Source organism: Papaver somniferum, chromosome 5 (assembly GCF_003573695.1).
Source record: "Papaver somniferum cultivar HN1 chromosome 5, ASM357369v1, whole genome shotgun sequence".
Classification (NCBI taxonomy): domain Eukaryota; kingdom Viridiplantae; phylum Streptophyta; class Magnoliopsida; order Ranunculales; family Papaveraceae; genus Papaver; species Papaver somniferum.
The window spans coordinates 200979580-201051668 of NC_039362.1; the positions used below are offsets into that span (position 1 = coordinate 200979580).

The following is a 72089-nucleotide window of genomic DNA, read 5'->3' on the forward strand; positions in this document are numbered from 1 at the left end:
TCTTTTTTATCTTCTCTCTAGTTTATCTTTTTACCAAATCTTACTCCCAAATTCACCAAGTATATAAAAAATTTGTTAACTTAATCATGAGCTATAATCATCACCCTACTATCATTACCGAAGAGGAAAACAAATTACTTGTTGATGTTCCTTGAAATGAGGAAATCTTCTCTGCTCTTAAAAGTATGGAAAATTGGTCCGCACCATGCCCTGAGGGTTTCCAAGATGGATTTTAATTATAAAACTCAATGGAGTATAGTTGGTGATGATGTGTGTGACATGATTAAGAGTTTCTTCTCTACTAAACATATTCTCCATTCTCTTAACAAAACTTACTTCTCATTAATCCCAACGACAAAAAAACCTACTACTCCATCTGAATTCAAGCCAATCAGCTTATATAATACTTCTTACAAAATTGTTTCTAAGATTCTAGTAGCTAGAATGAAGCCACTTATGGATAAAATTGTGTCTCCTTATCAAGCAGCTTATTTCTCAGGAAGACTCATTAATGACAATACTATAATTGCTCATGAACTCATTCATTTCATGAAGAGAAAAGAAGGTGAAGGTGGCTGGTTGGCTTTAAAAGTTGATATGTCAAAAGCTTTTGACAGACTTGAGTGGTGCTTCATTTTAAAGGTTATGAGAAGTTTTGGCTTCTATGAAGCATGAACTCAGTTTATTGAGAAATGCATTAGTACTACTACTCTGTCAGCTCTTCTTAATGGTTCACCATGTGAAGATTTCAAGACTTCTAGGGAATTAGACAAGGAGACCCCCTGTCTCCTTATATTTTTACTTTGGAAATGGAATGGTTCTCAAGAACTCCTACAGCAGCTCATTATTCTAAAGAAATTCCAGGTATAATCATCTTCTTTTTGCAGATGATTGTTTAATCTTTACTCATGCTAATATAACCAGTGTGACTAATTTTCTACAAGTTATCGAAGATTTCAGTTCACAATCTGGTCAGGTCATTGATTTTGAAAAAACTTCCATTTTATTTAGCAACAATATGGATCCTTCTAAGTGTGACACTGTTATCCATATACTTGGAGTAAAGAATATGGACAATAAGGAGAAGTATCTAGGTTCACCGTTGCTTATTGGTAAATCTAAAGTCAAGTCCTTAGAAGATATCAACACAACTTTAGAAAGAAGACTTGCAAATTGGCAAGGTGAAACTATGTGTCAAGCAGGAAGAAGTACTATGATTAAAGTTGTTTTTAATGCAGTGCATATATATCAAATGAGCACATTCAAGATACCAAGGAAGACAATCAAGAAGTTAGATACTCTGCAAAGAATTTTTTTTGGGGTGTATGAAGCTAATAGAGGTAATAATCCAACTTCCTGAAGTAACTTATGTACTCCAAAAGAAATGGGGGGTGTTAGCTTTTAGAGATATAAAGAAACTCAATCATGCACTTCTCACTAAAGTTGCTTGGAGGATTTGCATGCAACCTTATCTGTTGTGTGTTAAACTTCCGAAGGCAAAGTATTTGAAGAATGAAGAATTCGTGCATATTCAAAAACATAAGAATAACCTGAGCTGGATTTGGAGAGGTGTTGAAGTTGGTCTCAAGTTTCTTTAACAGAATGTTTGTATGGAGGTTAATAATGGGAAAAACACGTATTTGGCTTGATAACTAGATTATCAATTTGGTAGTAAGCCAATTCCTTCTTGTCCAAGTCATCTAAATTATGAGTACGTTTATGAACTCATATCTCCAAATTCTTCTGAATGGAACATCAGTTTACTTCATTCATACTATTTTCTCGAATGATGTGGTGGATAAGATTTCAAGAATGCAGATCAACTTAGATGAAGAAGACATTGTCAGATGGAGAAATACAAGAGATGGATTGTTCACAGTCAAGAGTGTATATAATAAATTGGTTGAAAACAGTTTTCACCAACAAGAATCTATTAATTTTGTTCCTAAAGAAGTTTGGAAGTCCCTTTGGAAAATGAAGGCTCTTCACAGGGTGAAACTCATATGGAAGTGCTTAAAAGAAATAGTGCAAATAAAAGATAAGACTGCTCGTTTTAACAGTAGCATAGACATTCACTGCAATATCTGCAATCAACATGAGGAATGTTTCTTCCATCTTTTGTTAGTTTGTCGACATGTCAGATCAGTAGGAGATGCCTCAGTATTAATGTGGATCAGGTTGTTGTTAATTGTAACAGCATAAAGGAATGGATGATTCTTGGTTTGATAATCAGTTCACAAATAGGATGGAGAATTATAACAATTGGAGGATGACATTGATGGTGGGATGTTGAATCATCTGGAAAGAAAGATGTGAATGTGTCTTTCTGAACAAGCCTCTTAATCTGTTATCTGCTGTCTCTAGAATTAACTTTCACCTGAATAATTTTTCTCTTGCTGCTAAAGATAAATGTTATAGTTATCTCGGATTAATAATGTAGGAGATTGTGTAATAGCCATTGCAGGAGGACTGGGGATAGCAACAAATTTCTTTGCAGAGATCATAGCAATCTTGTGTGCAGGTGAATGGGCAATTCAAAATGGTTTTAGAAGACTTCTCTTCAGGTCAGATTCAAAGGCAGCAATAGCATCTTCTAAAAATTCCAAAATTCCGTGGTTTGCAATATCCAAATGAGAGAAAATTTGTCATAGTGCCAGAGAATGGGAATTCATTCACAGTTACAGGGAGGTAAATTAAAAAATTTCAGCTGATGACTTGGCTAAAAGAGGTGCAAATCTACAGAGTGGTGAACAAAAAATATACAACAGTAAACCCCCTTTCCTTGTGAACTTAGAAAATGAATTGAAAACATACTATAGATTTGGTTAGACCAGATTAGAGTAAATTGTAAAAAAAAAAAATTGTTTCTGCTTGAGCTGCTTTGTAACTATTTGTAAGTTCAGATTTGTGGTTATCAATAAAATTTGTTATTAAGCAGAAAAAAATATATGTTATAATCGCGTATACCAAACAGCTACTGCTAACAGTGTACTGATACGTTGGACTATACCAACTCAAGGTATGAATATTAAACACTAATTAAACTAGGTGTATTAATTAGTTAGTTATACTATATGTACTTTGTACTGTGTAGTACAAGAGGAATACGAAAGGTCATAGTATTACTTAGTGGAGAGAAAAAGGGGCTACTCTTCTTATTATTTCTATCTCCACAATCAGCTCAATAGGCCTATTTATAGGCGTACATGCATGAAAACTAATCTTAATTAAAAGACATGTACATGACCTGGTGTCCTTGACATATTCATACACCTGGTTTACATGGTGAGTCAGCCACTTTGTTATTTGACACGTCATATAACACTCCCCCTTGGATGACCACCATTCTAAGTATGTTGCCTCGTTAAAACCTTACCGGTAAAACCCAATGGGACAAAATCCGGACGAGGGAAAAAGAGTACAACACTGGTAGCTTTAAAGTGATGATGGTCGTCACGAATTTTCTCTCGTCGCCGAAACCGTGTCAGGAAAACCATTTAGGAAAAACCTGAACTTGGAGTGGGCTTGATCACCGCCATGAAATGCTTCCTCTGTCAAAGTTGCGTCAGGAAAACCATTTAGGACAAAACCCGAGCTTAGAAAGAGGGTGGTCGCCGCCACAAAAAAATATTTTCTTTGACAAGATTTACGCAAGGAAAACCGCTAGGGATAAAAACCTACACGCCTGCGTCAGGAAAACCACTTGTGACAAAACCTGAAAGCCCAAAGTTCATGATGATGTTGACGTCGATGCTAATGTTGCCTCGTTAAAAACCTCGTATGGAAAACCACGTGGGACAAAACCAGACCAAAGGAAAAGAGTACAACGGACGTCGCCCAATAACAGTGCTGCATACGCATATGCTGCCTCGTTAAAACCTTGACAAGGAAAACCCAACGGGACAAAACCTTAGGGAAGGAAAAAGAGTACAACGCGTTTTAGTCCAGCCAAAGATTCTACGAGTTTACTCCTCCTGAAGCATGACTTCTTAAAGCGGCTGGTGGTGCAAACATTATATAGTCTTCGGAAAACCATTTTACCATTTGCAGTTTATGGAGGACTGACTGCAGGTCTTGTGCCGGGTGCACAATCTCCATTGTTCACCTTGCATTTAAATCCTCAGTCCATTGCGTACCAATTTATTTCCCGCTTTAACTTCAGGCATAACAATGAAAGGTCTTTTGTAAACTCATAAATACTGTAGAATCAACTTCAGCATCTAAAAGTATAACCTGCAAAATAAAAGTTAGAAAACACAAGATAATGCATGCATTATATCCATGTATGGTACTTCTGGACCATAAATTTAACGTACGTATCAGATAGATCGATCACTTCTCAGTAATGATGCTAATTTTGAAGCACGATAAGTATTACGAGTATCAAAACTAGATACTCTGGTATACACAGGCGAGTTTTATTATGCTAGCATGTCCTCGAACTTCAGGTCGAGCAAATATTTTGATTTCAGCGAGATCTCAAAAATCTAGTTCAAGCGTGGATTTTAGCGCTACGAAGGGTTCTTTCAGAAGTCAAAAATGATATCATCATTTCATCCGGATTTTAACCTTATACCAAGAACATAAAATACACAAAGGATTGTCCATAAGATTCTCCTATTCAAAATGGTGATTATGACTAAATTTCAAGCCTGACATAATTCATAACGTCGGGTGGCTGGCTGCCTGAGTCAGAGAACCTCGAATCCTTCAGGGATTCATTACAATTACTAGTCATAACAAGATGCAATATGAGTCCTTCAGTGACTACCAAGATAAATTGTATCTATATTAGGAGAATATTTTTCGTTTTACAGAACCAATCTTGGGGTTCAGCAGGAAACCCCCAATCGCACTTAAAACGATAATACTATTCTCTCTGCCCTTAATTTCAAACACCAACCTGTAATTTTCAGGCCTCACAATTTTACGGTGTGAGTCGGATCCGAACATTGCGCTTTTTCGAGAGATTCCATCTTCTACCTTAGTTTGAGGTAACATGTCATATGCCTACCAATCACAATGTCGATGTTCCTCTGCAGAGGGGTACACAACCATTATTGTAAACAGTAATCGACAATCATATATGATTTAGCACATTCTCTGGTGCATGCACATTCAAGAAAATTTTACAAACTGGTACCAGCTCCACTTCAGGGGCTTTATCATATCCTCATCTTCAATAAGGAGTTTCAAACTTAGAGAATGTGGATCATATTTTGATAGTCTCCACGAGCACTATATGTGTCTCTCTTCAAGAGCACTGCATATTAGAAAAGTGATTGGAATTTATTTTAAGGGGCATATATGAGGCAATTATTCAGGCCTCAAGCGTGTTTTAACACACGACTTCGTCACTGCGAGATGCATGATTTAACCTGCTGAGACAACTTCCTGTGTCTGCATCCTCAAGCAAGTGACGAGCAATATTTTCCCAGAGATACTGCAGTTATTTGTTTTGATCTTGAGTAATATCCAACATCTCAATTACATACAATATCTTGGTGTGAGAAAACAAAGAAGATGTCTCATGCCAGTTCTAGCGGTAGCCAAACTTCGTTTGATCAGGATAAATACTTAATCAGATAATCTGTTGAATTGTCGACATTGCTTACTACAACCTTTAGGTGGTGTATGTCATCTTTATGACTTCAAGGGAAAAGTCCTTAAATTTGTCGACATAATTCGTGCCATCTTTAGGTAGCAGTCTTTCTCCCCCTGGTTTAGGCGGTAAAAACCCTTTTAAGTTATCATAATTTGCACCATCCTTTTATGGTGACGTTTCTCCCCCTGACTAAAGTGGGAGAACCTTAAAGGTTATCAACCCTAATCTTGCTAAACTTCTGGTGGCGGGTTGTCATGCCAACTTCTGGTGGCATTTTAATTTTCCTGATCATGGCGGAGACATTACTATCTCATTTCTGGAAGCCTTTGGTTCCATAATTGCTTATTTTCAAAGGCAATTCTGCTCATGATAGTTTTTGGGTTTTAATTTAACTACACAATAGGTATCCCAAAAACAATTGCGAGCTCGACAAAAGATGATCCATTTCACGCCGGTCCTTGTAACGGCTTACTTCCTCCCCCTAACGGCGGGAATACAGTCCCATCTTCAATAAGACATTATCAGCACATGGTTTTAAATGTCTTATGAATCGAAACCAACATATATAGCTAGGTGACGTTATGGAACAAATACGTAAGTTGTAAGGTTGCTTCCCAAGATATAATTGATGGTAAATAGTTGGTCGAGCAATAAACTAAAGATGCTTTAAATAAAGAACTCAACTAGACCATGTCGAGTGCGCACATGTGCTAACTATATGCTCGATATAACACCAACTTGGAGGCAAAGCATCAAAGCCTATCAATTTACCACCAACATAAATACTTAAATGGAGGGTCTCTGCAACCACAAGATTTGCACAAACAGTTCGGCAAAGTCTAATATTACGTGTTAATATAACAAGAGACCATCTAGTAGATGTGTCTATCAATACATTAAAGTACTGAAATAATTGTCCATATTGCAGGGTAAATAAGTCCTGCAATTTCCACCTTGAATCCTTTCTAGGAGTTAATGTTGGTGATTCAGTAACAGGTTACCATAATGTTAATGTTAGATGCAATTTAATAGCTAATTGTCTCAGGGACCAATAACACAATTTACATCCTTATCTAATAGAAGCTTCAGGTTCTGTAAAGGATGTCCATGAGCATTTTGAATCGTCTACTCATCTTGGTAGAACTTGGGTGTCCATACTGATCATGCCTAAGCATGAATAATTCAAGGGTCATTAAACTTCTGGCTAATGACAATGTGGAATTCGACTGTTCGAATTCTCCTATAGCACACCCCATAAAAGAAAGCCTTACGTTTCTTTACGATGTGCTTCTGGCACAAAAACAAATGAAGTAAAAAAAATACTCCATAAAAATGCTCGTTTGTCGTTTCAAGGTGGTAACGCCAAATATTCTCAAAAACTCAATAGATTCTTCAGGAATCCGGATTATTATAAGACGTTAATAAAGATGACTGTTATACCTCCAATATGATACACGCTCTTCCGGAGTCGTCTATCATATTATTTGAACCCGAAATGGCATTTCACATTTCCAAAACCTCTACAAGGTTACAGAAATGGTTCGAAAAAAATTTGTGTTTGTTGTTCCCTTGTTTAGAGACAAATATCTCTATCGTCTATTTAAAATGGATAGATTACTTCAGGAATCCATATCCGATGTCACATTTGGACGAGAGACATTCATTAATAAGTCATTAACAAAATCATTACATAACCATGGGCTACTTCGGGAACCCAAAAATTCGTGGTTGATTCCTGGAATCCAACTATTTCTATAGACCACTTCTGGAGTCTATTTTATGGATTATTACAGGAATGCACGAAATGTATGTTGGACTGCTTCTGGAGTCGACAACATCTCATGGATTGCTTCTAGAATCCATTATTTACAAAAAATAAGTAAAGAAAATAAACAAAACTTAAAACAAAGGATAAACATCCAAACAAATATGGCACTAATACAATATCAACAAATCTCCAATTTTGTCACCTTCAACGAAATATTAATTTACAAGTGTACAAATGGATACACTCTTTTATGGAAAAGTCTCCTACTTGGTCACTTCAGGGACCGCAAATAGGAACGACTAGAACTTTTATAACGGGTCACTTCTGGGACCGAACGGCTAGCGGACCGTGCGTTTCGCATCCATACTATGCTAGACGAAATTCCAGTTTCTGGTGGAATTGTTTCAAAATCTCTGGAGATTATTTAGAGAAAGAGAAATTAAATTTATGTTATCCTCTAGGGATACAACAATTCCTCGCTTTGCCGGTATTAAAACCGCAAGTACCATAACAAAAATAATATAGCGGAAAATTATTAAAGTTTACGGAGGCGCGGTTCTCACCTTCCCGCACTTACCCAAAAACATTCGTACAAGTTTGCAATACTTGTAGAACAACTTGCCTCCATTAATAGTGTTACTACCTTGATCAATAGAACCAACAGAGTCAGTACTACTATTCACATATATAATCAAAAACACAAATTTAACTCAAAACACAAATATAAATTGTGAAGTTGATTATATGGCTTTGTGGGTATCATCCCGTCAGCTCGGCATAAACATCGTCGAACAATGGTTTATCAATTGACGACATCGAGCTATTCGTGCTGATAACGTGTTATAATCGCGTATACCAAACAGCTACTGCTAACAGTGTACTGATACGTTCGACTATACCAACTCAAGGTATGAATATTAAACACTAATTAAACTAGGTGTATTAATTAGTTAGTTATACTATATGTACTTTGTACCGTGTAGTACAAGAGGAATACGAAAGGTCATAGTATTACTTAGTGGAGGGAAAAAGGGGCTACTCTTCTTATTATTTCTATCTCCACAATCAGCTCAATAGGCCTATTTATAGGCGTACATGCATGAAAACTAATCTTAATTAAAAGACATGTACATGACCTGGTGTCCTTGACATATTCATACACCTGGTTTACATGGTGAGTCAGCCACTTTGTTATTTGACACGTCATATAACAATATACCATTTATGCCTACATTGTTACATTCTAAACAGTGTACTTAATATTTTTTATTGTTTAGTGCTGGAACTGGATTGCTGTCGATGATGGCTGCTCGGGCTATGAATTCGAGTTGTGGTGCAAGTGTTGATAATACTGTGGGAATGATTTCTGCATGTGAATCTTACTTGCCTATGATTAAGCTGTTGTGGAAAGTCAGAGGTGCTCCAGATCAAGTCAGACGCATTTGAATACCGTTTAACTTGCACCCCAGAATCGAGGAAATTTTCTAGTGGAAAATTGATGAAGTTTAGCATTTCTAGTATCGTAAATGTAATTCTTGATAATCATCATCATTTTCTAAGAAATATATGGAACAGAAATTTCAGGATGCATTATGCGATTGCTTAAAATTCCATTCTCCATGACAGCATTACTCATTCTCTGACAAATATACAAGATTCTTGACATATTCAACTTGTGCACTATTTTTATGGGTCCATTTTCATCTTACTGAATCACAGCAGAGATTTTGTTTTGTCAGAAAATGAGAATGACCAGTACCCTCTGATTCCTAAATGTAAAATGTGACACAAATATGAAGAACATTGTACGAAAAAATTTAATGAAATGTGGAAGGCGTGCCTCTTTGTTTAATTTAAAAGTAAAAATAAAAAGAATCTTCGGACTATTTCTCTTCCACCAAGAAGAAGCTACTAAGAAGAAGAAGACTGCCAGTTAGAGGAGGAGATAAAGGGTCGTTGAGTTGACTGTTGAGAGAAAGAAGGAAAAACAATCAAGATCATCATCAGATTCATTAGACATGGCTAAAAGAGCAGTTCTTGTAGGATGCAATTACCAAGGAACAAAAGCAGAACTCAAAGGATGTATCAATGATGTGAAAAGGATGTATAAATCACTTGTAGAAAGATATGGATTTGCAGAAGAAGATATAACCGTTTTGATTGATACTGATGATTCTTACATTCAACCAACAGGTAAGAACATCAGAAAGGCAATATTGGATTTAATAACATCTGCTGAACCTGGTGATGTTTTGTTCTTCCATTACAGTGGTCATGGAACTCGTCTCCCTGCTGAAACTGGTGAAGATGATGATACTGGTTATGATGAATGTATTGTCCCTACTGATATGAATCTTATCACTGGTAATCAATCAAAAATACAACCCGTTTTTTTATAGTCTTTTAATTTGTTTGATCATTTTATATGTTGTTCACAGATGATGATTTCAGGGAGTATGTGGATCAAGTCCCAGAAGGTTGTAAGATAACAATTGTATCAGATTCGTGTCACAGCGGAGGTTTGATTGATGAAGCTAAAGAACAGATTGGAGAAAGTACTAAAGGTGATCAAGAACAGTGTTCTGGATTTGGGTTCAAGCATTTCTTGCACCGGAAAGTCAACGATGCTTTGGAATCTCGTGGCATTCATTTACCTAGGAGACGCCACCATAGGGATGAAGACGAAGAAGAAGGAGAAGAGGAGCAAGAAGAAGAGGATGAATCCGTAAAGAACAAATCACTTCCTATATCAATTTTGATTGAAATCCTGAAACAGAAAACAGGCAAAGATGACATTGATGTTGGAAAGATTCGTCCTACATTGTTCGATGTATTCGGAGAAGATTCGAGCCCAAAGGTGAAGAAATTCATGAAGGTTATATTGGAAAAACTCCAAAGTGGTGACCAGGGTGGACTCATGGGAATGGTTGGATTGTTAGCTCAAGAATTTTTAAAGCACAAACTAGACGAAAATGATGACAACTACGCCAAACCTGCAATGGAAACAGACATTGGCAGCAAACAAGAAGCTTATGCTGGATCGAATAAGAAAACACTACCTGATGGCGGGATCCTTGTAAGTGGATGCCAGAGTGATCAAACTTCGGCGGATGCAAACCCATCTGGAAATGCTGATGATGCTTATGGAGCTCTCAGTAATGCTATTCAAATCATAATAGCAGAGAGTGATGGTAGAGTAACTAATCATGAATTAGTGTCAAAAGCAAGAAAAATTCTTAAACGTCAGGGGTTTACTCAGCGGCCTGGACTCTACTGTTCTGACGAGCATGTCGATTCTCCGTTTATCTGTTAAAATTCACCCAGCTTGTGAATGTTTCTCTGTGTGTTGTGTTTGCTTTCATTTGGGCATATATTGCGAGTAATCTTGGTGTGGTGTGTAAAGGAATAAGCTTTCATTTTAATGGATAGTAATAACAAACGTTTCAAACTGTTAATGGGGATAGTATGCAATTTCTGGACCTATCAGAATGAAACAACTTATGGGTGAGATGTATAAGTAGGAGCTGACTTGGCAACCAGAGCTGACTAGACCCTAACTCGCCCATAAGTTGGAAAGAGCGAGCTAGGGTTTCAGATACTCAGTAAATCTACTCTCTCTTTCTCTCAAACCCTAAAAAAAAAGACCTTTGAGAAAAATCTAACTATGGCAAAGACTAGACCAGGCAAGAGAGATTTGGATTCTTATACCATTAAAGGAACTAACAAAGTTATCAAAGCTGGAGACTGTGTGCTGATGAGACCTCCAGAAACTAATAAAGCACCATATGTAGCAAAAGTGGAGAAAATGGAAGCCGATAATCGCAACAATGTTAAGGTTAAAGTACGATGGTATTATCGACCCGAAGAATCCATCGGTGGAAGAAGGCCGTTTCATGGATCAAAAGAGTTGTTTCTGTCAGATCATTTTGAAAGGTGCTCTTACTATTGATGGAAAATGTACTGCATGTTCACTCATTCAAGAACTATAGTAAGATTAAGGATGTTGGCACTGAGGATTATTTCTGCAGATTTGAGTATAAAGCTGCTACTGGTGAATTCGCTCCTGATAGAGTTGCAGTGTATTTCAAATGTGAGATGCCTTATAATCTGGATGACCTCATGGTGCAGTGCGAGGGATATTGCAGGGATTGGTTTCATCCTTCGTGTATTGGCATGACCATTGTTCAAGCGAAGAATTTAGGACGCTTTCTCTGTGCTGATTGTTCCTCCAAAGATGAGGTCCAAAGATCTCTGAACAAATTACCAGTTTCACCATCAGCCGAAACTAAAGCTGAGGCAAAGCGCCGGAAGAAGTAATCAGTTGATGCGGAGTTCTTGGTGCACGAGGATGAGGTACTCTCTTCACTGTGCACGCGCAAAGCTGGGATGATCTATCAATGTGTAATATGTTTTTACTTTATGACATTTCGTTGATTAGATGTGGACACTACATAGTGATTTTTGCACCACGTCTTTTGCAATCTGCGAAAACTGGTATTTAGGAAAATTTGTCATATGTTGAATAAAAATAAAAAAACAATTGGTTTTGAGTTGGAAGCCTAGAAATCTTGCAAAGATAAACCTTGCAAAGATAACATGTGACACTCTTTTTTAAGACTCAAAAAAGAAATTTGTTCCTAAGTCCAAACATCAAGAATTGGCCTGTATGAGATAGCAGAGAAAGATGGTCATGGTTGTATCCTAACTCAATGAGGAATTTAGCTGATTCTTGGAATTCTTCTCAGCTAACAAGGTCTGCCAAGATAATTTGGGATCTCATACCGGCAACTGTTTTGGCATCTGAGTTATATTTCGGTTTAGTTTAAGAAGTTTGCCTTGTTGCCTATATTAGTTAGGAATTTTATTCAAACCATTATAGCAGAGAGTGATTGTAGAGTTACTAATCACGAATTAATGTCAAAAGCAAGACAGATTCTTAAACCTCAGGGGTTTACTTAGCGGCCTGGACTCTACTGTTCTGACGAGCACCCCGATTCTCCATTGATCTGTTAAAATTCACCCAGCCTGTGAATGTTTCTCTCTATGTTGTGTTTGCTTTTGGGCATATATTGCGAGTAATCTTGGTGTGATGTGTAAAGGAATAACCTCTCATTTTAACAAACCTTTGGTTTCAAAGTGTTAGTGTGGCGCTTTTAATTGTGTTTTGCATTTCGTGTGGGAGAAAAGAAGTAGACTCTGGACACCCATTTACACCCTACTATGTTCAGAGATGAATCTGGAGGTACATAAACTTTTCCGCCTTACTTAGGTTCATAGACTTTGCCCACTTCAAAGCTTCCCTGTCTCCAGACTTTCTCCTTCTTCAGGATTCAATGCTCCATTTGAGAATGATCCTTTGATCCCTCCACAATCAACTGCAAAATCACTTGAAACGAAAGCAATACCCAAATTACTGGTTTTATAATCATAACAAGCATTCAATTTAGCTATGCCAGCAACCAACCATTAATTTTGATATCCACTTATTATTCATGGTACAATTATTGACCCCTGGAGCTAGAAACCAAGAGGATATCCATTCAGTGATGGAAATGCACTTCTTCTGATGGTCATTCCTCTCAAAACAGCTCTGGAGAAATTGCATCATTAGCAGTGTGACGAGCCTAATATTATTTTTTTGAAATAAAAGGTTTTGATCTTATTGAAAATGAAAAAGAGATGCAAGAAAAGGAGCGCCGAAGCGCATACGAGAGGGGTTGCAGTAGCAACCCGAACACAAGTAAAAAACAAAGTTCAAGGCCAAAATATGGAACAAACAAGGAGAAATAGAAAACACCCAAACAGCATGCCTTCTATTTAGTTTTCTTTGCAGGGGTTTTTCGACGAGCCTAATATTGCAGAAAACTTGTTGCAATATCCAAGAAGCACATATACTGTTTCAGGCAGGATACTCATCAGTTATTCACTTTAGCCAAATATAAGTCAAGGGAACTCCATTAACCAGGTGCATAGTTTGATTGAATACAGACAAAATTTGATGTTAATATTTACATGAAAAATATAACAGTTAAAAGACAAAACACCATACCCCAAAATGAACCGGATAGGGGGCATGATGAAGAGGCACTAGCATTTGAGATTCATAGGAAAACCCCTCTATTGTGAAGCCAAAAAGCTACTGCACTGTCACATAACTAACATCAATTAATGTAACATTCCCTCTCCAATAGCATTTTGTAAGTGTGCCTTAAACGTCTCCGTAATCGATGTTTAAGCTATATAATCATAAATATAGTTAACTTAACACTACGAACTGCACTATTGCATAGCTAATGTCAACATCCATAGCATCAAAACAATACAAGGAAGAAAAAGTTCTAAGTATATTTGGACTCCTGTCATTGAAAGATTTGATGCCTACTTCTCTTATTGGAAGCAAATTTCTCTTTCAAAGGGTGGTAAGTTGGCTCTCCTGAAATGTATTCTAAGCTCATTGCCTATGTACTAATTTTCGTTGTTTAAAAAGCTCCTTCTTCTGTTATCGAGCAATTGGAAGAAGAAAAAACAATGCGGAATTTCCTTTGGGACCATGGAAGTAAGAGTTCACAACTTATCAATTGGAAAATGGCGTGCGCAACCAAAGAAAGGGAAGCTCTTGGAGTTGTGAATTTAAAGTTAATGAATCTGGCCATGTTGGCTAAGTGGTGTTGGAGATTTGGTGTTAAAATATCTCAGCTTTGGCGCAGAATTATTGCTGATACATATGGTTCAAACACTTCTCAATGGGTTCCGGGAAAAATTTCTTCTCCTCATGGTGTTTGATGCTGGAAAACAATTGCACAAACTAAATATTGATTTGTGAAAATTCTTCTCTTATATATTACATTCATGTGCGCACATTCATCTCAGGTACGACAGTTGGTGCAATGCAGAAAATCTTTGTCAGTTACCTTCTCTAGTGCATCTGAAAAAATTTGCTGAATTATTGTTGGTCATTGGTTCTACTCCAGCTCCAGATGCACTACCAGATACACGAAGATGGAAATACAGGCACTTTTCCAGTCAAGTCTTTGTATTGAAAGTTGGTGGCCTAAGAGGGGTGTTTATAAGTTTCCTAGTTCTTTCATCTGGAAGCCGGAAGTTCCCCCAAAGATTAATTTCTAAATGTGGTGTGCTGTGCGCGGTAAGCTCAATTCTCTTGACATGCTTAATCATAAAGGAACTAGAATTATTCTGCACAATATTCCCAAAGAAAGATGGGCATGGTTGTTTCCTAACTGAATGAGGAATTTAGCTTATTCTTGGGATTAACTTACAGTAAGAAGTTTGCCTATATTAGTGCGGAATTCTATATTTAGACTTTGGCAGAACTGTGTCAGGAAATTGATTGTCAGTAGCAGTTGTATATAAAGGGTATTAGGCCATGGGTGCTCTGAATTCTTGTTTTGGTGTGCTATTGTATTTTGATTTCAGTAATTAAGATTCTACAACCACGCAAGTAGACCGATTGCTGAAGACTCTGGAGGGTTACTGGCGAGTGTTCTGGTAACTGGTTATAAGCCGCAAGTTATTGGGCAAAAGGATATAAAGGTTATTTTACTTGGTTAGTTACTCGTTTCTTCTTCTTCCTCAGTTCAGCTTCTTCCCCAACTTAATTGGTGATCTAATTATTATCAAACCATTAATTTATAGCTCCAAATCCAAATTTCGTGATTAAATTGATCTGTTGATCAATCGAATTTTCAACCTCCACCTCCAATCCATTCGAACGAGATAAAGTTGAGGTTTTTATTTCACACTTCTTCTGCAGCTTCAGCTTCTTCCTCAAATCAGTTGGTGATATCAAATCATTAATTTATAGCTCCAAATCCAAATTTCATGATGAGATTGATCAGTCGATTTTTCAATCTCCACCTCCAATCCATTCGAACGAGATAAAGTTGAGGTTTTTATTTCACACTTCTTCTGCAGCCTCTTCCCCAGTTTAATTGGTGATCTAATTATAACCCAACCATTAGTTTATACATCAAATCCAAATTTCATTATCAGTCGAATTTCTAATCTCCACCTCTCATCCATCCGAACGAGATAAAGTTGAGGTTTTTATTTCACATTTTGTAAGTTATGTGGTGATGATTTCGAAAAAGATTAAGCAGAAGAAGATGAAAATTGACGGTGATGATGATGCTCAGCTTCCTCCATATCTTCCCCAGGATTTAATAATCGATAACATTCTCACCAGAATACCAGGTCGGATTCTAGCCAAGTGGAGTTGCATTTGTAAGTTATGGTACACTTAAACTTATAATGATAAAAAGTTTGCTGAGCTTCACCTTATTCGAAATCAAACCAAATTAAAACTATTCATATGTCTCCTTAATGTAAAGTTTTCCGATCGGGCAAAAACTTGCTTTTTCACTTTAGATGAAGACTGTCAACATAGATTCTTAATGAACTTAGTTGCCCCAGACAAGTCTGAATTTGTAGGTTGTTGCAATGGTTTCGCCTGTATTACAAAAGTGTACAACGAGGATTTCGCTGTTGTGAGGGGAATGATTGTTGTTAACCCGACCAGGCGCGAAATACTCAGTCTCCCCTATTTACATCCTTGCACTGAAATGGGATGCAAGTATCTGTGCCATGGCTTTGGTTTTGATTTATTAACACAAGAATATAAGGTTGTAATTGTTTTTACTTCAAGAGCCAATGACGAGTTTATATCTGTCGTCTTAACTTTGGGAACTAAAACATGGAGAAAGATAGTTACCAGTGTTGCTGATATCTCACCTCCGCCAGGTTCTTCTTATTTTCCTAAGAGGATGGTAACAAGAGCTTCGGGAAATATCCGTACACCAGCCACCCTTTGCGGGGGTGATCTTTTCTGGAGGATGGTAGTAGAAAATGAAGAGGTAAATAATTATAATAACAATAATAATAAGAGTCATATGCTGCTCTCATTTGACATTCACAATGAGAAGATTCGATTCATTCGGCTCCCAGCCGAATGTAATTTGACCCAAACCCCGACAACTACTTTAGTCGTTGAACATCATCTTCTGGAGCATAAAGGATATCTATGTATTGCACAGTCTGAAAAGGCAACGAGAAACAACATAGATCAAAGCCGTCAGGATAGTTTTGTTTGTCGTTGTAGTTTTACGGTTCAGCTGTATATATTGAAGGACAAGGTTAAGCAAGTGTGGGCCAAGGGGGAGACTTTTGGTGTACAAGTTCAGCAGCTAGGTTTGGCACCAGCTCCCTTCTGTTGTTACTTTGACGCCGCTACTGCTACACCTACTACCCTCCCTACGCGCATAATGAGTTTCTCTGATCAGGTGTTACTGTATTGGTTCGATAGGAAATGTCTTAAGTTCTACAATTTGCAAACAGAACGGCTCGAGGTGGTAAGATCCTCATGCTCCTCTAATTGGATAGGTCGTTTCAATTTTGAAGCTAAGATGAAACGATTCCCTCCAGAACGTGGTGTTGGTGGCGATGATAAATCTTATTGCCCGTACATGGAATATCAACTGCACACTCAAGTTGAAAACATCCGTTCTCTGAAAACCTTTATTCCTGCGGGCGAAATAATTAAATTTGATGGTACTGAGGAGTTTCAACGGTTTTTTGAATCAAACAAGAATACGTTACCTACAGGATGGGTGATTACCGCAAGAGAATCAATACAGCATCATGCTTTCTATTAGGTAACTTCTGTACTATTATTTAAATTCTGTTATCTGAGGTATTTCTTTCTATGGAAACTATTTTGTTTTCTTCTTGGAGACTTTTGCTTAGGATGAATAGATAATGCAATTACTAGTATGCTGCAGCAGGTTATGAGTCTATTCAGATCGATTAGTTAAAGGATGGTAGCGATCACAGAGTTTTGCCTTTTGAGATATCTCGTAGAATTCTTGTCTTTCTAATATATATATATGGAATGTGTTTGTTAAAAACTTATTAGTTGCCTCAGAAACCGGAAACAATTCAGTCAAAATTTGAAGTGGAGAAATCACATGTCAATTAGGTTTGATCGTACTTCTAAGGTTTGTTATGTTTAGATATGGACAACTTGCTGTTCTTGTGGTTGAGATGCATGAATTTTGGCTGCTGAGTTAGTTTTTACACTTCTATATTATGCGGGGAAACCAATGGTTTGTTATTGTAGCAGATACCAGAAGCTATTTCATTGTTTTGAGTCCTACTTTGTGCTTCTCTCTTTTAAGTGTAATACTTCAATGTGGACCATGTGGTCTGTATATATCTGGAATTCAGGTTTCATATTGACATGTGCCTTGACAGACGGTTTGAAAGGCGAGGAGTTGTGATGCAGTGCAAGGAACATTATCGTTTGGTTCAGTTACCCATACCTGGTTTTTCGTTATGCTGGTCGTGGATTTCTTCCAACCTTCCGTGATGATCTGTGGACCACCTCAGTGATAAAGTAAGATTAGTAGGTGCTGTAGGTGATGATGACGAATTTCGAGTTTGGGGGTCTGCTTACGGTCTGCTTACCAATCGTGTTCTTTTTTCTTTTCTTTTTTTCTTGGTGCTCAAAACTAGCTTCCTTGTGTCCACTCGAAGCCACAAGCTATTCTCATCTGTTGATTATCTTGTGCTAAGAAATCTGGCATGTTTGAGTAGTCGTGTTTAAGTTCCTATGACAGGAGGTTGATGTGCTTAGCATCCTGTAAAACATCATAAACATGTATTCGCGTTGTGTCTTTACTTTATTCATCAAGAACAAGTTTTAATTGGTATAGAAAAAGATACCATGTCTATTGCTGTTTGTGCAACTTTTATCCTGGTTCTCATTGCTGTTTGTGCAACTTCAAGTGTGGGTTTGCAGAAAACTTTTGCTTAAGTTGCTGTGTGTGCGCACTTAAATGGGGTTTCTGTAAATATGCCACTGTATCTTAATTCAAAAAAGCAACTGTGCACTTGGTAATAAGCAGGCAATGATGTACCCAATCTAAGTAATCTACATGTTTCTCCTTTCTGTATCGCAAGGCCACGCGTCATTAAAAGTGCTCATTTTTGCTTCCAGTGTCAGTTCCCACTGTAGACTAGATGGCTGATTAACGAATTAGCAGTGTAGTTCTTTTGTCCTGACTTCACTTCCCAAAAACCCAACAAGTACAATCCACTGATATGATGAATGCAAAAAAGGATATGATTTATAAAAAGAATCTTGGATAACCCAAATAGTGAAATTCACTCTATTTAGATTTGACCATATTGGGAAGAAAGATACTTTAGATTGACCAACCGAACTGCCTAAGTATACACATTTAGATTGACCAACCGAACTACCTAAGTATACACATTGTAACTATGTTCTCTCTAGTTAGTAATTATCACCAATCGGAATCCAACCTACTCGGCCCTTCTAGCAGAAAGAACCTCCACGATCGATTTTCTCATGTCCTGTCTTTGCTTTGTTAGACAAACGTGCTGCACAAACATAGCCATATATGACAAACGTCAAGCTTATATTCTAGTAACCTGCATATAAATATTGAATTATTTCATATACCATACCTAGAGGTAACAGTTGGAGCGGCAGGCACACTTTCTCCATTCTGCTCAGGCACATCCCTGCGCAAAATTAATATAAATAGTGTCACTTGATTTGATCAAGTCATTTGTATATGTTAAGTAAACAGCAGACTGAATACTTACATGCTGCCAGAACCAGCAGTTCTAGCATCAGCAGCAGCATCAGTTCTAGCATTAACCGCAGCATGAGGTCCGATGCTGCACAAATATAGTCAGATAAGAGAAGTCAAGACCACTCTAATAACATACATAAACATCGTATTTAGAATTTCTAAATCACATACCTAGAAACAATAGCAGTTGGAATTGCACGGCACACTTTCTCTATTCTGCTCATTCTCATCAGTTCTAGCATTAACCGCAGCATGAGGTCCGATGCTGCACAAATATAGTCAGATAAGAGCGTCCACAGTGGACGAGTAAAAAGTGGAGTAAACCCACATTTGGTCGAAAATCCAATCACAGTGGGCTGGAGTATAACCATATTTAGTTGGAGAGAGAGTGTAAACAGGAGTAAATTTGGGCGAGAAGCTGGAGTAAAACTAAATATAGTGGGGCGGAATTTCAAAGTGCGTATGAAGACAGGCGTAGATTAAATGTACGCTTGGAGGTGGTATGAAGACAGGCGTAGATTAAATGTACGCTTGGAGGTGGTATGAAGACAGGCGTAGATGCAATGTACGTTTCCATCAAGCGTAACTTAAAGGTTCGCCCCCTTGGGCGCAAATTGTATCATTGGGTGGTGATGGGGCGTACATTTAAGGTGCGCCTGTTTCAGGCGTACATTTAAGTTGCACGAAGGTGATGGGCGTACATTTAAGGTGCGCCTGATTATAATTTTAGTCTGCAACATTGTGTTCAAGCACCCCCAAACCCAAATATTTATAGTTTTTGGTCTGGTTTTTGGTTTTGGTATGGTCGTAGCATTGTGGACGCTCTAAGACAAGTCAAGACCACTCTAATAACATACATAAACATCGTATTAAGAATTTCTAAATCACATACCTAGAAACAATAGCAGTTGGAATGGCACCAAGAGGCACACTTTCTCTATTCTGCTCATTCTCATCAGTTCTAGCATTAACCGCAGCATGAGGTCCGATGCTGCACAAATATAGTCAGATAAGAGAAGTCAAGACCACTCTAATAACATGCATAAACATCGTACCCAGAATTTCTAAATCACATACCTAGAAACAATAGCAGTTGGAGCGGCACCAGGAGGCACACTCTCATCATTCCCATCCCTGCGCAAAATTAACATCAGCTGACTTAATCCCAGCATCTCTACGTGTTATTAAACAACGGACAGAATACTTACATGCTGCTAGAACCAGCAGCAGCAGCTTTCCTGGCGGCAGAAACTCTGGCAGCATCAATTTTAGCATTAAGAGTAGCATGATGACGAAGACTCCTAGGGCGAAGATCTGGATTAGTGCCTTCAGATGAGCTTGGCAGCTCGAAAATTGATAACCTGGTTAGGCTACTCATTCCAGGGATACTTCTACCATTGTCAGTACGGCTAGCTGTTCTGGGAAGACGATCCTGTGAGCACATATTGGTATGGTTTAAAAACTGGAACCATATCTATTTATATCATAAAAGGTTTCAAATTTACATGCATATACTAATCCATTATCTAAGAAAGAAACATCAAAATTCCATAAAAAATAACAGAATGTAAACCAGTTATCCTTCCGTCTGAAAAACAGAACTGAAACTACGCTGGAGTGATTTCTAACTCCAGAAAACTTCAGTAACGAAACCTAGAGTACCCTATTGACAGCAGTAGGCCATAATCAGCATTTCGCTTCTATATAGTATGCAAAAGAAAAAAGGGAGCACTGTTGTTTTACCCCTCAAGTGAGGAAGTACGTTTTCAATCATTTACTTGACAAAATCGTTTATATTTGATGGAGCAGAAGCGTTAGATTTGAAGAAATGGGGAGCAAAACTATTCAAAGTCTCGAGTTGCTAGTCATGGAGTAGCTGTCAACAGCAATCTTCAGCAAAATGACAGTAAACACAGAGCTTCTTAAGCAATATCTACTTTGCAGTAACCTAATGACAGTAAACACGGCTCCTTAAGCACTACCTACTTATGCAGTAACTTCAATCAACAAATTAAAAAAAACAAAAAGCAGGAACTATAATTCGTTATGAAACTAAGGCATAGAATATCTAAATTTGTTACCTTATCTGTTGGACCTGGTGCAGGTATTGATCTTGCTCTCCCACCACCCCATCTAAGTAGGGGAGCCTCCCTCTGAAGGAATAACGACGAAGTAAAAGAAAATCAGAACACTTCACATTCAGTCAACCGATCGAAACGAAAAATCATCATTGTTTTGATGTTTTTACAGGGACAATGCAGACACTAGATGCAAGGCACATAGAGCTGTTTTTAACTGAGGGATACACAAGTGGGAGCTGGGACTACAAAGAGATTGAATTTTATCGAATCAGGACACACTCTGATGGAGCAACATGGGCCATTTTCAACATTATGCAGGTAACATATAACCTGTTATTACCGGCTAACTGAAACTATAAATTAGCCTTCTTCAACCATGCATGCAAACTGAAAAAAATTTGCAATTTTACTCTGAGTTCAAACTGCAATTTCTTGTTACCTTATCTGCTAGAACTGGCAGTGGTATTGGTATGTCTCTCCCATCACCCCTTCTAGGTAGGGGACCCTTCCTCTGAAGGAATAATAACAAGAAAGTAAAAGAAAATTAGAACACTACACATACAGTCAACCAATCAAAAAGAAAAATACTCATCATTGTTTTGAGGGATAAGAAAGTGGGAGCTGAGACTACAAAGAGATTGAATTTTATCGAATCAGGACACACTCTGATGGAGCAACATGGGCAATTTTATCAAATCAGTTCCAGCTTTAAAACCTTAATTCCTAAGGAAACTAAAACTTGAGCATAGTCAGAAAACTTCACTAACCAAACCTAGAGCACTTTTTTAAGTCATTTATTACAGGCTTTTGAATTTGATGGAGCAGAAGTGTTAGATTTGAAGAAATGGGCAGCAAAACCTAGTGACTGGCAACCGAAGGCTCGAGTTGCTTGTCACGGAGTAGCTGTCAACACCAATCTTCAGTGAAATGATGGTAAACACAGAGCTCCTTAATGCAGTAACATCATATAGCTCTAACTACCATCCCCACATTTCTCATCAGATATATGATCTACCTAGTTTTTCTTATCTGAATGTTGAACTTTTTGTACCTTATTGTTGGCTTTCATTACAGGACTTCATGTTACATACCATGGAAATAGTGAAGTTATTCCATTAAAATCTCTCAACCAATTCTTTTAGTTCCTATAGGTTTTCAGATCTATCCACACACACAGATAGCATCTATCCCATTTGTTCTAAAGTGTTTTGTTCTCATCTCAAGGCCAAAACGATGAAAAGATAACTTAACTATGTGAACATATATAGAGAACTTAACTTGAATCTTAAGCAAACAGCAAATAAGGAAACACAAACTAATTCCTAAAATAATTAAGATTCCTAATCGGTTTTCAAATGTATTCACTGAACTTACAAAATAATACCTAAGCAGGAAGTTAAATTGTTACTCATAGATCAATCAGAAGAACCGACAATAAAAAACACAAAATACCATGTTAGCTCCACGTTTTCGTTCCTTCCCAGGAGCACACTTCGCGTAGTCATGTTTCTATATTTATCCTGAGGAGGAACGAGAAGATGACAAACCAGATTAAATCAAAAACTGAAATCAAGAAATTGACGAGGATTCTGATGCAACTAATACAAAATCAAACATATTCAACATAATCGAAATCGAAAGTTAGATCAATCATCAAGAAATCTAGGGTTTCTCACTTTAATATCAACGACTGTCCTGTCTTTTAATGCATCCGAGTAAAGCTGTTTAATCTCCTTCCATTTTCCCTTCCCATACTTTTCAATACCTTCAGAAAGAGCTTTTCCCTCTTCCGACGTCCAAGCCTTATTCCCGAGTTTACCAGTAGTAGAGCCAACTTTCTTCTTTCCATTTCCTCTTTCCTCCCCGGATTTCTTCATCACTGGAGTTTGGTGAAGAGGGAAGTGAGAGACCGTGATTTATAGGAGATCATTTGGTCCTTCATCTTTGTTTACACTCTGTTTACACTTTGTTTACACTATGTTTACACTATGTTTACACTATATCATAAGTATTGTGTGAGTGTGTTTATCTGGTGCACGTTTGGGATTTGCTTGTTTTTTTCAACTATAAACACTTTGTAACAATTTTTTACGAAAAATTGTATTTGATAAAGAAATTTCAAAGTGCTTTCACTTTCATTTTATGACTGCTTTTAAAAATTGAAAAAGCAGAAGCTACGCACCCATATAATTTGATTTAAATGATTTTCTATTTTAATTTTGTTATTTTATTGTAAAGACAAGTATACCCTAAAATATTGAACACTTAACATTATATTTCTAACTTTTTTTTTCTATTATTTTTTATTTTTCATTTTCTATTTTTTGTTTTGCAGGATTTGACATGGAAGATAGAGTTAGCTTGTCCCCTTTGCGACATAATCAGCCCCATATCCGCTTCCGCTCCCTTGGCTAGTTTCTCATGAGGCTCGCTAGTAGGCTAGCACGGCAACCTGTTTGATTGATGTGGTAGTACGTCGTTGGAGCTTAGCTTATTAGGCTTCCAACTAGTTTCATGAAATAATCGTTATCCAATAATATAGTAATAATTAAAATAAAGAATATTTGTTATCCAATAAATAATTAGTTTTATTAAAATAATAATATTATTAAGCAAACCATATTCATAAAATTCTTTATTAATATTAAATAATAAAAATAAACCCCTAATTTATTATAAACCCTTATTATAATAAATAAAATAATAAAACAAATATGATGATTGTTAACTCATATCTTATCAATAAATTAAACGCTCATATGCATATTTTCTGCTAATATAAAGCAACTAATTAAATGAGTCTAGTGTTGTATGTTCATTGGATGAATTTCTAGAAAAATATATCGAAAAATCATTCGAAAGATTTCTTTGGTGTCTGAAAATTTCCCCAGAATATTATGATGATTGTCGAATCATATCTGAATCAATTAAATGATCCTAGACAGATTGTTATTAATATAGGCAACTAATTAACTGAACCCAGTATTCATCGGTTGAATTCTTACAAAAATACACTAATTAAACCCCTAATACCCACATACTCGGATTCATGGCTTTTCTCAGCTAAACTCCAATGTGTTTTTTCATCTTATCTTCAATTATTGGACCTTCACTCAGGGTTGTAGATATCTTTCTTCCTTTTGTAGGTTTTAACAAAGTGGCAAGGAGTCTCGTCATGTAGGTTTATCCATTATCCTTATGCATAGTTATTTTTATCTCCCTATCAATGGTCTTAGGTTAACTTTGTTTTATTGCAGTATGGAAGGAGATTTGACTGCGTCGGACGATGCGTTACAAGGTGCACAAAAAAAGCCTCTTCTTTTACCTTCATTTTTTGGGAAGTTTAGTCTTATTTGTATTCACAAATTCATTTTTTCATGTTCCTTTGCTTTTTCTGTTATGCTACAATAATCAGTAGGTGTGGTGGATTCTAAAAAAGCGGGGTCTAACAACACCACCCAATATTTCGCTTAGCAATCTGTATGGACTAATTCCGAAATATTTTGCTAGAGAATCAACTAGACAGTCAGACTCAATCTAGATAAAAGTATATCAAGGAGTTAATATCTCTCTCTTGAATTTGATATTACTCAAGCTAAAAGAAATCGGCGAGTCCTAATCAAAACACAAGGAATACTTGGACGGTACCAAAGACCAATGTCCAAGGATCAATCAATATCAATCAACAACCAAAGGTTGGATTTCCAATTGATGATCACGAACGCACAACTTGTATTATTTCAATTATATAAAATATAATGCGGAAAAGAAATAACACAGACACCAGAAAATTTGTTAACAAGGAAACCGCAAATGCAGAAAAACCACGGGACCTAGGCCAGATTGAATACACAATGTATTAAGCCGCTACGGACATTAGCCTACTGCAAACTAACTTCGGACTGGACTATAGTTGAACCCCTATCAATCTCCTACTGATACAAGGTACAGTTGTAACTCCTACGTCTCTGATCCCAGCAGGATATTGCGCACTTGATTCCCTTAGCTGATCTCACCCACAATCAAGAGTTATTGTAACCCAAAATCACAAACTTGGAAATAAACAGATCTATCTCACACAGAAAAGTCTATCAAAGGATAAATCTGTCTCCCACAGATAAATCCTAGGTTTTGTTCCATCTTAAGATATAAAATCAAGGTGAACAGGAACCAATTGATGATTTGGTCTTATATTCCCGAAGAACAGACTAGATTAATCAATCACCTCTCCACAATCCTTCCTGACTACACAAGCGGATTGTTGAGGAATCACAAATAGTGAGACGAAGATGTTTGTGACTTCTTTATCTTGCCTGTCGGAGAACTCTCACGATCTCAAGCCAATCAATCGATTGTAATCGTACAATAGAAGATGCAAGATCAGATCACACAACTACGATAAAGTAGTATCGGTCTGGCTTCACAATCCCAATGAAGTCTTTAAGTCGTTAACCTGATTTTAGAGAAGAAAATCAAAGGTTAATGGAGATCGACTCTAGCAAGCGCACTAGTAGCACACAAACATGTGGGGATTAGGTTTGCTCAATGCTAGATGTCTCCTTTATATAGCCTTCAAATCAGGGTTTTGCCTTAGTTACAAAGCAATCCTTATTCACCGTTAGATGAAAACCTGATTTAGATTCAAGCTAATATTTCTCAACCGTTAGATCGAAAACTTAGCTTGTCACACACACTTGGGTACACGTTTACTGGGTTCGTGAAAACCATGCCCAAACGTGTACGTGTATGTTGGTTCAACGTAGTAACCCAAAAGGTTAACCATATGAGCATTTCATATTAACCTTGTTCTTCTTCACCATAACTAGTTCAATTGAATCAAGTGAACTAGTTAAAGAGTTGTTCAATTGCCATGAGATCTTACTTAACTACACAAGACACAATTGAAACAAAGATGATTCGATTCGATTGAATCGTCTCATGAACATTATAACCACGGTTTGCATAAAGCATTCCTTAGTAATTTAATGTTTCTTGTTCAGAACACATCTTTAGATCATAACCTCTTAAGTTCACAAACAAGTTCGCAGACTTAAGTTAATCGGTTGAGTTTTCCAAACTCAGTAGAAATTCTCGGAAAGAGAACTTCCGCCAGTTCGCGGACTGAGTTCGCGGACTAAGCACACAAACGAGTTTTGGAAAATCCAGCATAAATTCTCGGTCGAGAACTTCCGACAGTTCGCGGACTGAGTCTGCGGACCGGGTTTGCGGACTTGGCAAGCCAATTCCACAATCCTCCCGATTTCTCTTGATCAAAAAAGTTCGAAAACTTTGGTTCAAGGAATACATGGTTATGTAATCTAAACTCTCATTTCAATCATTGAGACATTCTCAAAGGACGTTATGTAGCTGTTATTCACAAACCGATTCACGTCAGAGCAATTCTCAAAGTGATTGAAACTTTTCATACCTTTCGTCACTAGGTGAAGATAAACTTGATCAAAGTGAAACGCTTTACCAACACACGATTTTGAGATAAAAGATAAGCAATGAATGCTCATCTCGAAATGTTAAGTGTGTATAATCTAGTCTATATAGCATACGACTTTTGTCTCATAAGAAGTAGGAGATAGAATAGATAGACTTTTGAGTGACAGATAAGTTCAAGTCTCCACATACCTTTTTGTTGATTAAGTTCCACGGTTCCTTGTATAGATCTTCGCCGTTGTATGATGAATCGCCATGAAGTCCTTGAGCTCAACTACACTTCTCTATCCTAGTCCGAGACTTAGCTATGTAGGCTAGAAATCAAGACTCATAGTTTTGATCACTAACATTGACAAATATGCTTGAGATAGCAACGCATGCGAGGTTGACCGAGCTATGCTCTAACAATCTCCCCCTTTGTCAATTTTAGTGACAAAACTATTAATACATATGGAATACAAAAAAGATAAACTTAAGTGGCTCCTATTCCATAGTCTAATCTTCAACGTTCCCTGAAATCTTCGTCCTTCCAAGTACTCCAATGATCCCAAAGGTTGTAAGTTTAGGATCACCGTTGTTGAAGATCTATACCTATAACAATGAGAGAAATCGAGATTCTCGATCATTATTAAACAGTGTCATAGTATTATTATGAAACATCAAAGCCCAATTGTATCACGACTTTAACAATAGTACTACGGTGATATGTATCACTCCGCCTTTTTCAATACTCCATATCGATCATGGAAACCACTCCCCCTTACATAATGATCCGAAAACCATATGTATTTGTAGTGTGAACTACAATATTTCTCCCCCTTTTTGTCAATAAAATTGGCAAAGGTACAAGAACGGGATCATAATGAAATTTCCACAAGAGACATTTCATAGACTAAAAGAAAAATACATACCAACTTAATTTAGATGCAACCATAAAGTCGAAGCTAAATGAATTCATCAAGGAGTTTTAAGATACAAGATAACTCCTATAAAATTCCACAGCCGCACACCCCGCAAGATATTACCATTAATCACAAGTTCAAAAGAACTCTCCCCCATTTGATGTCATTCCCGAGAGAACAACAAGAGCGACCTTAATTTCGAAAGAAAAGAAGGATTTTTAATTGGACACCAAAAATCATAGGAATGATTTTCTATATCCAAAAACTCAACCAAATTAATCACAAGTAAACCCATGATTAATTCAATTGGAATACGCAACTAAATTAAACCACAAAAGTGATCAATTTAATTGAAAGTGCTCAACATAAGTAAACTTACGGAGCTACGACTAATGTAATCATACGGAGATGACTAACTTAATCGTTCACATACTCAACATAAGGAAAACCTTACGGAATACACGACTACATCAACCAATAGAACATGATTAGTATAGCCGTTCATATACTCATAACAATTGTGGAATATATGAAAACTCAACTAGATTAATTACAAGAGAACCTATAATTAATCTAATTGAAAAACAAACAACCAGACTAATCACCGAAATAATCAATTTAATTATTTTTGGGCTCAACATAAGAGAACTTATGTAACCCCGACTAAGTTCATCATAGAATATGACAACCTTAACCGTACATGTACTCGATATAAGAAAGAAAGCTTATGGAGTACAAACTAAATAACCAAACTGGTTGATTAATTTAGTTCCTAATGCTCGACATATAGCATCTTATGGAACAACCAACAAGCCAATAAGAAAAATCGACTTAGTTGTATCGTGCTCAACATAAGATACACAATGGAGCCTTCACAATAATACATAACAAAATGGATCAATGAAGATCAATACCGTGGATAACATACAAGGATCTATTATATTTTCCATCATAACGATATAATAGACTTTATCCTTGTCGAATCAAAAGATTTTATCCTATTTTCCATCAAATACATGATTGCATAGGCATAACTTTTGTATTTGTCAAAAGTCCATTCGTCCTTTCATCAATACGAATACTAATTCATGAACGACTTACTTTTGACCGCAATATGGGACCTTCGAATTCACGGACGCAAACAATACATATCCCATAAAAATATTGCAATATCACAAAATCATAAAGATCAATATTGCAATAACGTCATCCTCCAAATATTTTTAGAATTTAGTAACCAATAAACCTAAAAAATAACATAAGAAGATGAAAACAAAAATAGTTATGTGTAGTCACAATCATCGTTATTCAAATCACTAGTTATTCTTCCAACTAATCCAAAAAGAAGACATCCCAGGCATCTAAACTCAAAAACAGACTCTTAGACCAAAACCCAGACACTAAGGATCAAAAGGACTATTCTGGAAACGCATGAGTCTTGTGATCATCGACCTTATGAGAGACAGCAACATCATCAACCCTTAAGGAAACATCCTTTTTGAGAGGTTCTTTCACGTGGTTCTTCATCATAGCAAGGTTACAGTTAACCTTTTTCAACTCAGCTCTTACAACATCAAGACACTTAATAGTTCCAAAAAGTTGCTGAGAATCAATGATCACCTTAGATTGAATCTTCTCCCCAATATCTGAGTAAGAAACGGGAGATTGAGGAAAAGATCCTTCAACTTCAACACGAGTTCCCTTCTCTTTATCAAACTCAAAGTATATACCATTATCAACAAAGTCTTCAGGCAAGTCCCATGAAGAAGAAGCCATTGATAAGAAGCCTAGAGTGAAAGTTTTAACACAATAGGAAGGGTATATCAATGAATTTGAGGGAATTAGGGTTTAACGGTAGGAATAAGAGACTAAATCCAAAACCGTATATGTACCCTTATGAGGACCCAACACAAAGCATGAAGCTTTTGAAAGACAAGACAAAACTAATAGAAGCAATACAAAAAGATGATAAAATACTCATGTAAAAGTATGTGACTGATTATCCATCTAAGAACGATAAGAGAATAACTAGATAATCACATTTACTTTGCACAGAGTATACCTATTCAATTCTCACACAGCTAGGATTTTTGGTGAGTGAGATATCAACCTTGTGATTAATTCGCACAAGTATGAGCATTTAGCTCATTAAATGACCATTGCTTTTGTTTAGCCTTCCTTCTTTGATTATCCCTCAGTTTAGAAGAATACGGCATAGCTTGTTCTGCATATCCTTCTGAAGGCTTTTTCTGAGGACTAAATCTAGAACTTCTTAAAATTGGTTCAAGAGGATCAGAATAGATGGAAATCCTTTTTCTAGATTTAGATTTACCAAAAGCATAAACATGGAGAATACATTCATTAAAAACATAAGAGTTTAAATGGTTAAAATGTACCTGTGATCTGTGACGACTTCTAGGAAGAGATCCATGTTTATAAGACTTTTGGTTTTCTGTGGGCATTTGGTTCACCGCGGTAGTCGATTGAGTATTTACTCCATTCACAGTAGAAAGAAGCAACTTGTGGAGTTCAGAAACACGTTTATTTCTAATAAATCAATGGATAGCATAGTGATTTCCTTTTTCGCAGAAGGTACATATTCGTGGAGGAGAAGTAACAACGGGTACTTGTTTAAACTTCATAGCCACCGGAGAAGATTGTAAGTTATGAAAACTTTTCTTGACACAATCTTTTCTTGGAGAAAATTTCATTCTATACGGTAACTCATGAGAATTAGTATGTGCAGAAGAATTTTTCTTTAAAACAGAGTTTTCCTTTTCCAAGAATTTGCACTTTCCATGGGCTAAGACAAGTGATGCTTCAAGTTTCTCCTTCTCAACATGAAGTGTGTCTAGATCGGATGAATGCGTCTTGATCAAACAATTTTCTCTAATTGAGCCTTCTTTGACCAGCTTTTAAAGATCACAAATCTTTTCACGTTGTATATTGTTTTCTTGAAGAAGTTTCTCAATTTCCTTAGAGAATGACCCTATAATGTTGTAGAGTACTTGTTCACGATCAATAGACTTTTCGAATTCATCCATGAGCTATACATGATCCTTGAGATCAACAAACTCTGTAGAATTTTTTGAAATTCTGGTGAGCTCCATTTCAGCTTTTGCCATTATGTCCAAAGTCACATTGGGGGAAGAATGACCAACACATGATGGAACAGTCTTCCTACCTCGGCATTCGGAAGAATCATCTAAGGAGTGACCCTTTGAGGTATTTCCGAGACATTTGACAAAGTTGACAGCTTTAGGAGGCATTTTGGTATGCGTATGAGATTTTGTCCACAGACTCAGATTGCCACAAACACAGACTTATGAGGTCTTTAACGTGTTTGCCAGCTCTGATACCAATTGAAAAAGCGGGGGTCTAACAACAACACCCAATATTTCGCTTAGCAATCTGTATGGACTAACTCCGAAACACTTTGCTAGAGAATCAACTAGACAGTCAGACTCAATCTAGATAAAAGTATCTCAAGGAGTTAATATCTCTCTCTCTCTTGATTTTGATATTACTCAAGCTAAACCAAATCAGTGAGTCCTAATCAAAACACAAGGAATACTTGGACGGTACCAAAGACCAATGTCCAAGGATCAATCAATATCAATCAACAACCAAAGGTTGGATTTCCAATTGATAATCACGAACGCACAACCTGTATTATTTCAATTATATAAAATATAATGCGGAAAAGAAATAACACAGACACCAGAAATTTTGTTAACGAGGAAACCGCAAATGCAAAAAACCCCGGGACCTAGTCCAGATTGAATACACAATGTATTAAGCCGCTACAGACACTAGCCTACTGAAAACTAACTTCGGACTGGACTATAGTTGAACCCCTATAAATCTCTCATTGATACAAGGTACAGTTGTACTCCTACGCCTCTGATCCCAGCAGGATACTGCGCATTTGATTCCCTTAGCTGATCTCACCCACAACCAAGAGTTGTTGTAACCCAAAATCACAAACTTGATAATAAACAGATCTATCTCACAAAGAAAAGTCTATCAAAGGATAAATCTGTCTCCCACAGATAAACCCTAGGTTTTGTTCCGTCTTAAGATATAAAATCAAGGTGAACATGAACCAATTGATAATCCGGTCTTATATTCCCGAAGAACAGCCTAGATTAATCAATTACCTCTCTACAATCCTTCCTGACTACACCAGCGGATTGTCGAGGAATCACAAACAGTGAGACGAAGATGTTTGTGACTTCTTTATCTTGCCTATCGGAGAACTCTCACGATCTCAAGCCAATCAATCGATTGTACTCGTACGATAGAAGATGCAAGATCAAATCACACAACTACGATAAAGTAGTATCGGTCTGGCTTCACAATCCCAATAAAGTCTTTAAGTCGTTAACCTGACTCTAGAGAAGAAAATCAAAGGTTAATGGAGATCGACTCTACCGAGCGCACTAGTAGCACACAGACGTGTGGGGATTAGGTTTGCTCAATGCTATAAGGCTCCTTTATATAGCCTTCAAATCAGGGTTTTGCCTTAGTTACAAAGCAATCCTTATTCACCGTTAGATGAAACCTAATTTAGATTCAAGCTAATATTTCTCAACCGTTAGAACGAAAACTTAGCTTGTCACACACACTTGGGTATATGTTTACTGGGTTCGTGAAAACCATGCCCAAACGTGTACGTGTATGTTGGTTCAACATAGTAACCCAAAAGGTTAACCATATGATCATTTCATATTAACCTTGTTCTTCTTCACCATAACTAATTCAATTGACTCAAGTGAACTAGTTAAAGAGTTGTTCAATTACTATGAAAACTTATGTAACTACACAAGACACAATTGAAACAAAGATGATTCGATTCGATTGAATCGTCTCATGAACATTATATCCATGGTTTGTATAAAGCATTACTTAATAATTTAATGTTTCTTGTTCAGAGCACATCTTTAGATCATAAACTCTTAAGTTCACAAACAAGTTCGCGGACTTAAGTTAATCGGTTGAGTTTTCCAAACTCAACAGAAATTCTCGGAAAGAGAACTTCCGCCAGTTCGCGGACTAAGCACACAAACGAGTTTTGGAAAATCCAGCAGAAATTCTTGGTCGAGAACTTCCGACAGTTCGCGGACTGAGTCTGTGGACTGGGTTCGCGGACTTGCAAGCCAATTCCACAATCCTCCTGATTTATCTTGATCAACAAAGTTTGAAAACTTCGGTTCAAGGAATACATGGTTATGTAATCTAAACTCTCATTTCAATCATTGAGACATTCACAAAGGACGCTATGTAGCCGTTATTCACATACCAATTCATGTCAGAGCAATTCTCAAAGTGATTGAAACTTTTCATGACTTTCTTCACTAGGTGAAGATAAACTTGATCAAAGTGAAATGCTTTAGCAACACAAAATTTCGAGATAAAAGATAAGCAATGAATGCTCAGCTTGAAATGTTAAGTGTGTATGATCTAGTCTATATAACATACGACTTTTGTCTCATAAGAAGTAGGAGATAGAATACATAGACTTTTGAGTGATAGATAAGTTCAAGTCTCCAGATACCTTTTTGTTGATGAAGTTCCACGGTTCCTTGTATAGATCTTCGTCGTTGTATGATGAATCGCCATGAAGTCCTTGAGCTCAACTATACTTTTCTATCCTAGTACAAGACTTAGCTATGTAGGCTAGAAATCAAGACTCATAGTTTTGGTCACTAACATTGACAAACATGCTTGAGATAGAAACGCATGCGAGGTTGACCGAGCTATGCTCTAACATATTCACGCCTAATTTATCTGATTCACGATTAACCATAAACAACCTATTTGCATTAAGCCCTATTCACTTTGGGGATTGTCTTTTGTTAATAAGAAGGTGCAGTTATCCTGTGATGGATTTGTTTCTCAAATAAATAAGTGAACAATCTAAGATTATAATGATATTGATACCTTCCACTGATAGAGTCGCTAGAAAACCAATAGCATGATGACTTTCTTGATATTCATATCTCTGGTGTTAATGTATCTTGGTTGGTTCCACAATAATTATCAAGATATACCATTGAACTTTCCATTTTTTTATATCTGCTTCAGACTAGGTGAATTTTTAGTATAATGTAGTCCTAAATTTAGAAATTAAAGTGAACAAACTTGCGATGAGTTTTCAAGAATTTAAACAAATTTTGATCTGAGTTTTATTATATTTTTCCCACAGTATTAGAATATAGATGAGCAAGCGGCTGGGGACATATAACTAGTAGATTTAATTGCAAAGAAGCAAGCTCAAATTATCACATAAGAGTACAAACCTAGTAAGGATTTCCTGTATGATCATTGCATCACAATAACTACTTATATAATCTAGTTTTTATTTATTTTCGTCGATGTGATTTTCAAAAAATTAAAATTACAAAAGATGGATCTTTATTTATTATTGGACATTCATTCGAAAATGATTTGGAAGGGGCATTAAAAGGATTTTCTGAGAGTGGTGTTGATGGAGCCGGGATAACCAGAATGGTGACCAGTAGTACTCGCGTCTTTTCAGGTGATGCTACAATAGAAGTTTGCGATCTACTAATGAACCTGCATTCAGACTAACTACTCGACAAGTCAGGAGAAAGGTATGGGCTAAAATTTGCCATGATTCTTTGTAACCTGCATTCTTTGTAAGATCAATTTTAGGTTGGAGGCAGAAGGTGCAGGATTTTGTAATACTGGGAATTCTGAAATCGTAATTATAGAGTATGAATTTTTTAATATATTTTTCTACATGTTTTGAAACAAATATATTAGTTTCTTAAAGTAAGTTACTCATTGCTTTAATTAAATTAAGCAGCGTATACAAAGCTATTTAAGAAACATATGTGTGACAAACCGGAAAATTACACATGAATGTGCCAGGACATGCAGGCCATAACTCTCCGATGCGTCATTCTGATGCTAGTAACCGGGCCTTAAAGATTCTCTTCGCGCTAGGAAAATCCACATCATTTGCCCTTGCAAGTATGCTTAACAAGCATGAATATGCATAATTCTATATCGTTCCAACTTACCACAAAACAAGGGTATAAAGACTTGAAAGCTAAGGTCAATGCCTCTTGCATGCATCACTGGATTCCAGACACAGTCCAGGTATAAGACATTCCTTGAACTTTCACATAGGCCATTCTGAGCCCGTTGGCTATTATCTTACTTCGCTTACCGATTACCTTACTCTTTTCACCACATCCAATGCGCCATTGGTGCATGCCCACATTGAACACCTTGATAGGAAATATGAGCATCCCAGTAATGGTATGAAACTTACCACGTCAAATGTGGCCATAATCATCTCTTGCATCGCATCACCGAGCCAGAAGATATGATAGGCCAATATGCCGCATTCATCTCGCAATTAGATGATATGAGTGACAACGTACTGGACCGGTAGTGCTGCAACTCATTGTGGCTGCCTACGTATCCTTCCCTACTCCAAAGGGATCAACCACTGACCGTAGTTCATCATCAAAGGGACAAGCAACTTAAGCCAACTCGTTTTGCGAGGATATGGCCAAGCAATGCCTAGTCCGTATAGGTTGTTCCGTCAAAATGCATCATGGTGATGCATACTTTAGTCGGTGACATGGCTCAGTAATTCCCATGCATAATATGCTCCATTGGCAATATGCTTATGCCTTATACGTAAATAAGGCATAAGCATCATTTATACTCTTTCGGCTAAGCTATGGAGCTTACTTGTGCATAGTCCACATATGCACCTTCAACCAACTACCTCTCTTTATATAGGTCTTTAGGACATTTCTACAACTTAAACTTAGGAAGCACTTTTCAAAACACAAAGGATACCAAATACAAAAAAAAAATTGTTCTACAACATGTATAGACAAAACTTAACACAATTGCAAGAACACCAACTTAATAATCCTTGACAATATGTATAAGTTAATATCTCAACCTCTAATCAATTTGTATATATATAGACACAAGGTCCGTCAACCTGATTATTAAGCAGAGTACTTGGACGATCTCAACAATCAATATCCAAAATCAATCTAGTCGTATCCAAATAAATCAGTCGGAATTCTGCCAATTTGTTAAACTTGTTATCTATCTTTCAAGATACGAATTCTATAAGAAACTAGTCTCGTAATCGATTATAATTAATAGGACTTATCTACGTAGATTGAATACGTACGAACCTATGTAAATCCAATTATAAGGATAAACAATATAGTGAGGAAAAGGAAAAACACAAGACACCAAAAATTTTGTTAACGAAAAACCGCAATAGCTGAAAGATTTCGGGACCTCGTCCAGATTGAACACCATACAATATTAATACGCTACTGTTTGTGGGTGAAAATTGTTTCTGTCGGCTTTGGTAAATTTGGGTGTGTGGATGAGAAACAAATCTAAACCATAAATAATGCACTGCACGGGAGTACTTTTGATTTGAGAGATCAATATGTACAATCCTGGATTAAACCAAGAAATGGCCGTTCCAGGCTTGCTTCGGTCACAAAGTGAAGGAGAAGGGTTGTCCTTATGGAGGGAAGCAAAGAGAGTGTTGAGACCAGAATGGTTAATTCTGAAGATGTGGCTTGTTTTATGACTTGTATCAGAAAGTGGAACTGGCTTGCAGAGTGAAAAGCTATCAGTTCTTGGTGATTTCTCGATACTATGTTGTTGCCAACCAAAAACCCTATTTTTTGGTGGAAATAGGTGAAGCCTATTTATACAAGTCGTATTGAATCGTACCCTGGTCTCGTAGGAAGTAGAAATGATTGAGTGTTAGAAAAATAGAGTAACGTGTAACCGTCAGACATTATGCTTCCATGATGAAGGAAGTGAATTCGTGTAACCGTCAGACATTATGCTTCCATGATGAAGGAAGTGAATTTGTTCACCGTTACTTTTCACCACCACTAATTGTCCCACTTCATGACACTTTCTCGTAACGGGCGCATTGCACGCCGCACGCTGTAAACCGCCATACCAAAACCCTGATGAGCATCCCCAAGTTTGTGACATGTTTGATGTCTCGAGTGTTTTCGTGGAAAACATGTAGCACTTTGCTACGTGTGGCAAGTCAAAGTCAAGGGACTTACTGCAGGAAAATAACATGTAATGCTATTAGGCTCGTTTTTGCTGGTTGCCTAAGACTTTCCACAGGTTTGTCAGTTCAGTGGCGAACTTCTATGGCTGAGATCGCATCTCATGAAGGAGGGTAGCCGTTGATTATGGCTACCTTGTGTTGGCGCCTGATAATGGCGCAGTGGCGTTTTGGTGTACGCCAATGGCAATGTGGCATGACTGGCATGGATCGTGCATGCCAGTGGCACGGTGGTGTAAGTGGCGCCTGGCGTATCTATGGCCCACTAGATTTAGGCAGTTGGTCGCCTGAAACTTGCCACAAGTCTGTCAGTTCGGTGGCGAACTTGGATGGCCGCTCATGAGGAACGATGGCCATTGATTATGGCCGCATCTTGTTTGTATAGCGAAGTGGTGCCTGGCGGAGCCATGGCATATCGGCATGCTAGTGGCGTAGCCGTGGCAGCTATTTTGGCACATTGGTGTTAGATCCGAATATGGCTTTAGCAACATTGGCCTTTTTTCTAAGTTAATCTTGAGGCCTTAGGAGAGTCACTGGACTCAGTTGGCATGGCAACTTTTAGCTAAATTGGGGTTTGGCGCATCGCAACTCTATTTAGCACGTGCGGCATGACTGCGACATGGCGTCGTGGCCAAAGTTAGGTCTTGGCAGCGTGGCCAAGGCTAGGATTTGGCGCCTTGGCCATAGTTAGGGATTGGCGGCGTGGACAACGCTAGGATTTGGCGTCGTGGCCAAAGTTAGGTATTGGCGGCGTGGACAAGGCTAGGATTTGGCTTCGTGGCCAAAGTTAGGGCTTGGCAGCGTGGCCAAGGTTAGGATTTGGCGTCGTAGCCAAAGTTAGAGCTTGGAGGCCTGCATTTTACCCATTGTATTACAAAAGTATATAACGAGGCTTATGATGGTATGAGGGGAATGATGGTCGTTAATATGACCAGGCGTGAATTGCTTTCTCTCCTCTATTTACATCCTAGCACTGAGATGGGATGCAAGTATCTGTGTCATGGTTTTGGTTTTGATTTATTGACACAAGAATATAAGGTTGTAGTTGTTTTTACTTCAAGAGCCAATGACGAGTTTATATCTCTGGTCTTAACTTTGGGAACTAAAACATGGAGAAAGATAGTTACCAGCGTTGCTGACATCTCACCTCCACCAGGTTCTTCTTCTTTTCCTAAGTGAACGGTAACAAGAGCTTCGGGAAATATACGTACACCAGCCACCCTTTGCGCGGGTGATCTGTTCTGGAGGATGGTAGTTGAAAATGAAGACGTAAATAATAATAACAATAGTAATGAGAGTCATATGCTGCTCTCATTTGACATTCACAACGAGAAGATTAAATTCATTCGGAAATGTAATTTGACCCCAACCCCGACAACTACTTTAGTCGTTGAACATCATCTTCTGGAGCATAAAGCATATTTATGTATTGCACAGTCTGAAAAGACGACGAGAAACAACTTAGATCAAAGCCGTCAGGGTAGTTTTGTTTGTGGTTGTAGTTTTACGGTTCAGCTGTATATATTGAAGGACAAGGTTAAGCAAGTGTGGGTGAAGGGACAGACTTTTGCTGTTCAAGTGTGGCAGCTAGGATTAGCACCGGCTCCCTTCTGTTGTTACTTTGACGCCACTACTGTTGCACCTACTACCCTCCCTACGCGCATAATGAGTTTCTCCGGTCAGGACAAGGTTAAGCAAGTGTGGGTGAAGGGACAGACTTTTGCTGTTCAAGTGTGGCAGCTAGGATTAGCACCAGCTCCCTTCTGTTGTTACTTTGACGCCACTACTGCTGCACCTACTACCCTCCCTACGCGCATAATGAGTTTCTTCGATCAGGACAAGGTTAAGCAAATATGGGTGAAGGGGGAGACTTTTGGTGTTCAAGTGCAACAGCTAGGATTAGCACCAGATCCCTTCTGTTGTTACTTTGACGCCACTACTGCTGCACCTACTACCCTCCTTACGCGCATAATGAGTTTCTCCGGTCAGGTGTTATTGTATTGGTTTGATGGGGAATCTCTTAAGTTCTACAATTTGTAGACGGAACTCCTCGAGGTGGTGAAGTCCTCGAGCTCTTCTAATTGGATTGGTCGTTTCAATTTTTAAGCTAAGACGAAAGGTTTCCCTCCGGAACGTGGTGCTGGTGGTGATGATGAATTTTATTGCCCGTACATGGAATATCAGCTGCACACTCATGTTGAAAACATCCGGTCTCTGAAAACCTTTATTCCTGCAGGAGAAATTATTAAATTTGATAATAAAGAGGATTTTAAACGGTTTTATGGATCAAACAACAATAGTTTACCTGCAGGATGGGTAATCACCGCAAGAGAATCAGTACAACATCATGCTTTCTATTAGGTAAATTATGTACTTATTAGTAGCCTCAGAAAACGAAATCAATATGAAGTGGGAAAAATCACATTTCACTTAGGTTTCATCTTATTTTTAAGATTTGTTATGTTTAGATATAAACAACTTGTTGTTCTTATGGTTGAGATGCATGAATTTTTGCTGCTGAGTTAGTTTTTACACTTCTATGAGAATTCTGCTTGTATATAAACAGTATATCTATATATTCGTAATGACTCGAAAACTGTCATTGTATTCAGCTAATGTGTCATACCATCTAAGTTTGATAAGACACTAGTTTTCCCTTTCATGAGACCGAGTAAAATTTTTTTATTAACTTTGTAAGGTATTGATATAAATTTTAGATTCCTCCAATTATCACTTATTAGTGCCTCGTATAATGGTCTATGGCTTGTGAATTCTTATTGTTTAATTTCCTGTTGTTTTTTTTTTTGGTCTGGTTGCATGCTTGAGATTACTTTGTCTGCAAATCAACACTTATATTTTATCTTTTATACCTATATGTCTCTATCCATTTTTTCTATGAGAGTGTGCAGTGACGCGCTCTAACATGATCAATGGATTGGGGAATAAAGTACCTGTGTTGATTGTTTTCTCTTTCAGTGTCCAAATAACTGGTCGTGTCCATTCATGATTCATGTACCATATCAAATGGTTTTTCCAATTGGTGAGAAATGTCTTTAGTTTTGTATTCATACATTTCCTGTAAACATACACTTACAGGAATTTCATGAGGTTTTACGCAAATGAGAAACGATTATGAGCCAACCAGCCATATGCCTCTGCCTGGAGTTGTAACAGAAATTTCAGGAGGTTTTACGCAAATGAGAAACAATTTTCACTTTCTCGAATTTGGTCTAAATCTGATAGATCCTCAGCCAATCTTTTGTATTCCCAAACCTAATGAACCATCTGTTCCAGATGTCAAGAGTTTTTCGACACTTGGTCAGTTGTTGAAATCACTGAGCAACTTATTGAAATGGAAAATGAGCTTAAAAGGCCAAAAGCTCATCTGTAACGCTTCCGATACATTATGTTCGGTAAACCACCGGATGCATCTTCTCGTATATATTATCCCTCTTAAGACGCATCTTTTCCACGTGGCAGCTTCCATTTTTCTTTTCTTTTTTTGATATCCTAGACTAGTGGTCTCTAGACTAAATCCAAACTCCTTAAATTGGAGCGTATTTTGGCAATTACAGGATTCGAACCCCTACCTCGGCAATGGAAGGGAGCATGCCAACCACCAGACCACTTGAATTTTCTTCACTTAAATATTTTGTGTGACTTGCAAAGTCGGGTCCTAAAGAAAACCCGAGTATTGAAATTTATCGGGCAAAATCCACAAAAGGAGTCGACTTTTTTTCCTTTTGTTGTAATTATGTTACGGTCTAACTCGGTGTCTGACTCGATTAGATCTTTTGTTTTTCATTTTGAGTCGGATTTGACTCGCGACCTGATTCAAATCTAATTTCTGACTCGTTTGAGTCAGTAGTAAAATATTTTTGACTCACGATAAGAAGACACTAATCGAATCGGCTAAATCAGATCTAACTCAAAAACCAAATATATTGAGTCATATCGTTTCTCAAAAACCAAATATTTTTACACCTTGTTTGTTTTTTCCTAACTCAAATGAGTCTTCTAAATTTGACTCGTCTGGATCTGACTATCTACTGACTCATCTGGATCTGACTTAATATATTTGTTTTTGAGTCAGGTCTAACTCATCTAACTCAAAAATATGTGAGTCAGTGGCTTGGTATCATGAATCAGAGGCATTTTATTCCCTGATTCAAATAGGCCTGAGTCAGAAATTAGGTTTGAGTCAGATCGCGAGTCATATCTGATTTAAAATAGAAAAAAAAACAGATAGTCTGACTCGAAACGAATCAGGGCAGGGGCCGAGTCAGCAAAAAAACAACCACACTCTTAAATGAGTCCGCACCCAAAATAAAATAAAATGATGTAAATTTAAACGGCGGGTCAGCCGCTAGAACATTCTATAACACCCATCTATCCAGAGTCTAGACTCTATAGAGTAGAATCACGGTCCCTCCAAAATCAAAATCAAAATCGTTAAATCGGTGGTCACGCAGTCTGTACTAGTGAATCTTTAAACCGGTGGTCACGCGGTCTGATCCTGATGCTAGTGTCGACCGGGACCAGAATCGGTGGTCACTCACTCTTGGAAATAGGTTCCTTCGTACTAAAAAGAAAATAATGGAAACGGGCTCCATGACTAACCTAATTTCCAGAGCTACTAACCATTATTTCCCCCTCCGCCACCACTTCCCGTTAATCTCTTCTTCATCATTCCGTCCAAAGAAATCACCAAAAAGATTCATCACGAGAACCATGAGCAGCTCAACGAAATCATCAAATCAGCAGCAGCAGTGTATATTCCAGCTCAAAATTGATCCATTAACTGGAAACTCAGAATGGATTGTTGTCTCAGAAGAAGAAGTAAAAGATGAAGTTTTTTTATCATCGACATCTTATCTCGATATGCTTAATGATTCACCTAGAAATCAAGCTTATCGTGCCGCCATTGATAAGACTGTAACTAAACCTTGCCATGTTCTTGATATTGGGTAATTGCAATTCGCTTAAACTCTCTTGAATTTTAAGTAATTTATACCATTTATGTCTACATTGTTACATTCTAAACAGTGTATTTAAATTTTTTATTGGATAGTGCTGGAACTGGATTGCTGTCGATGATGGCTGCTCGGGCTATGAATTCGAGTTGTGCTGCAAGTGTTGATGATACTGTGGGAATGGTTTCAGCATGTGAATCTTACTTGCCTATGATTAAGCTGTTGCGGAAAGTCTTGCATCTCAATGGTATGGATAACAAGATATGTATTGTACCTAAGCGGTCTGATGAAGTTAAAGTTGGCGATTGTATTGCTCGTCGAGCTGATGTTCTAGTAAGTATTATGTATTTGGAACTCTATACTTGTTTATTAATCTTTAGAATGAATTTATGAGATTGCAAATTGGTGTTGTTGAGTGAGTCTAGAGGAGTAAACGTTATTAATGGGATCACATGCTCATAGGTTTGTTACTGAATGCTGGGTAAATAGGATTGGCAATGACCAGCCAAGCATCTGGTTTTGCTTGCTCCCAGATTGAATTTAACAGAAAGTTACAAATTATGTAAATTCACTAAAACCACTGCATAGCTTAGAACCTAAATTATGAAGTTTTATGATTCAATTCGTTTTCTAAAGATATACGAGCAACAATTGGTGACATATCTAGTTGTGTTGGTTGCTTCCTTCTACTCTAAGTTAAAACTTGTACTCTTGATGTCACAGGCATGAGGCATCATTGAATGAATGTGGTTTAGATGGGTCCCAAACAGGATTTGGGCTTCCATAGAGAGCCTAAAATTCCTGAAGGATCATGCTGATCTACTCGTAGGATTAACAGGATAGCCTTCGAACATGGCTTAGCGAGCCAATATCTGTACCTCCAACTTAGCTTGGATTTATAATAGAAGCCTTTGTTGAGTTTATAGCTACTTGTAAGTTTCAAATCGTATTGGTGAAAGCAAGTTTTATAATTCGGAAATCCCATCCATTTTTCAAGTAAGCATCTATTGGTGATTTTCACCATATCGATAGCGAGTATGAGACAGTGATCGTGAATTAGGATTACACTCTGGAGGTTTTAAAGAAAAGGAAAGTTAAAATTAAAAAAAATAAGGTGCTGGAAAAATCTAACTGATGACCATGGGGATCAATCTCCCTTTGAAAACTAAGAGTTGACATCTAACTAAATAATAATCTGTTTAGCAAGTCCCGTGTGCAATCTGCAGTTAATGGTTGTTTGTTGAATGACTGTTATTGAAGCCATTTTGGAACATTTTGTCGCATCGTGTTCAAGCTTTTCTAATTCCACTTGCAGGTAAGTGAGATACTGGATTCAGAGTTACTGGGTGAAGGATTAATTCCAACTCTGCAGCATGCACATGATGAGCTGTTGGTTCAAAATCCACGGACTGTTCCGCACCGAGCAATTACATATGGACAGGTGCTCAAAAATGCTTTATTTCGCTTATATGCTTGGTTTTTTTTCAAATAACCCTGAAGGCTTAATCTCTTCTTTTTTTATTTTCTGTTTTGAGACCGGATAACAGTTAAAGTGTCATTCTGAGATATTGAATTGGTTTTTGTTTTTAACTTATTTAACCTACTGTTCACTATTTTCGAAAATATCACATTGATTTTCAAGCTGGATAGACATGTGGATGTTAATTCAAGTGGAACCTATGCTGGTTTGAGTAGGTCTAGTTTTTACATTAGTTCTTGTTTCTCCTTCAGAAGTCCTTATTGACAAGTTCCTTCCCCCATTGTTAATGTTCGAAATGACATTTGTAACAGGGACATCATAAAAACTTGAACATTTTTGCACGTCAAGCTCAAATTCATTGAGCAGATAGTGAGCGCTGAGCAGCCTTTATATTTGAGTGTAATAGCAAATTGAACTGAAGCTTTATAGAGTTTCTGCGTGGACCTTAGGGAAAATTTAAGATTGTAAATTAGCTTCGCTACCACTCAGTGATGAGGTCTCAACAGTGTTGCTCGTGACCTTGGGCATGAATGAATTACACCTAATTCATAAAAAAACACGCATTGCAGTCTATTTCCCATCATATTGCATAAGATTTTACAAGCTATAATCTGTGTATCTGGTAGATTCCCTCCAATAGTGCTGAACGAAATTTCTTAATTCATTTCGAGGCTCATGCATGTACTTTATGTTTGCTGTGTCAGCTGGTTGAATGTGAATTTCTCTGGAAAATGCATGACTTACACAATTGTGAAGTCAAAGTATCAGACGGAACACACCTTGCTCCAGTTGGATTGGAGACGATAGTAGGTGTAAAGCAGCGACAATATGCCATGCACTGTAATTCAATATCAAACGATATAAGATTGGTATGGGCATTATTTTTTTTTACTTGAAGTGATAAATTCTCTGGAACGACTACAAATTGTCTAATTACTACTCCTTTAGTACTCATCCAGCTATCAGAACCCTTCAAAATTTTTGAGTTTGACTTTGGAAAACGGCCAGACAGCCATGGAGTAACCGAATTATGTGTAAATGCAACTAGTGATGGTAGAGTTCATGCCTTAATTTCATGGTAAAGAAATCTGTCTGATGATGATTTTAGTGTATTTGTTTTTGTATTGTTTTGATAAGCATAGTGTAGTAGTCATTATTCTGTCATGGAAGCACCATCTCATTAATGAGGTGTCTGTTTTAGGTGGGTGCTCCAGCTTGATCGCGAAGGGACAATCTTTTATTCAACTGCTCCCAAATGGATAAATTCTCCTTTCAAAGATAAAGAGCTGCAGATTTTCCGTCCTAGTAAGTGGAAGCGCCTTTAATATTACTATATATAGTTAATCTGCTCCGCTGGGATGCCCAGACTGTGGTTTTTCAACTGGGGACCCGACCCTGCTTTGGAAGCCTGGCAGGTGGATGGGTTTGGTCTTTTCAGTTTCTATTTGTTCAGTTGAGTGTACTGGAAAATGATAGAAGAGTTCTTATTTTAATTAATTTTTCACTTGGTATTGCAGGTTGGTGTGATCATTGGAAACAGTGTGTGTGGTTTTTCCCGGGTACTGGAGTATCTTTAATCAAGGATGAGCAGGTACATATTGAAGCTGCTCATGATGAAACTAGTGTATCATATAGTTTCAAGCATCATGATTATAAAGCAAATCCAGGTAATTGTGATGCTGACTCTAAAGACTGTCAACTCACATTCTCTCCAGAAAGAATTGCAATTTATGGAGATAGGAATTGGAGATCATCCATCTTAACAACTGTAAAAGATGCTGTAAGAACTCTCTTCCGGTGTGTGATTATATTTCATTACATTTTTTACCTGCATCAATCTTGCTTTAAATGTAGGATTCATGTTTTAATTATAGTAATTTAAGAAGATGAAAACATGCAAGGTAATGACTGGATACCAGGTTCTTATATACTGGTTAAGCATCCGTCTTGGTTTACTGGTTAACTAAAACCTAAGATGGTGCTTCACCTCCAGAAAGACTGGCTTAACCTCTACGTGAAGTGTTGTCTATAGTTACTTGAATTGAAGTGTTTACGAAGGTATCTGATTAACCGGGTTTAAGTTCCCTTAGTATAGGTTTACAATGAATTGCCACTTTTGAGGGCCTCCATAATGGGAGTTGGACTAATTTCTTCAATTGACTTCAATGGCATATTAGCATCTCATTTGCTTAAATTTTTTATGTGTGCGTCAGTGTATCCATATTACATACTTGTTGAACTTTTGTTAATTTGTCAAATAAGAACAGCTACTTCCTTCCAGTTGCAGGGAAAAGATTGTTCTTTGTGTGTAGTTGCTGACGATAGTATCTTCTTGACAATTCTTATTGCATCTGTTTCAACAAACTCACAAGTAATCTCGATGTTTCCGGGGATACAAGAAAAAGGTTTCCGGTATTTGCAAGCTGTTGCTGGTGCAAATTGTTTCTCAATGGACCGTGTGAAAGTTATTGGGAAAAAAAGATGCTTGACAATGGATGATACCAATCAAAAAAAGGTAACTTGTAAGCTCTGAGGTTCAAATTATAATTTTCTCAAAGATACCAACGTTGAAATCAATTTTGTTGATTTTTGTTGTGAGTCGAGGATATAGATGCCAGCCATTTATTTGATACGAATGGAATTGTTCATATAACTTCGGCATTAAATAAAGCAATCCATGGAAATAATTTCAATTGTATTCTTTCTTGGATGCAATCAAAAGGGATATATTTAAGGTTTATTGTACGTAACCTAATTCCTAACCAGTACCCACGCCTTCTCTTTGTCTGTCATGGTGCTATTTCCCCAGTTTTTGGGAGTTGTTTTCTTTTCACAAAACGAGCTGACCAGTGATTTGTTTTCATATGAAATGTCAACATGCACCAGAACCTATTCTACACAATGAGCCATTAATGCTGCCTTAGTTGGATGACTATGACTGTGTTACTTTCAGGTTGACATATTAGTTGGAGAACCCTTCTATTATGGAAATGAAGGAATGCTTCCATGGCAAAATCTGCGGTTTTGGTATGTAGCGCACATAACTTTTTCTATTTTTTCTGCGCTTATTTTCATGCAGTAAACTGTTACATTTATAACATAAATGAAAAACAAAGAACGCCAAAAGAAGTAAAGACTGTCATGTTCATCTGTTTCTCTCTTTGGCATGGTCATACTTGCGATCTCCTTTTTCTTATATACCTACTCTAAAAACGAGTTTACAAATTACTACAGTTATTATGGCAGCATTGTAATTCTTTAGTGTTTGTATATTACAAATTTTACCACTATGATTTGAGCTGTCTATATAAGCAGGTGGGGTGTAGGGTAAGACCTGCGTCTTTTGCGTACCTCTGTGTGTTAAATTTATGGATCTTTTTATAGCTTTTAAAATGTTTAATGACCTTGATTGCTTGTTTTATGTACTTCAACAATATGCTTGTATTTTTTAGCCAATCATGTACATTCAAATAAGTATCTTGTCTTATGTTACTGTTTGGCATTTTTAATACGGTGCAGGAAGGAAAGGACTATGCTCGATCCAGTCTTATCCAAAGATGTATTAATCATGCCTTGTAAAGGCATCTTAAAGGCATGCGCTATGTCTCTTCCAGTAAGTTCATTCTTCTTCTCTCTTTTGGCTTGTAAATTTATCAACCAAATGCTTTGTTTGTTTATATGATATCTCAAATCTTCAAATGCAGGATTTGTGGAGAAGTCGTTGTACCCTCAAAAACATTGAAGGTTTTGAGCATTCAGTTGTAAATACATCCTTAGGAGCCTGCGGTGATATGTCTGCATCAAAGGAAGGTCCCTGCCTGCCATATTTCATTTGGCAATGTGGGGAGATCAAGGTAACTAATCTAAACAAAGTGACTTAAAATGTTAAACAAATCAAGTATTTAAACTGAACCATCCAGTATTACTTTACAATGTTTACATAGATTTTAATTTTATCCATAAATTGATACAGACATGCTTTCTTTGTTTCAGGAATTAAGCGAGGTGTTTACAGTCCTGGAATTTGATTTCCTTAAACCGATTAGTTCATGTTTTGGGAGAAAAAGGGTACTGTACTTTTCTGCTAGCAGAATATTGTCTTTCTTATGGAATGTTATATTGGTATTTACTTGTTTGCTTAATGTATTTATTTCTTTTTAGTGTTCATACTACTAGGTTACCATGTCTTTCGAACAGAAGATAAAAAGTACACCTTATTTTTATAGTTCAAAATTGACAACTTCATGATACTACATAATTATACAGTTCACATGCCGAACCCACAAGTCTTGTAATGTATAGGGTATTTGTCATTCATATATATATATATATCAAGTTCCAGGTTTGATGGTGAGTCTCCTTGACAGTGAAATGGCCTTTGGATCATTTATATGTGGTCTCAATGGGGTGTCTATGTTCAGAAGTGTTTATTTTTGCTGTTTAGTCTGTCAAGTGAATATTGTTTTTGAGTTTTGGCACTTAAAATGATGCAGGTGGAGTTCAGTAAGACTGGTATATGCCATGGATTTGTGCTTTGGATTGACTGGGTACTGGATAGGGAGAACTCTGTTGTGTTATCTACAGGACCAGGTATCACAACTTCCAACTTCAATGATTGTGTCTGTTCCAGTATTATCTTACAGTTTCCAAAATCTGGTGTTTCTAATAGTTTATGGGCTTTTGTTTAAATGCCCAGTCAGAATCTAACCTTTCATCAGTTATTCTACATTTTTTTCCCTGACTAAGCACGGCGTACTTAGCTCCTTCCACTCTGTTGAATTATGATTTCAGATCACAGATACTGGAAGCAAGGAGTGAAGCTTCTAAGTAAGCCTATTGCGGTTGGCAACCTAGAATCGTGTAGCGATACAAATGCTCATGGTGATCGTCGTGGTTGGGTTGAGTTTGAGGCATCATTTGACGCATCAAGCGGTGAACTTTCCATGAGTCATTCTTTTCAATAACAATTATTATTATTGTTAACACCCTCTCTGTAAATGACTAGGTGGAAGTCAGTTCCAGTGTTACGAAATCCAGAAGAAAAAAATATGTAGGAATATTTTCTTTTGCAAGAATGTATCTCTAAATTCCGATAAAGATCTGGAAGTTTTTAATGATTTTTGCAAGGATCATTCATTAAAATGAAGAAGAAAATGAAAGATCAACAATCTAAGTCACAGAAAATTCCACAGCTGAATTGACTCAGTGTTGCCTGATTCACGGAAGGCTGAGCAGCTTTCTTCTTCTTCTTTTTTTTGCAAATTGGTAAATCCATAAAAAGCTAACTTTCCGTGTTAGAAACCCGTGGTACATATGAAGTAGAGCTACCTAATGTGGAAATATTGGATCTCTTCTACTACTAGAGCATGAAAAATACAAGATGGGGGAGTGACATCCCAAAAAAAAATTGTACTAAAGAGAAACCAAGAAAATTAGAGCAAAAAGTCAAAAACTGATTTCTTGTCTCACTTTCTCCAAAATAGTTTGATTCCAAGAGATGGGAGTTTGAGGCCCATGTAGGTAGCCAAAAAAATTCTTACAGTCACCTTCTATTCCGAAAAGGAACTATTTTTTGGAAACATGATTTTTGGGGACCATGATTTTATTTTGGGGAAAGGCATTAGAAGTAATTCTAGGTCATCCCATATCTAGTTATTTATTTAATACCTAATCTATCCTCTTAATTAATTTTAGGTTATGATTAGTGAATGATTTAGTTAAAAATAATTAGTGAGATTAAATTAAAAGATGGGTTTATTATTAGTTGAGTAGAATTATTGAGAGAGTAGAGTTAGAGAAGATGAAGGAGAAAAACATGGAAAATAATTTTTTTTCCAATTCACTAAGTTTGAGTATTCAAATGATGAAAACTCATCTGATTCTTCATCTCCATCCTCTCCTAGAATATTTGTTAATCTTCAAAATGATCCGGATTTGAACTGGATTTTGAACAGTTCGGTTACTTTATATGAAGAACAAGTAACCGAACTCATCTGAAGCTGTAGTTCGGTTGCCCCGTGAAATGAACAAGTAACCGAACTCATCTGAAAGTGTAGTTCGGTTACTTGTTCCAAACACGCATGTTACCGAACTCTCTAATAATTTCTAGGAGTTACAGCGTTATGTTTGGTTGGTTCTCAACTAACCGAACATTGGTGTACAAAGTTCGGTTGGTTCGCAAACTGCATGCACTTTTGATCTAGCCGAACTTTACGTAATATAAGAGTATATAAGTTTACAAAGTTCGGTTCTTTCGCAAACTTGAACCTAACAGCTAACCAACCGAACTTCTGCGATAAAATTGTGAAGTTACCGAACTTAACAAACAAAAAAATGTGAAGTTCCAGCGTCTATTGGCTAAGTTCGGTTACTTTGTAGTTTTAAATTTTTTTGCGAACAAACCGAACTCTATTGGCTAAGTTCGGTTATTTTGGAACTCAACATAGTGGCCACAACAACACAGTTCGGTTAGACTGGATTTTTTTTTTTCGGCTCTAAGGGTGGAGTTCGGTTAGTAAACTAGTTTTAAATTTTTAAATTTTTTTGCGAAACAACCGAACAGAGAGTTCGGTGACTTAGTTTTAAATCCAATAGAACCGAACTGTTCTTCGTGTTCTACATTTTCAAGAAGTTCGGTTAGTAAACTAGGGTTTTTTGGAAAATCGACCTAACCGAACATGGCTCTGTAACTCCTATTAAAACCCTATTTTGATGATTTCTATTTGATTGAAGCAATCAAAATCAAATTAAAGCGAAGGGTTTGTTGGAAAATACCTCCGGAGTGGTCCCATGCAGAATCAGGTTGCGGCTGGCGTCTTTTATACTCGATAAAATTATTATGTAACCGAACTTAATTGTGATTGCATTGATGTTGTTACATTTCTTAAATAGGCGGTGGTGGTGGTGGAGGGAGGAGGTGGTGGTGGTAATCGGTGGTTGGTGGTGGTGGTAATCGGTGGTGATAATCGGAGGTGGTGTGTTGTGTCCGGAAAGGTGTCTAGAAATGATGCGATGAAAACGGGCCTACAGTAATACCGCAAGTGCACGGTCGTCGGTTGTAGCTCGTGCAAGTACGGGTCGATCCACAGAGATCGGGTGTGTTTCTGGAATGTTTCTAGCAAATTGGGTTCCTAAGTTTGCTTTGGGCTTAGAAGCCCTTTGGAAGTGTTGGGCTTAATGTACTATTGGGTTTGTTCACAATAAAAGGAACTGAGCTTGGGCTCAGTTTGGTTTTTGGAGTGCAAATGGGCTTAGGCCTTAAACTTAGGCTTTTGATTAAGCCTGAATTGGATTGGGCCTTAATGAATTTGGGCTTTGGTCTTAAACAACTGGGCTTTGGTTAAGCCCACAGTTGACTGAATTGGGCTTCAGTTTGAAGTGAGCCTTGGGCTTGAGATGTATTGGGCTTAGCTATTGAACTAGGCCTTTTTGGGCTTTGGACTCAGTTGTTGAACTAGGCCTTTGCTTGGCTGCAGGAGTAGCAAGAACTGAGCTTGGCTTGGCAGGAGAAGAAGTGGCAGCAGCAACAGCCTGGCAGCAACCTTGGCAGGAGAAGTGAGCAATGCAGCAGTGGAAGATAGTGATGCAGCAGAAGCAAGAGGGGAGGCAGTGCAGCAGCTGCAGGAAAAGCAGCAGCAGCAGCAGCTGCAAGGGGAAGGAAAACAGCAGCAGTGCACAGGAGAAGCAGCAGCAGTGCTGCAAGGCAGCAGAGGAAGAGCTGCACAGCAGTGCAGCAGCAACAGAGTTGCAGCAGCAGTGCACAGGAGAAGCAGCAGCAGTGCTGCAGGGCAGCAGAGGAAGAGCTGCACAGCAGTGCAGCAGCAACAGAGTTGCAGCAGCAGCAGCCCAAGCTCAGTTTGGTTTTTGGAGTGCAAATGGGCTTAGGCCTTAAACTTAGGCTTTTGATTAAGCCTGAATTGGATTGGGCCTTAATGAATTTGGGCTTTGGTCTTAAACAACTGGGCTTTGGTTAAGCCCACAGTTGACTGAATTGGGTTTCAGTCAGATGGGCCTTTTGGGATGAAATGTATTTGGCTTAGCTATTGAACTAGGCCTTTTGGCTTTCACTGAATTGGACTTTGGCTTAGTTGGATGCAGCAGTCTTTGGCTTGGCCTTGGAAGGCAGCAGCAGTGGCAAGACTGCACAGGAGAAGAAGTGACAGCAGCAACAGCCAGGCAGCAACCTTGGCAGGAGAAGTGAGCAATGCAGCAGTGGTGGTCTGATGCAGGAGCTGCAGCAGGGAAGTGGCAGCAGCAACAGCAGCTAGACAAAGGTAACAGCAACAGCAACTGCAGAGCCAAAGCAACAGCAGCTGCAGCAGCTTGGCAGATAGTGATGCAGCAGGAACTGCAGGAAGGCAGCAGCAGCAGCTGCAAGGGGAAGGAAAACAGCAGCACTGCACAGGAGAAGCAGCAGCAGTGCTGCAGGGCAGCAGAGGAAGAGCTGCACAGCAGTGCAGCAGCAACAGAGTTGCAGCAGCAGCTGCAGCTGCTCAAGCAGTCAAGAAAATGAAGTAAACAGTACAGGTAACATGACAGGACATAAGCATAACAGAAAACAACACAAGATGAACCAAGGCCTAAGGCCAAGGGCAAGGATAATGTGAAGCTAACAGAGCAAACATAAAAAATAAATTGTAGATGGGAAGTGCAGGGGATGAATGAGAGTTTCCTTTACCTAGCCAGTTCACCTTGGTTACATCCCTGTCATGTGGTTAGTTAACCACCTAAAGTCCTTGGATAACCCCTAGCATTGTCTATCTGATTAAAGCATAGGCAATCACAGGTCATTTAGGGTCTAGGTCTCTAACTAATATGGCTTTGTGAATCCCTTAGATTATGACTAACTCCTAGCATTAATGGTCTGTTTAAAGCACCACTAATCACAAGCCAGTGAACCTTTGGAATGTTACTAACCTAAATGTTTTGAGCTCAACAGGGTCTAACCCAAATGGCTAACCAACAAAGTGCAGTTGACTTCTCACCCTAGTGGTGAATCAGAACTTAACAAACATGATGAATCACATAGACATTAGCATACACAAGAACATGAACATAACAGTGAAAAATAGAATTGCAAAAAGCTTAACATAACAGGACATTGAGAATTAACAGAACTTAGCAGTTCTGGATGCAGGCTAATCCCAACATAACTGTTACAACACCACAGTGCTATTATAGTCACAGATACCTAAATTATACAATTAGGGTTCTTCCCCAAATTTTTCTCCAAAGTCAGTGAAATTAGGGCTTTTAGAAATTGGAGAAATCTCACCTAATTCTCTGAAATTGTTGTCGACCATCCATTCTCGACTCTCATGTATCACTCCATGCCTTCAATTTCAACTCTATTTCAACCTAATTTGTCAATTTCACCTCTAGGGTTTCCTGACATGGGAGAGGCGTGAAATTGAGTGATTAGGAGGACATAGAGTTGGTGATAGTGGAAATAATGATGTGGGTTAGGTGTTTGTGGAGAGCTGGTGGTGTGGTGGCGTCAGGGAGTGGTGGTGATGATGGTGTGCGGCAGTTGCAGGAGGTGGCTCTGCAGAAGGGGAAGATGGAAGAGATGGCTCGACTGTTTGGGAGAAGGGGGGTGTTTGGGTAGGTGGTATGGGTTCGGGTGATAGGGTGTGAGGCAGGTGTATCTAGTTTTGATGTTCTGTGACTCTGAGCTGCGAGATGCGAAGATGGTAGGTAGATCGGACGGTGATTCGGCGGCAAGCGATGAGCGACCGTTGGATTATATGATACAACAAAATGAACGGTACTTGATGGAGTTAGGTGTTGTAGTGTTAGGCGGAGATATCAAACTTTGATGCACAGCAAGGGAGCGACCGTTGGATTCAACTACCATCTAATCTGAAGGCTTGGAATTCAGCGCTGTGGGTGCTCGGCAGAGACATCAGATTTTGATGCTCTATGAGGGAGCGACCGTCGGATGCTTCTGAGAAATGATCGGATGGCTAAGAACGGAGGCGCTTTGTGTGTAGAAATGAGGTTGTGCGCACCATTCTTCGCGGCTTCCTTGCGTAATTTCTCCCGGCTTTATAACAAAAAGAAACAAAAGATTACATGACACTTTGCAAGAGGTAGCCCTTTTTGATGCACCCAGTTAAATTCAATGGTTGTTTTTCTTAATGTAACCTCCATCTTCTATCCCAACCAACCAAAGAACAAGCTAGTCAAGTTTCGTTCAGTATTCTAAAGTGATTGGCAATCGTAACTTCCTATCCAACACCTTGAAGATCGAGGCCATACATGTATTGGTAGATCGTGCGCGTGCAAATTTCTTATCACTCTGTGAATTGTGCTAGAATCAGGGTGCCTAAATATCTAGACTAAGACTCCTAATAATAATACATATTTGCACAAGAGTCAACATTTCAAGGTAAATGAGCTCCATTTTTATGATTTTTTTCAATTTTTCAATTTTTTTTTTTTTGAGAATTTTTAATTTTTATTTTTTTTGGAATTTTTTCAAAAAGAAGAAGGAGTTCGTTTTTAATTATAGCAAATTATCGTGGTATCTACTCTATACCCCCAAACCTAAACTAAACATTGTCCTCAATGTTTCAAAATATGGAAAGAATTATAAAACAACATATGGAAAGGGACATGCTGAGTAGAGTAAAAGGAGAGAGAATACCCGATTTCGGCGAAAGCAGAATTAAAACTCCGTTTATTCAAGGCAAAAAAATCCAACATATTTCAGCCGAGATCATATTGGATTAGCAAAATATATACAAAAGGAACAAAAGGGGTTTTTAAAATTTTATCTACTGGATTATATACAAAAATATTCACCATACACTAACAATCTAAAGAGTTGAGGATCAACCCAAAAGACGAAGTGTAGACATTTCAACAGTTTCACACAATAATAACAGGAAAGAAATGCAAGTGAAACTGTGAAACAAAATGAGCTACCCCCAAACCTGGATTTTACAGAAGATATAGTTTTGAAAACAAAATCGCGCAGTTTCGGGGGTTCATCATGCAAAAGGTCTAGCTCGAAATGAACTGTGCTAGGGACGGGCAAACATGCTAATTCCAACTGTGGTTCCTCAAATGTATTATATTTGGATGAAAAATAGTCCAAGAGGACTTGGGAAGCACACAGTTCCAAACCTAGGTTAGGAATTTTCAGAAAAATTGGTTTTACAATATTGGTACAAACCAAATCTAGGTTGGGTGGAAGGCCAACAGACTGTGACTCATGTAGGAGAATAGGCTCATCATTATTAATCAAATCAAAATCTCCTAAATCATCTTCACATGTTACATCATGCTCACAATCATCAATCAATTTAGCAAGTTCACACTCAGAATCATTAACATCATCAATAAATTCATTCTCATGTATTGGCAAATCAGGAGAAATATCACAATGTGACCTAGGTAGAGAATCAGACACATCAAATATATTTTCATGCATATTAGTGTCTACAGAAGATTCAACTATTCCTATGTCATGCTCATCTTCACAGAATAATTGTACGAATCCCATGTCAATATCAAAATCATATGAATTACAATGAGTATTAGAAAGAACAACATTCATGAAGGTCGAGGGCGAGAAGCCATATGTTATTGAACCAACAGGTTCCACAATATTTTCATGTTCTTCTAACATATCATCGTAATCATCATAATCATCATCATGGTAGCATGCATATTGGTCCTCATTATAAGTGGTGGTGTCGTTAGTCAATTCATGTTCCTCTAAATTAGGTTCATATTCAACATCATTTACGTGAATGGGACTAGACACTTCATTAGGGACAACATACATTTCCTCATGAATTTCCTCCTTTTGTCGGTGAAGCAAAATCTGATCTAAATGTGCATGAATTCGTGCTGTAGATCTATCATAGTCTTGCTTACAGAGTCTTAAAGCTTCTGTGGTGGAGTCTAAATTCATGGGAGCACAAAATTCTTCATGTTCAAATTGTGGTGAATGATACATGTGTGCATGGTCATTAGGGTTTTCAAAATATTGATTGCAACCCTCAAAGGATTGATTATGGTCCCAATGACTACCATTCTCACAATTCATGGGCATTTCATACATTGGATTTTCTCCAGATGGCCTAAAATTATGCAAAATATGACAATTCTCAACAGGGTGGTCTAAACTACCACATGCGGGACATGCATAGATTTCAGGTTGCCTAAGAAAATTAGATGTGACAGATTCCTCATGTGCTTGCATTTCTAGAGCTGTGATTCGAGCTTCTAATTGATCCATAAGTGATGATTGGGTGAGTGAGGCACTAGCAAAATGTTCATTTTCACGTTGCGATGAATGATGCATGTATGAATAGTCATTAGGGTTCATGTATTGCGGCTCGGGACTTTGAAAATGTCCATAATAATTCCTATGACTATTGACATCATGGTCTATGGGAGGTTTATAACGTGAAGTTTGTCCATAAGCAAGTTCTCTAAGAGTTTTATTTCCATCTCCAGGAGCAGACCAAAATCCAGACATGATTGGCTCAAAAAGCTAAGCAACTATGTTACAAAGCCCAAATTTTGGTTTTAAATGGGAAAATTTTTAAAAATTTGGTTTATGGGAAAATTTTGGTTTTGATGGGAAAATTTTTGAAAAAGAAAATTTGGTTTAAAATGGGAGTAAAAAATTTGGTTTAAAATGGGAGCAAAAGAAAATTTAAATTTTTTTTTTTTTTTTTTTTTTTTTTAATAAAATAAAATTAAGAAAATAAAATTTGGTTTTTGAAATGGGAGCAAGCCCACTGTGCAAGCCTCTAATGAAATGAAGGCTGCGGCCTACGAAAATCCAAGTTTTAAATTTTGAAAGTTTAATTTGGCCCAGTTGGTTAAGGCCCGACGTTTGTTTTAAAACTTTGGTTTCGAGGTCCACTCTTGAGTGGAAGCAAGTCCACAATCAGTTATAAGCTCAGCTGGGTTTAAACCCAGAGTCCAAAATATAAGTCCAATGGAAAAATTTAAACAAGCCCACACAAAATAAATACAAGCCCACAAATTAAACAACAAGCCCAAAAATAAATTATTACAAACCCAAAATAGGAAAATAAAAATCCCAAAAAAATTGGGTTAATTATTACAAGCCCACAATTAAAAATTGGAAGCCCACAGGTTGGGTTCTCTCAAATGAATGGGTTTAGGCTTACCTTTCTAGCACAGCCCAGCTGCTCTGATATTGTTGCAAAAACCCAGTTGGGTTTTGGTTCTTTTCCTTGGTGGCGTCCCAGCAGAGGAAAAACAGGTTCAGAATCAGCAGGTCCAACAGCAAATGAAATGAAGCAGATGCAGCTGCAAATGCTATGAAATGAAATACAAAATAGCTAATAAAACACAGATAAAACACAGCACCAATCCCCGGTAGCGGCGCCAAAAACTTGTTGTGTCCGGAAAGGTGTCTAGAAATGATGCGATGAAAACGGGCCTACAGTAATACCGCAAGTGCACGGTCGTCGGTTGTAGCTCGTGCAAGTACGGGTCGATCCACAGAGATCGGGTGTGTTTCTGGAATGTTTCTAGCTAATTGGGTTCCTAAGTTTGCTTTGGGCTTAGAAGCCCTTTGGAAGTGTTGGGCTTAATGTACTATTGGGTTTGTTCACAATAAAAGGAACTGAGCTTGTGCTCAGTTTGGTTTTTGGAGTGCAAATGGGCTTAGGCCTTAAACTTAGGCTTTTGATTAAGCCTGAATTGGATTGGGCCTTAATGAATTTGGGCTTTGGTCTTAAACAACTGGGCTTTGGTTAAGCCCACAGTTGACTGAATTGGGCTTCAGTTTGAAGTGAGCCTTGGGCATGAAATGTATTTGGCTTAGCTATTGAACTAGGCCTTTTGGCTTTCACTGAATTGGACTTTGGCTTAGTTGGATGCAGCAGTCTTTGGCTTGGCCTTGGAAGGCAGCAGCAGTGGCAAGACTGCACAGGAGAAGAAGTGACAGCAGCAACAGCCAGGCAGCAACCTTGGCAGGAGAAGTGAGCAATGCAGCAGTGGTGGTCTGATGCAGGAGCTGCAGCAGGGAAGTGCAGGAGCAGCAGTGGTGGTCTGATGCAGGAGCAGCAGCAGCTGCAAGGGGAAGGAAAACAGCAGCACTGCACAGGAGAAGCAGCAGCAGTGCTGCAGGGCAGCAGAGGAAGAGCTGCACAGCAGTGCAGCAGCAACAGAGTTGCAGCAGCAGCTGCAGCTGCTCAAGCAGTCAAGAAAATGAAGTAAACAGTACAGGTAACATGACAGGACATAAGCATAACAGAAAACAACACAAGATGAACCAAGGCCTAAGGCCAAGGGCAAGGATAATGTGAAGCTAACAGAGCAAACATAGAAAATAAATTGTAGATGGGAAGTCCAGGGGATGAATGAGAGTTTCCTTTACCTAGCCAGTTCACCTTGGTTACATCCCTGTCATGTGGTTAGTTAACCACCTAAAGTCCTTGGATAACCCCTAGCATTGTCTATCTGATTAAAGCATAGGCAATCACAGGTCATTTAGGGTCTAGGTCTCTAACTAATATGGCTTTGTGAATCCCTTAGATTATGACTAACTCCTAGCATTAATGGTCTGTTTAAAGCACCACTAATCACAAGCCAGTGAACCTTTGGAATGTTACTAACCTAAATGTTTTGAGCTCAACAGGGTCTAACCCAAATGGCTAACCAACAAAGTGCAGTTGACTTCTCACCCTAGTGGTGAATCAGAACTTAACAAACATGATGAATCACATAGACATTAGCATACACAAGAACATGAACATAACAGTGAAAAATAGAATTGCAAAAAGCTTAACATAACAGGACATTGAGAATTAACAGAACTTAGCAGTTCTGGATGCAGGCTAATCCCAACATAACTATTACAACACACCCACAGTGCTATTTATAGTCACAGATACCTAAATTATACAATTAGGGTTCTTCCCCAAATTTTTCTCCAAAGTCAGTGAAATTAGGGCTTTTAGAAATTGGAGAAATCTCACCTAATTCTCTGAAATTGTTGTCGACCCATCCATTCTCTGACTCTCCTGTATCACTCCATGCCTTCAATTTCAACTCTATTTCACCTAATTTGTCAATTTCACCTCTAGGGTTCCTGACATGGGAGAGGCGTGAAATTGAGTGATTAGGAGGACATAGAGTTGGTGATAGTGGAAATAATGATGTGGGTTAGGGTTGTTGTGGAGAGCTGGTGGTGTTTGGTGGCGTCAGGGAGTGGTGGTGATGATGGTGGTGCGGCAGTTGCAGGAGGTGGCTCTGCAGAAGGGGAAGATGGAAGAGATGGCTCGACTGTTTGGGAGAAGGGGGTGTTTGGGTAGGTGGTATGGGTTCGGGTGATAGGGTGTGAGGCAGGTGTATCTAGTTTTGATGTTCTGTGACTCTGAGCTGCGAGATGCGAAGATGGTAGGTAGATCGGACGGTGATTCGGCGGCAAGCGATGAGCGACCGTTGGATTATATGATACAACAAAATGAACGGTACTTGATGGAGTTAGGTGTTGTAGTGTTAGGCGGAGATATCAAACTTTGATGCACAGCAAGGGAGCGACCGTTGGATTCAACTACCATCTAATCTGAAGGCTTGGAATTTCAGCGCTGTGGTGCTCGGCAGAGACATCAGATTTTGATGCTCTATGAGGGAGCGACCGTCGGATGCTTCTGAGAAATGATCGGATGGCTAAGAACGGAGGCGCTTTTGTGTGTAGAAAATGAGGTTGTGCGCACCATTCTTCGCGGCTTCCTTGCGTAATTTCTCCCGGCTTTTCACTACTTTTCTGCTCTTTTCGTTCCGCGACTCATCGGAACTTTATTTACTACCTAAAAATGCAAAAATTAATTAATAAAAATATTTATTCTTGAAAACAATGAAAATACAGAATATGGGATAAAATGTAGAATTACTGCACAAAAGATGAGTTAAAATGCCAACAAAAAGGGATAAATATATACAATATTTGGCACTCATCATGGTGGTGGTGGTAATCGGCGGTGGTGGTGGGAGGAGGTGGTGGTTATATATATAGGTGGTTATTAGGTTGGTTTTAAATTACATTAGGTTAAGGGTAGGTTAGTCATTTCAACGTTTTAGGACACCCCTTATCACTATAGGGAAGGTGGCCTAATAAAACCATGGTCCCCTCAAAAAAACCATGGTCCCTAAAAAATCATTCCTGAAAAAGGATAAATTCATCTCCTTTGCCCACTGAGCTGCGTGTAGTAGTCCTAGTGCTTTTGCTTCTTCTGGCGATTTTGTTGTGGAAGGTCTTGCTCTCCCTTGCTCAAATTCACCTGCATCATCTCTAAGGATTGGGGAAAACCAGATGGTTCAATCTTTGATTTCCATGCTATATCTGCACTGATTTTATGAGTAGTTATGTCCGGTAACTTCCATTGCTCCTTTGAATGAGATTGTGTTCTTGGAATATTGTGAGGTTTCTTGATTTTCTTTCTATGCCAGAAAGATGTATGTCTCTGAATTTCAAAAGCTAGTTGAGTGCGTGGTTTTTTTCCTTTGGAAAGCTTTATTGCATCTTTCCTTCCAAATGAATCATATTTCGTCAAAACTGCCTCTAAGGGAATAAGGTTACTCGGTTTCTCTATCCAAGATTTACATATCTCTAAAAAGGTGACTGAGCTACTGAAATTGAATTGAACTAGATGAAGTGCTGAAGACCAAATGGAAAAAGAGATGTTCTAAAGTTTCATTAGCATCACAAATGATATTGAGAAAGTAAGTGATTACATAAACTCAATCTAGTACTTTATTTGTTGCTTGAATGTTAAATTAGGTCATAAAATTGGAATAGTTGAATTGCAGTATGTGTTCGTCAGGGTATCTCTTCATCTACGCTGACGACCTTTTATGTTTACTTTTAGGCGTCATCTTCGTGGGATGAATATCATGGCGACTTTTCATTTCTGAAAGTAACATTCACGGGGTCGTCATGGTATTCATCCCTAAACTTTGATGACTAGTTGATGGTTATGATTAGTCGCCGGTGTAGATGGTGGATTTTCGACAAAGGATAAATTCGTAAACTCATAATTATACAAAGCTCTGATTCAACAATCAGACGCGAGTATCGAGACACGGGTCTCTCATAGAATTCTCAACGGAGAGTACCTTCTCTCAGAGTACATGTAGATATGTAGTCTCACGACTGGACAATGACATATCTCATGAATACTGAATACTTTCAGTGATTATTTCTATATAGCATCACGAGATGGACGGCTCCTAGACAGCTTGCTCTGCTAGTATAGAGCGATAACGTCTTCAGGAACAAACAACAAGTTTACCCTGACTATATAAAGGATATGACTTACCGGCAAGCTCATATCGGGATAATTAATGCTCCTAGACAACTTGCTCTGCTAGTATATAGTCACAAAGTTAATTATTCTTGATTACAATTGCTCATATTCCATGGTCGAATCCACGACTAGTCCCATGGAATGGCAATAACGATTGTTCTGATTCTATGATCGCATCCACGACTTGATCTCATAGAATAGAAATAACTATATTATCCCATTACTTCGATTTCATGATCGAATACACAACTGGTCTCATAAATGGTAATAGATAGATCTTAATTACTCTGATTCTATGGTCGAATCTACGATCCCATGGAATGGTAATGCTCACTTTATTATTATGAATTCGTAGTTGAATCCTCAGCTGATCCTATGAATTAATAATAAACATCTTATTACTCAGTTTTGTGAATTATTCTCCACTGAATTCCACAATTAGTAATAAACAATCAACAATCGGGCGTCTAAGCTACCTCTAAGTAAGCCCCGATTCAAATGGTGAAGGTGTATTCAACGATGATACACTAACAGTCACCACACGAACGAGTATTTCAAAAATACGACGAAACGATGAACCTATGCAAAATAGAGAAGAAAATAATAAATAATTAAAAATATTGACCAGGGCGCTGGGAGCACGGACACACGACCGACCGACCGTGTCGTGGTCAATCCCACGTCAGTTTTATATTTTTAATGCATTTTTATTATTTTCCATGATTTGATGAAAATTCTCTCATTTTATCAAATCTCCTTCGTCTCGAGGAAACTCCTCGGTTTCATGGTACTTCCATAAATTCATAAAAAATAATATAAAATTAAGAAAAGGAGTGTGGGGCATGACCATTGGCCAACCGGCCATGCCTTGGTCCCAACCGGCCCCATACCCCACGGTTCCTTATTATTTTATTATTATTATTATTTCTCTAATTTCATGAAAAAACTCCTTGATTTCATGGTATTTTTGCACAAATCATCAAATAATAATAAAATAAAATAAATTATGAAAACTTGCGGAACCGAGCCTTGGCCGGCCGGCACTGCCCTAGCCGGTCCCACACGCCCCTTTGTTTTATTATTTTATTATTAGTTTTCCTTGAATTCATCAAATTCCTTGATTTCATGGCATTTCTCTCAAATTAGGAAAAATTCCCTCAAATCATCAAAATACCTAAAAATATTATAAAATTAGGGAAACTCGTGGGACCGGGCCCTAGCCGGCCGGCCATGCCTTCCACGGTCCCACACGCCCTTGTTTTTATTATTTTAATATTTTTTGCTTCCTTGAACTCATGAAAACTCCTTCATTTCATGGAAACTCCCAAAATTCATCAAATTTCTCAAAATTCATGAATTTTTCATAAAATCATCAAAATATTATAAAATTAGGGAAACTCGTGGGACCGGGCCCTAGCCAGCCGGCCATGCCTTCCACGGTCCCACACGCCCTTGTTTTTATTATTTTAATATTTTTTGCTTCCTTGAACTCATGAAAACTCCTTCAATTCATGGAAACTCCCAAAATTCATCAAATTTCTCAAAATTCATGAATTTTTCATAAAATCATCAAAATATTATAAAATTAAGAAAAAGGCACCACGGGATCGTGGTCACGACCGGCCAACCATGCCTTGACCACGGCGGTCCCACGCCTCCTCATTCCTTATTTTATAATTATTTTTCATCATCTCATGGTGTTTTCCTCAGTTCTGTCGAAACCCTAATTTTGGCATATTTTCTCGAAGGGATGCTCAATTGCACGCCAGAAAATATCAAAATTCTCAGGACTGAGACGTGGACGCCTTGGGGACACAAGCTTGCTGTCTTGACCGACCAAGATTGGCTCTTTGGCTCACGGATACCGGTCCCATCAATTTTCACAGTTTTGACCTAATTTGCACAATTGCTCGTATTAGGTCCAAAACTCTCCCAAACACTTTGGATTTTCATGATGTGATCGTCAGGCGGTCACGGGACAACCCAGGGCCGGTTTCATGACTCCATGGTCGATCCCTCGCCTCGTCATAATTAATTAGGTTTTCTCACCTAAGGCTCAGACGAGCATTTTCGAATAAATGATTAAACCAGCATTTAATCATTCTTTCACCAACAAATCGTCAACTCTTCAGGAGTTCTTCGTATTCGCTCACGTGAGCATATGGACACTACATAGTTGATCCACAGTCCCATGTAGTCGCTCCCTCCTTTGTCCCATGATTGAAATTCTGACGAACCATGAATTGATCATCAATTAATCAAATTAGGGTTTCTGAATCCAAGGATCATCATTCCAGATTCTAACCTTAATAATTTTACGACGACCTCATGGTCATTAATTTTATTAATTATGCTCGGTTCAACGACCAGTATTCTAATTAATATTTTTGGTACGTTGCCAAGCAACACATGTTCAGACGATCAAATATTCAACAATTCATCACATGAGCAACACTTGCTCGGATGATAAATATTTGTTCAAACCAAGGAATATTGGTTCAACAATCAATATTCAACGATCCACCGAATGAGCAATACTTGCTTACTTCATCGTAAGAACTATACCTCTGTCTCATGACATGTTCAATTCACGAGTTTCAGAACATCATGTTCAACTCAACGACTACATGGACTCATCGTCCCATCAAACCACGAAGTCATCAATTCACTAACAAACCACGAGACGTCAATCGTGTCACTTGGGGGATATCACTTAGGGTTTTGGTCTGGCGGTCTACGGCACGTGTGTTCAAACACACGATGGAATGTGAGCAAGTCGTGCAATTAGTTGAGGGAATTCACGAGGTAGTGGGTGGAAAATCGACCAAGTCTCCACACGTTGAGCAACTGGTTTCAAACACGATCTCCACTTCCCCACTCTTTGATTCCATCAACTGTCACACTTTATGGAATCATGGTGTCTACAATTCCAGCAATATAAATAAGTCTCTGAATCATGATTGAATCGGCATCAACAATATCATCAATCTCACGTCTCATCGACAACACGAGATCATCAACTCATCAATTGAGAAACTACTCTCAATTGAGAAATTTCAATCACTCAGAGCTTATCGTATTCGAAATTCACACACCCACAATCTTTGATTACCATTTATTCTACACATTTCTCAGCCTCCCTCCTACAGATCAACCCACCCTCTCTTGTGACCGAATTTACTCTGGAACGGTCATTGTCTTGATTTAGGCTGGAGTACTACAAATTGATCTCTCAAATATAAAGCACCCCCTTTGCAGCGGTGCATCTGTGTGAGGTTTAACATTTCGCTCGGTTCGAGGAGTCTCCTCCGTACGGTCGTCTCCTCAATTCCTTAAAGACCAGCAAATCGTTTTTCCCCATCTACAGATTGGCGACCACAGTGGGAGATTAATCTCTTGGTTTCAATCTAACAATCTCACAAGATGGTTGGTCTTAGGACTAATTCAACTAATTCAGATCAGAATATTTCAAACGGCAACATTCCTCATGTTACACCTGGCGGCATGGAGGGCAGAGGGATCCCGACTTTGGCAGAGTTGTCTCAAATCCTAGAGGTCCATACCAGGAACATGGACCTGATGAAGAAGACGTAAACCACATCCTCGACTTTCTCATCAGATTAACGTCCGAGTTAGGCGGTATCTCCGCTCCAGAAGCCTCAATACCGGGGACTGAAGCGTCATCTGACCCTCAAATTAACAACTTCACCACATACGAGAAGATGGTGGAACAAGAGGTCACACATTTGATCGAAAATCTATTTGAATTCCTGCACTTCTCCAGGTATCAGCGTACAGACACATTTTCAGCACTCAACCAGATATCATCCAGCGTGCAAATAACGCCCCCAACATCATCAGTTGAAGAAGTATCCCTAGTGCCTGGGCATTCGATCGACAACATCTCGTTTGGATAAGAAGATCGCATGACGGATGAAGGACACAACCGAGCATTATATGTCACTGGTTTCATCAAAGGCACCAAATTTAGAAGAGCTCTTGTTGACACTGGTGATTCCACCAACATAGTCACTATGAAGACTCTCAGGATGGCCATATTCCCACAAGGTAAAATCGTTCGCTATCCCATCCTAATGACAGGATTTGAAGGAAGTCAAAGCCATACATATGGATATGCATACATAGATTTGAGGGTGGGGCCGATTCGATCGAAAGCAAAGTTTCATGTGATCGAGCAAGAACCTGACTACCACATAATACTGGGACGCCCATGGCTCCATGATAACAAGGTGGTTCCTTCAACATACCATCAATGCATGAAGGCCCTGCTCGACAACAAGATCGTTCGCATTCCGGCTTCATCATCTCCTTATGCTCCCATCTATGATACTGAGTTCCTTGAATCTCAGAAAGGCGTCCCGGAACCTCCAAGCAGGATTCACAGTATTCCACTTCCAAGCTGGAAGACTATCGAGAAGGCTGATAACGATCCGTCATCCTCAGCTGCTAAAATGATCAAGTCACCTACTACATCGACTAAACGCCATAATGATCAAGTCTCAACTCCAGGGAAAAACTTCACAACCGATCGATACGTGGAAGGGAGAGTCATTTATCGCCGACGGAAATATTAGCAATTAATCGGGGAGAACGATGAAAATTCTCCCCACCATGAAGAATCGTGTCAGAGTGAGCAATCACTTGAATAAGAAGTCCAAGATGCCCCATGACAACTACAGGACGACACCGACTCTACCACTGACGATCTTGAAACAATCAACATTGGGACTGAAGACGATCCAAGGCCAATCCTGATCAGTTCAGCGCTATCACCAGAGGAGCGGACCAAGCTGGTAAAATTATTGAAAGAATATCAAGATGTCTTCGCCTGGACGTACGAAGAAATGCCGGGTCTGGATGAAAAACTCGTCACCCATCACCTGCACATCGTCCCTGGTTCCAAAGCTGTCAAATAACCGCCCAAACAATTTAGACACAAAGTCGAGGAGCAAATCAAGGTCGAAATCCAGAAACTGTTGGCAGCAGGTTTCATCAAACCTATTCTTCATCCAACGTGGCTAGCAAATGTGGTACCTGTTAAGAAGAAAAATGGTCAAATCAGATGTTGTGTCGACTTCAGGAACTTGAATAAATGTTGTCCAAAGGATGATTTTCCTCTACCCAACATTGACATGCTCGTCGATGCAACCAGTGGTCACGGTATGTTCTCATTCATGGACGACTATAGTGGGTACAACCAGGTCAAGATGTATGAACATGACGCCAACAAGACTGCGTTCCGTACTCCTATTGGGAATTTTCACTACATTGTGATGCCCTTTGGATTAAAGAATGCTGGTGCCACCTATCAACGAGCCATGACTACCATATTCCACGACATGATGCACAAGCAAGTAGAAGACTATGTTGATGATGTGGTGGTAAAATCGAAGACTCGAGCATCTCATCTCGAAAATCTAAGGCAGGTGTTTGAAAGGTGCAGAGAATACAAATTTAAAATGAATCCTTTAAAGTGTGCATTGGGAGTTTCTTCCGGAAAATTCTTAGGATTCCTGGTCACGGCTGAAGGGATCAAAGTCGACCCAGACAAGGCAAAAGCTATTACCACCATGCCTCCTCCACGTACCGTGAAAGAACTACAGAGCTTTATGGGCAAGGTAAATTATATTCGACGCTTCATTCCTGGATTAGCTCGACTTATTTCTTCGTTCACACCTCTGCTGAAGAAAGGAGCAAGCTTCACCTGGACAACTGTTCAACAAGAAGATTTTCATAAAATACAACAAATATTATTGTCACCGGCCGTCATGAGGTCTCCAGTGCAAGGACGAGCTATGATTCTTTACACAGCCTCCAGTGACGTTGCCATCGGTGCACTCCTCGCTCAGAAAGACGACGAAAGCGTCGAACGACCGATTTACTACTTCAGCCGCACAATGAGAGATGCTCAACTCCGATATCCAAAGGCCGAAAGGGCATGCCTGGCATTGGTACATGCAATCCATAAGTTCAGACATTACTTACTATCTAACATGGTCGTACTCATCTCCAAAGTTGATCCCATAAAATTCTTGCTATCAAAGCCAGCCTTGATAGGGAGACCAGCGAAGTGGCTACTCCAGATGTCAGAATTTGACATAGCTTGCACGCCATCTAAAGCCATCAAAGGTCAAGCAGTAGCAGACTTGCTAGCTGCTTTTCCAGGGGAAGACACAACAACACTACATGAAGAAGTGCCTGACGAATTCCCAGACATCTTGGTCATCAAGGAAGAAACATGGCTTTTATACTTTGATGGGTCTGCCACCCCTAGTAGTGACACCGGAGGAGCGGGCGTAGTGCTGGTGTCTCCATCCGGTGAAGTTTTTTCACATTCGTTCAAGTTGGATTTCCACTGCACCAACAACTCAGCGGAATATGAAGCCTTCCTATTAGGATTATCTTTGGCCAAGCAAGCAGGAGCAACACACCTCGAGATAAGGGGAGATTCAAAATTATTGGTCAACCAGATGAATGGAACATATTCTCTCAAAGAAATCACACTTGCTCCATTCAGAACCGAAGATCAGCGACTGTTGACCTATTTTGCTGACACAACGATAGTCCATACTGGACGGACTAACAATAGGCATGCTGATTGCCTAGCAAATCTCACCTCCAAGCTGCAATTCGAAGGAGCACAGAAAACGATCACTGTACGGAGGCATACAATATCTTCGACTTGGCTCACTCAGATCGAATACATTCCAGCGAACGATTGGCGAGCACCAATCATTCATGAATTGAGCAGCTCTATTTCAGAAGGCCAAGTCAGCCTCAAGGAATTGAAGAACTACTTCTTGCTTCATGGAGGTCTATACTATCGAAACCCTAATGGATCTTTATCACGATGTCTTGGGAGCGACGAAGCGGAAGAACATCTCAAGCGCATACATGAGGAAGTCTGTGGGCAAACGTTAGTGGTAACACTTTACAGAAAGCTTCAAAGAATGGGGTACTACTGGCCATCCATGGAGACTCAGTCAAGATCTTTACAAGGATCTTGTCCTGATTTCCAAACACCTCCTCATCACTTAGAGGTTTTGACGGTCCACCACATTGGGGACTGGAGGGATCCTTACATCAAATATCTCCGAGACAACGAACTACCACCGGAAAAGAAGCAAGCAGTCAAACTCATTCATAAAGCTAAGAGATCCGTCTATCTCGATCGGATCTTATACCGCAAAAGCTTTGGTGGAAATTTACTGAGGTGCTTAGCCGAACATGAAATCCCTACAATCCTGAAGGAAGTACATGATGGAGAACATCAAGGAAAGAGGAAACTATTTCTTCAAATTCATGAGAAGTATTATTGTCCGACCATGGAAGATGATACAGCCGCACGTTCAGAAGTGTCACCAATGCTAAACCCATGGTAATCTCATCCACACTCCTTGTCTCCCGTTGAATTCAGTGAATAGTCTGTGGCCTTTCTACAGCTGGGGACTAAATATCATTGGGAAGATCAATCCAGCATCTTCAAAACAACATGAATACATCATCACTGCAACAGAGTACTTCACCAAGTGGGTCGAATCTATTCCTCTTCGAAGCACCACTGGAGTTACGATTGCTTCCTTCATCAAAGAGCACATAATATGCAGATTCGGAGTTCTTAAGCACATCATCACAGATAAGGGAACTCCTTTTGCCAATCAAGATGTTGAGAAGCTGCTCAATAAATATGGGATCAAACAAATCTTCTCTACGCCTTACTATCCACAAGGAAATGGTCAAGCAGAAAGTACCAACAAGACTTTGATCAGGATTATCAGTCGGAAAATTCATGACAATCCTCGATCGTGGCATGAGAAATTACCCATGGCTCTGTGGGCTTACAGAACTGCACCAAGGAGCTCGATCAGTACTTCACCATATTCCCTCGTCTATGGAGCTGACGCCATACTTCCAACAGAAATCAAAATTCCCTCAGCCAGGATTGCAGCATCCAGTGGCATACAATGGGATGAGGCTGAAATCTCCAAATCAAGAATCGCTGAATTGGATATGCTTGAATCAAGGAGAGCCAAGATGGAAAAATATGTGGAAGCTTACAAACAGAGGATCTCCAGAGCCTACAACAAAATGGTAAGACCTCGAACATTTCAAGTAGGAGATTTGGTATTAAAGACGGCAAATCACATTCAACAAGACATGTTTTCTCCTAAGTTCTCTCCTAAATGGGAAGGGCCATATGTTGTTATCAAAGCAGTGTCTAGCGGATACTACAAAATTTTAGCAATCAATGGAGGAAAGGAAGGAAACATCATCAATGGCAAATTGCTCAAAGCTTATTATGCCTGATCCATGAAACAAACTACCTCTTTATCATTTCAAGCATTTTCAAAAATGTAATTTCATTCCTCCAAAGAGCATGCAAATGCTCCTTTGTTCATTAAACATTTCAAAAATGAGCAAAATTCGTTCATACCATGATCAACTGTTTCACCTAACTAGAAACTCAGATTTACTCAAAAAACAACCACAAATGCTCACTCAGAGCAAACCATCCAGCAACGGATAATCCCTGTAAGAAGCCTCGTCAAGCTTCTTCTGAAAAATCTTGGTCTTTGCCTTCAAGTCTTCGACCGCTTTCTCAACCCTTGCCGACTCCAGAGCCAGTATCCTCTCCTCATCCAGTAAAGTTGCATTCATGAAAATTGCATCAGCAGCCTCTGCCACCTTATGAACCTTGATTATCTCAAGACGACGACGGAGCCAGCTTACATTGAATCGCAATACCTCACAATTCGAGATCATTTCATCCCATTGGTGCAGTTCATGGTTTTTGACGTCTCACAAGTGCATCTGATTCATTTCCTCGACGATCGGCAATAGCCCCGCTACCGTGGTTAAAAGGGTTGGAAGAAAAACTTTCCACACTTCTGTGGTAGAAATGTGACCATACTTCTTCCAGATCTTGGTGTACAAAGACGCATGACATTTGGGAATCACGAATCCGCCGACCATTTCATTGTCTGGGAAGGTATTAGTCAATGGGGCTTCGAATAAAAGTTCAGCGGTTGGGTATTCACGAGCATGGACACCGTCTCCAGTCTCCACGGATCCTACAGAATCTTCACATGCCTGGTTACTGCTTTCCTCAACCTCAACCACGGTCACGGACTTTCCACTCTTTCTTCGTCTAGCATCGACGACGACACGAACATCCGCCTACGATGAAACGAAGAAGTGTTAATCCCGGGACTCGGTACAATCTCAAGAGTCATAGGTTTACTTACAGACGATCCAACTTCATCACGAGCCGATCCATATCGGGCAGGAGCTCTAACAGTCCGCTTAGTCCTTGCATTATGAGGAGTAGCATTCTTCTTACAGTCCTACGACAAGTCATTCTCTTGTGATCAACAATCTCGATTGAACAGAGACAAGAAAGGAGAAGAAGAAGAAGTGTACAACTTACTGAGATAGACGTTGCTATTTGACGCTTCGACTGAAGATCATCTTGAGAAGAAATGCTATTACTCGACATGACGGCAAAAGGGTAGGATCAAAACTTCTCTGCACGATGAAACTGACTCAGGAATGGAAGAAATATTTGCGTGGATCATAGATTGGAGTCTTGAAGATATATATATCAGGAGATAGTCATATAGTCAACTCAGTTACGAGTTTCACTGAAACCCTAGGCTTCAAAGATCGATACCGAAGACGCGGAGGAAAATAACACACTGGGGACTGAACGTCACGGGTCAGAGGATAGGCCACGCGGCCTTGTACACGTCATGAATTCTCAGCCGTGTGTTATGTTACTTCTCATGAAAATCGACGAGTCATGATAAATTTGGATACATGGACATTGGTACATGTCATGGATTAGAAGAAATCGACGCTAACAAAATGTTCATCATTCAGAAGAAAAGTCTAATTGAAGTAAAGTCGTTTAAACAGTCAAAAGAAAGATATCCACTATGAAGACTAAAAAGGGAATGATATACCACCTACAAAAAGATGGAAGTAAAACTACTCGTCGGACTCATCCGAATTGTCAGCTTCATCGTCACTGTCAGGATCATTGGTGAAGTCCGGTGGACGGAAGATAACATCATCATCTGAATTCGAATTATCTTATGCTGCAGCTTCAGCTTCAATTTTCTTCATCGTCCTCCGATGCTCTCTTTCATATCAATCAGGCTTAGTGTAACGCTCGGATGGTTCCCATGTGATCTCTCCTTCGGAAGCATCAGCATCAGAATTAGAAGGCACCCCATCCAAGAATTGACGCTTCTCCTCAACCCTCTGTCTTTTACGCCGGGTGCGATCCTTTTCACGTTGACGGGCATCCTCCTTTTTGTCTTCAGCTCCTTTCTTTTCGAGTTCAGCAAAAGAGACTCTTCGCTCACCTAAAGGAACATTAGGCTTCGCCCATTCCTGGGTAACCCTAGACTTTGATTTCGCTACAGGAGCATCGGAATCCTCATCAGAAGAGCCAGAGGAAGAAGAGGAATACCAGTAATCGTAATTGCTGTTATTGTTGGTCGACATTTCCTGGAACCGGAAGATCAAAGATTACTACTATGTAAACAAATCAACATCGGCAAAAAATGGTAACTCTTAACTCTTACCTTTTATACTTCCACTAACAATAGTGATAGTAATGCTAGAGTTAACACCTCAAAATCGTTCGTCTCTTCGTAAACTGCAAAAAACGAACAAAGCTTTATTAATTTCGAAACTGATTTTTCATAAAATCACGGACACAATTTTCATAATATGAAAATTCACACAACTGACCTATGAAGTTCATAACAATAAAATATATCATCATAAATATATTGTCTATCTTCGAAGGTTCCTCAAAACCCACGTTTCTGATTTTTCGAAAAAACAACAATTAATGCAACATTGCTTACATGAATTCTCAAGAATTTTATCTAATGAAAACAAATTCATGCAAATAAAATATACCATCATATTTTACACAATATATGTCACGGATTCATATATATATAAAAAAAAAAAACTATTTTTCCTTCGTATCGTCATTATTTGTCTTTAAAACGAAGGTTTATTTCAAAAAATATTGTGAAAGCTCACATCTCATACATATGATAAAGTTTTGTATCTACATGAAAGCTCATAGGCAAAATTTTATCACTGGACACAAGTTCATCATACATATTTTCCTTCGTGTCATCGTTATTTGTCTTTAAAACGAAGGATTATTCCGATTTCATGAAAATTCACTTTTTTTATGATAGAACCTTGGTACACATGAAAGCTCATAAACTAAGTTTTATCACTGAACCTAGGTTCATATACTAAAAAAAAAGCTCTCCTAAATCAGGGATTATAGTTAGTTTTCAAAGCTAACAATCGAACGAACGTTTTCAAAAAACGAGGGTTTTTTCATAAAACTCACACTAATATACACACATGTATATAATTTCATCATGGTCAAAGCATGAACAATTCATGAAGGTCATAGGATCAGCAAACATCAAAAAAAAAACGCACCTGGAAAGTTCGGCCGGAAATTGGCCGGCGGCAACGGCGACAAGCGGCGGCGGCGGCGCTGGAACTCGGCGACTTCCTACTGCTGGCGTGATTAAGATGAAGAGTTGATCAAGGTGCTGGTCGTGTGAGGGAGGAATAAAAAAAAAGGATTAATCCCTTTTATATCAATTTTTATTTCCAAAACCTAATTTTTTAAGGATTTCCTTATTGGTCCCGACTCGCGAATCCTAACCGACCACGGACTCGTCGTCCAAACCAGCGGTTCAACACCAATTGATGCTC

At 38.6% G+C, this 72089-nt stretch overlaps 5 protein-coding genes across 8 annotated transcripts; 4 read left to right on the forward strand and 1 right to left on the reverse strand.

Moving 5' to 3' along the window:
- The first annotated feature begins 9280 nt into the window (after positions 1 to 9280).
- On the forward strand, positions 9281 to 10828 carry LOC113284290 (metacaspase-4-like). Its single transcript, XM_026533720.1, has 2 exons — positions 9281 to 9737; positions 9812 to 10828. Exons 1-2 carry the CDS (start codon positions 9392 to 9394, stop codon positions 10684 to 10686), a joined length of 1221 nt encoding a protein of 406 aa, XP_026389505.1. The 5' UTR covers positions 9281 to 9391; the 3' UTR covers positions 10687 to 10828.
- A 109-nt stretch (positions 10829 to 10937) lies between these two features.
- On the forward strand, positions 10938 to 11832 carry LOC113284291 (chromatin remodeling protein EBS-like). The gene is given in 3 exon segments (XM_026533722.1): positions 10938 to 11303; positions 11305 to 11332; positions 11334 to 11832. Coding segments are annotated over 3 exon segments (651 nt in total). The 5' UTR covers positions 10938 to 11037; the 3' UTR covers positions 11691 to 11832.
- Positions 11833 to 14888: 3056 nt separating this feature from the next.
- Positions 14889 to 18139, forward strand: LOC113284292. Its single transcript, XM_026533723.1, has 2 exons — positions 14889 to 17041; positions 17640 to 18139. Exon 1 carries the CDS (start codon positions 15785 to 15787, stop codon positions 17039 to 17041), a length of 1257 nt encoding a protein of 418 aa, XP_026389508.1. The 5' UTR covers positions 14889 to 15784; the 3' UTR covers positions 17640 to 18139.
- A 353-nt stretch (positions 18140 to 18492) lies between these two features.
- LOC113278461 lies at positions 18493 to 22960 on the reverse strand. 3 transcript variants are annotated; one of them, XR_003325526.1, is made up of 10 exons: positions 22767 to 22960; positions 22543 to 22610; positions 21530 to 21601; positions 21091 to 21162; positions 20218 to 20441; positions 20087 to 20143; positions 19902 to 20000; positions 19181 to 19274; positions 19020 to 19094; positions 18879 to 18935 (listed from the first exon to the last, which is right to left on the reverse strand). XR_003325526.1 is itself a non-coding variant. In XM_026527291.1 (9 exons), exons 2-9 carry the CDS (start codon positions 22543 to 22545, stop codon positions 18779 to 18781), a joined length of 573 nt encoding a protein of 190 aa, XP_026383076.1. In that variant the 5' UTR covers positions 22546 to 22610; positions 22767 to 22960; the 3' UTR covers positions 18493 to 18778. The 3 variants fall into 3 exon arrangements, 1 of the variants encoding a protein (XP_026383076.1); XM_026527291.1 differs by lacking the exons at positions 19181 to 19274; positions 19902 to 20000 and adding an exon at positions 18493 to 18791; XR_003325527.1 differs by lacking the exon at positions 19902 to 20000.
- Positions 22961 to 41151: 18191 nt separating this feature from the next.
- On the forward strand, positions 41152 to 48160 carry LOC113284293 (protein arginine N-methyltransferase 7). Of its 2 annotated transcripts, none has more exons than XM_026533724.1 (14): positions 41152 to 41513; positions 41618 to 41852; positions 42835 to 42960; positions 43704 to 43868; positions 43959 to 44077; positions 44201 to 44304; positions 44517 to 44779; positions 45281 to 45514; positions 45953 to 46026; positions 46519 to 46612; positions 46704 to 46853; positions 46993 to 47067; positions 47493 to 47589; positions 47791 to 48160. In XM_026533724.1, exons 1-14 carry the CDS (start codon positions 41158 to 41160, stop codon positions 47961 to 47963), a joined length of 2265 nt encoding a protein of 754 aa, XP_026389509.1. In that variant the 5' UTR covers positions 41152 to 41157; the 3' UTR covers positions 47964 to 48160. The 2 variants fall into 2 exon arrangements, with proteins under 2 accessions (XP_026389509.1, XP_026389510.1); XM_026533725.1 differs by having other exon boundaries at positions 45287 to 45514.
- The last annotated feature ends 23929 nt before the right edge of the window (positions 48161 to 72089 follow it).

Excerpts from the sequence above, each read along its gene's own strand:
- LOC113284293 (XM_026533724.1), top strand. The coding sequence starts at position 41,158 with ATGACTAACCTAATTTCCAGAGCTACTAACCATTATTTCCCCCTCCGC. Across the intron at positions 41,853-42,834 it reads CTCGTCGAGCTGATGTTCTA|GTAAGTGAGATACTGGATTC; the intron begins GTAAGTATTATG and ends TTCCACTTGCAG. Across the intron at positions 46,854-46,992 it reads GGCAATGTGGGGAGATCAAG|GAATTAAGCGAGGTGTTTAC; the intron begins GTAACTAATCTA and ends TCTTTGTTTCAG.
- LOC113284292 (XM_026533723.1), top strand. The coding sequence starts at position 15,785 with ATGAACTTAGTTGCCCCAGACAAGTCTGAATTTGTAGGTTGTTGCAAT.
- LOC113284290 (XM_026533720.1), top strand. The coding sequence starts at position 9,392 with ATGGCTAAAAGAGCAGTTCTTGTAGGATGCAATTACCAAGGAACAAAA. Across the intron at positions 9,738-9,811 it reads TGATATGAATCTTATCACTG|ATGATGATTTCAGGGAGTAT; the intron begins GTAATCAATCAA and ends TGTTGTTCACAG.
- LOC113278461 (XM_026527291.1), bottom strand. Across the intron at positions 21,163-21,529 it reads TGCCAGTTCTAGCAGATAAG|AGGGAGGCTCCCCTACTTAG; the intron begins GTAACAAGAAAT and ends TTATTCCTTCAG. Across the intron at positions 19,095-20,086 it reads CCAACTGCTATTGTTTCTAG|CATCGGACCTCATGCTGCGG; the intron begins GTATGTGATTTA and ends ATATTTGTGCAG.